This window comes from Ursus maritimus, unplaced genomic scaffold (genome assembly GCF_017311325.1).
Source record: "Ursus maritimus isolate PB19 unplaced genomic scaffold, ASM1731132v1 scaffold_2, whole genome shotgun sequence".
Classification (NCBI taxonomy): domain Eukaryota; kingdom Metazoa; phylum Chordata; class Mammalia; order Carnivora; family Ursidae; genus Ursus; species Ursus maritimus.
Window position 1 is genome coordinate 12,040,195 of NW_024424452.1, and position 72,089 is coordinate 12,112,283.

A 72,089-nucleotide genomic window follows, 5' to 3' on the forward strand; every position below is an offset into this window, starting at 1 on the left:
TATTGCGGCAGAATAAAGCCTCCATGCTGTCACATTTAGCAGAATTCTGAAAATGACCCAAACTGGTATTAGAAGGCAGTCATTCTAGAAATGCGATGTGTATTGGGCTGGCTAAATTTAAAGAGTTTTGTAGAGTGGTTTTTATTAACTTCTTAGAAACAGAAAAGCTGTAAGGTTGGATTCTTTCTTTCAATGTATGGTTTGGTAATTTTGTCGGCATTCGAGGACTGATCGAAAACAAATGGAATCAGTTTGGTCACAGGCCATCTAGGCTCCTATGTCTCTATCACCCCTTCCCAGCGGCTTTGTTAATAGTCCTTATTTGCATCCCAGCTATGCTCCTCTTTCAAAGCATCTTCAGAGCTGCAAATACCTTCTTTTGACTTTCTTCGTTGTGGCAAAACTTTGTTGTGAGACTATTTCCAAAAACCTAAACCTATTTCCGAAGGTATCCATTACCAAATCTGGTCAATAAAAGGGATGGTCAGAGTGGTCCCGTGTGGGGTCAAAACTATGGGGTGTGTTTCAGGAGGGGCAGAGAAGTAATCTGTGTTTGCGAATCGCAGGTGAGGCTTGAAAAAAACAAGCATCCCCAGGTGGGAATATGGGGATATGTACATTCATCGTCTTTCATTTTGTGGGGGGTGGGGGGAAAGGTATGAAGAATGTTCTAGCATATCCCTGGGAACCCACTAGTTTAAGAAACAGTGGCAGGGTCACCCTATCCTTCCACCCTTGTTCAGAGTCACCAGTGCTCGTCACCTCGGGGTTCTGTTCCCCATAAGTATCTTTATACTTCTTTATACTTTCAACGATATATACAGAATGATATATACATAATGACGTATACATAATGATACATAGCGTTATTTTGTATATGGTTGAGCCTTAAACAATGTACTAAAGTCATTCCGGTACAACTTCCTTTTTTCACTCGATCTTAGATAAGATTTATCCACGTGGCTAAATACAGCTCTACTTCATTTTCTACTTCCTTTTGGTGGTTCACTATTTGAATATGCCCGCATTTAGTGATCTAATCCCCTGCTGTCAAGCATTTGCTTTGTTTCTAACTTGTCATTCTACACGTACTTGTGATGGCCATTTTTGTATATGCTTCCTATCTCATTGATATGCTTTCAGAGTTTCCCAGCTATTTTGCTCGTCCGCCCAGATCAAGAACCAACGTTCCAGGGCAGGAGTTCTCAAAATACGGTCCTTGGACCAGAGCACGCATTCACATCACCCAGGCACCTGCCAGAGATGGAGGGAGGAGGGGATAAGATTCTTTATTTTAACAAGCTTTCCAGTTTCAACAGGATTCTGATGCTTGCTGACCCAAATTAAAATATCTGAAATGTTTCTCCAACCGCCACGACATTGAAACAGAGACCCTCATTGACAGCTTCAGAGCGGTTTAGGCATGTTAATGAAATCTACTAAGGTCTAAGGAGGAGCTTTGAAAATCATGAGGCATAATCCAAATTAGTAATAGTCAACGTGGTAAACGGGTTTCAAAACATTGTTGCGTTGCTTTGTAAGTCACGACTCATGTATCTACACACAACAGCCAGGGAACAGAGAAATACAAAAGCATAAAGTCATTTCAGTCAAGTGTAAGTGTTTAAAAAAACACTCAAGAGCATCTGAGGCATTAAATATATTTCTGAATGAGTTTCAGTATCATCACCCATATGGCACAGAATTGTTTCCTCTGTATTTCAGTGTGTGCTCCTGCTTGTGTTTTGGCTGGCTGGGCTACTTAAAATTCCATGCTCGCGAAACAAACAAACAAACAAAAAGTCATATCTCTGGATTTGTTGGTGAGGCATGGCAGCTTTCTGGAGCGAGACGGAGGAGTGAGAACTGGCTGAGAATCACTGGGGGAGGGGTACCAGCCAGGTCAGCGGTGGGAGGTCAGCAAGCCAGACAGGGCCCAGTGCCTAATGGGCTTGGCATTTTCTCATTGAGATTCAGAAAAGCGGTGGCTGCCATGGGTCTGGGGTGTAACTGGATATTTCCAGGAGGCGAATAAGCATGGCTTCGGGTCATATAAGTAAAACACAGATAGAGAAATCCAAAAATTGCCAATAGTTATTATCTGGTATGGGGTCTGGTCAGAGAGCAGGGAGGGAACCGTCAAGAGTCAGGAATGGCCCCATTCTTGCTGAGCGACTGGAGTTACCCAAAGGACTGAGGATCAGAAGATCAAGTGGAAGTTCAAATCCTAGGATAAGGCATAGCAGAAACCAAGCACAGGGACTCCGTCAGCAAAAGGGAGGTGGTGTGACTATGGTTTTAGGTGGGACCCAGGTGGGGCAGCCCTGAGATATGCTTCTAAAGATCGGAGCTGCCCAAAGAATAACTCAAAGGCAAGTCCTTGGATGGAGAGATGGAGCGTGTAAATATATCCAGTGTCGATCAGGTTTGACTCAAGAATGCGGGCAGGTAAGTGGTGGGCTAAGTCAGTGGGAGCATCAGTGAGCCCAGATATAAGGGGCTGGGGAAGGCAGACTTTGCGGAAAATAAGGAGGGAGTCAAGAGAAAGAAGGGAGAAGAAAAAATAAGTCAAACGTTTCATCCACTGGCATGTGCCTCTCTTTTCCCCAAAGATTTTTTAATAGAATGGTCCAATCCCCTCCTTGGAGGGAATAACAGGAGTAGGAGAGGGGCCTGTCTAACCGGTGTCCGAAACTCAGGTGAGCACCACGGGGAGCCCACTGGAGCCAAAGAACAAGTATGACAAGTCCCGTCATGCTAGGGCTCTAGCGGCCAGAGCCCGGAGTGCCCCTTAGCCGGTGCTGAATGATGAAAAAGAGAAGAGAAGTCAGAAGGACAAGCTGGAGATGTTCTGGACAAACTCTGGCCACCAAGGCCAGCGCCCACCATGTGAGAGAGCTGAGTTCGCTTGATGGGGCCAGACGGGATGGACAGTACCCTCTTGAGACACACTCAGTCAATGGGAAGGAATTGCCTTAGGGATAAAAATCCTGGGCTCAGAAAAGCGAAGAGGCTAAGAGTTCTTAGAAGCAGTGTTCTGTCTTCTGCCCTGCCTGCCATCTGTAGGCAGACTTCTGTTCTCAGGTAATCCAGACAGGTATTGGACCCAGGAAATTGGATACGACTGAGGCTTGACAAGCCTGGAAAGGCTAGACCTTCTTTCACTGAGTCTTACAAAAAACAGTCTAACTCCCAAAGCCAGCTCTCGCTCATTTGCAAATCAAATTTATGCAAAACCACCCGTGACCAGAGGTAGATTTTATTACCTAGCCTGAAACCACTGTCTACTCTGACAACCCCAGAATCTTTGGGCTGCTCTGTGTTTGCTGAACTGAACTGAACTGAACCCACATTTGAAGCCAAATGTTTGCTGAGAACTTTCTAAGTGCCAGGCCATGCGCCAGAAGGAGAACACAGGTGAATCAGACCCAGTTCCCTGGTCTGGAGGAGGCAAGCGTGGAGTAGGAGGGACGATCTGTCAGTAGATCACTCCAGATTGATGTCATTTGGCTGGTCAACATTTAGGTCAAGTTTGGGATCTTCCTCCCTTCCCCAAAAGGAGCTTCTGATTCTCTAGTGATTTCACCAAAAGCTAGACAGACATCTGAAAACAGGGCCACCCCAAAAGATAGACTTACTGCTATGTTGCCGCCTTCGGTACCATGCTATTTGCTTAAGAATAAAAGCAATCGTTAAGTTGGGTACATTGTGGACCGGATTTAGTTAGTGAAATACTAAGTGGACCCTTGAACAACCATATTTTATCCAGAGCCCTGGGCTAGCTACTTTATATTACTTTTCTCTAATCGTTTCTATCACTCGTACCCACAGATTAATCAGCGTGGGCCCAGAAATAGGAAGACTTTGTTCCTTCATTTAAAAATTAAAGATTCCGTTTTGTTGATGGACAACATTCCCTTTGGGTCACTTAAATCCAACAATAGTTTTGTTTTCCATTAAGCCAAGTGGGTGTCCAATAACTGGCACCAACGTGTTTCCCCCTTACACAGGCTGGGTCTCCTGTGGATGAGAAAAGAAACGGTGGCAAGAATCCACAACGTGTCTAAGGCCATTGGATGGGAAGCCATCCTGTAACATCTGCTATCATTTTACTTATTAGCGAATAAGTACATTTGTACATTTCACACCAGAGAGACGTCTGTGTAGAAATGACAAACAGCCTCCGATTGAATTTCTGTGCTTCTAAAGGCGGAATTCCAAGCGGCTTCCCCTCTGGCTCTGAAGAGTCATGTGTCATATGTGCACAGGGCCTGCCCCCAGCAAGTCTGGCTGTGCTCCAGGCAAGGAAAGCAGAGCCAAGTGTGGACACTGGACCCATTTCCGGAGGCTGCTGTAACACATTATCCCAGCTGAGTTGACTCAAAACAACAGAAGTGTATTCTCACAGTTGTGGAAGCCAGAAGTCCAAGCACCCCTGAGCCCCAAATCAAGGTGATTTGCTGCCTGGGGAGCTCTGGAAGGGAATCCGTTCCCTGTCTCTTCTGACTTCCGGTGGTTGCCAGCGTCCCTTGGCTCAGGGCCACGTGGTTGATCCCTCTGCTCCCATCTTTTCCTCAGTGTTCGCTGACTCTCCCTCGGGCCCTCTCCTGTAAGGATGGTTACGGCAGCATTTTCGGGGGGGGACCCACCCAGATAATCCAGGATAACCTCAAATTCCTTAGTTGAATCACCTCTGCAAAGACCCTCTTTCCAAATAAGGTCACACAGGTTCCGGGGATTAGGGCCTGACCCCGTGGGAGCCGGTATTCTTCCTCCCTCACCAGGCCTCCCGTGGGGTTCGGGTGACATTGGTCCTTCACGGGAAATTAACCCACACTTGGCTTCTTCCCTTTCCCTACCTGCTTCCACCCCTCCCTCGTCAGTTTCCCTGGGGAGCACAGGGTCTCCCACATACTTCCTGGTCTAGTCTATTCGTGGGCTACCTCACCTGAGACAGTAACACAGCTGAGGAAGAGGAGGCTGGTTGCATTTAGGTTGTGTCGTGTGAAACCAGAACACTCGCTGGCATTTTTATAGCGGCAGTAGGGGACTAATACACCTGGAGTAGAGCTCACCCCAGAGTTCGTTCCTCCTCGACGGGCAGCCGTGGGAGACTGTAAACTCTGAACACTTTCTGGTCCGGTGCACCTGCGAGAAGCTCCAGTAGCCTGAGGATAATCGGCAGATGAAGCTGCAGGTGCGTACAGTTAAGAGAGAAGCAAAACCTAGAGAAAGCCACCCCGAGCCAGAAAAGGGGAATCTGGGCAGAGCGCCAGCTTCATGGGCTGCAGATGCAATTGGTTCCTTCTCAGAGACTCAGCTCTGCCTCAGTCTCTGATTCCAGGAAGCTTGACTCTTCCAGATCCAGCATGAATGTCCCGAGGCACCAGGACCCTCATTTCTGGTGTCTGGGTTCTTTGGGACATAGTACTTCTCTCTCTACAGCCAGACTCTTACCGTATTTCCAGACAACCCTACTGCAGGGGCAGGAGTTGGTTGGTGCCTGTACTGGTTTTCTAGGGCTTCTGTAACAAAGTACCATAAACTGAGCAGCTTAAACAACATCAGTTTGTGCTCTCATAGTTCTGGAGGCACGAAGTCCAAGAGCCAAGTGTCTACAGTGTTGGCTCCTTCCGAGGGCTGGGAAGAAGGACAGATCTGTTCCATGCTTCTCCGCCAGCTTCTGGTGGTGCGTTGGTAATCTTCGGCATGCCTTGTGTCGTGGGTTTTGCCTTCATCTGGTGTGCGTGGCCAAGTTTTCCCTCTTTTTAAAGACACCATTCGTATCGGATTGTGGATCCCCTCTACTCAAGTACATCCTCATTGTAACTCCATTTGCAACCCTCTTCCTAAATGAGGTCATATTCCGAGATACTAAGGGCCAGAACTTCAACATGAACTTGTAAGGAACATCATTCAACCCAGAACAGTGTCCATAGGCCTACTGCCTTCTTACGGATTTCTCTGCTGCTAACCTTCTGCCTCGATTTCTGTCCATCCCCAGCATGCAGACATGCTCTCCCTATCTTCCTGGCACACATGTTGGGTAGACGGATATAGACTGCTTCCCTGGCCTACCCCCAACTATCGTCTTCCCCTTACCTCACCAGCTGGCCTGGAATTCTTTACAGCACTTGCAGTCATCGTGCTGAGACAGTGTGGACATTCAATAAACACTCAATGAGCTAGCTAATTGATTCATTACCATCCAACAGGTGGGATGGACTTCCAGATTCCGACCTACTCAGGCAAGTACACGCATTTAAGCCACGCTCGGCCACATCTCAAGACGTGACATTATCCAGCAGTGAGATATCAGAGAAATGACAGCAAATCCATAATTCTATCACTAATCCATAATTTTCCTGCACCGTTGGCCCAGGTCACATGTGGTGGCAAAGGAAGAGAAGCACACAGCTTTCCCGTAAGTCGATAAAGCAGATGAGTGTGTGCAGTCCCTACTATCAAGCATTCCGTTAAGAAAAACAGACCCTGGGAGTGCCTGCGTGGCTCAGTCAATTGAGCGTCAGAATTTTGATTTCAGCTCAGGTCACGATCTCAGGGTCATGAGGTTGAGTCCCGCATGGGGCTCCCGCTCAGCAGGGAGTCTGCTTGAGATTCTCTCTCCCTCTCCCTCTGTCCCTCCTCCCTACCCCCCCACTCTCTCTCTGCCTCTAAAAAAATAAAATAAAACAAAATAATAATAATAAATAAGTAAAAGCTTTTACCCAATATGGCCTTTCCCCTCTGTGATGCACAATTCCATGTGTTGATACGGCTTCTGGTGCCTGGCTGTTGGGTCAAACACCCAGTCAGCTGTTGCCCTGAGGGTGTGTTTTGATGTGATTAACATTTAAATGGGTAGCCTGTGAGTAAAGCAGATTACCCTCCGTAATACAGGTTGGCCTCAGCCAGTGGACTGAAGGCTTTAACAGCAAAGACTGAGTTTCCCCCAAGTCGAAGAGATTCTGCCTCCGGACAGCAACATAGAAATTCTGCCTCAGTTTCCAGCCTGTTGCGCTGCCGAATTTGGACGCAAGCCTGCAATATCAACTCTAGACCAAGTCTCCAGCCTGTTGGCCTGCCCTGGATATTCTGGACTTGCCAGCACCCGTGATTGCATGAGCTAATTTGCATAGATGGATAGATAGATAGATAGGTAGATAAATAGATAATTGATAGGCCATAGATAGCTAGATGATAGATTGCGCAATCAATTGGTCTCCTCTGGGTCTGTCTTTCCCCTAGGGCTCTTGAGTTCTGACAGAGCTAATTCAAGACTGGGAACTGCAGGGGCTCCTGGGCGGCTCTGTCATTAAACATCTGCCTTCTGCTCAGGGCGTGATCCCAGAGTTCTGGGATCGAGCCCCACATCAGGCTCCTCCGCTATGAGCCTGCTGCTTCCTCTCCCCCTCCCCCTGCCTGTGTTCCCTCTCTCGCTGGCTGTCTCTCTCTCCATCAAATACATAAATAAAATCTTTTAAAAAAAAAAAAAAAGCCTGGAAACAGCAACCTGGGAGAGGAACCCCCAGTGTCAGGCCTTCTGTGGGTGGCTGTTAACCATCAAGGGACTTACTTCTCAGGCAGCTTAAATAGGCCTCTCCTAAAAGAAATGTCCTGAGGCAGGTCCCTGGGGGACCTGGAGATGTACCGCTAAGTGCCATCACCCCTGGGCTCTTCATCCTCTTGTTCAGTGGACTGACTGAGCCACAGGGAGGAAGTCTGGTGAGCCAGGACACCCAGCAACCAGGAAAAGCATGGTTGTAAGAGGAAGGAGAAGCCACTGGCGCTCACATGGAGCAAGAAAAAAAAAATCCCACTGCTGACAGGTGTGTCCCCCTGAACTTTCATGCATTCCCTCCAGTCCCCTCCGCTGGAGGTGGAGTCCGAAACACTCGGTTCTGGAAGCCTCTGGGTTGGTCCTCCATGATGCTCTTGCCACATCCTCATCTCCGCACGGTCCCCCCCCCCAAAAAACCTGGATGCTTGTTTGGTTAGGACCTGCCTGTGCCATTGGATGTTTGTGGTTTCAGGAGCTTGTTTCTTAAAAAGAGGCCATGGGGGCGCCTGGGTGGCACAGCGGTTAGGCACCTGCCTTCGGCTCAGGGCGTGATCCCGGCGTTGTGGGATCGAGCCCCACATCAGGCTCCTCCGCTATGAGCCTGCTTCTTCCTCTCCCACTCCCCCTGTTTGTGTTCCCTCTCTCGCTGGCTATCTCTATCTCTGTCAAATAAATAGATAAAATCTAAAAAAAAAAAAAAAAAAAAAAAAAAAAAAAAAAAGAGGCCATGACAAAAGGCTCTAGAACCTCAGTAGGGTCCCCAGGACACTTGGGAATCACTCACACTTCCAAGAAATGCTGTATGAAGCCATCACCATTCACGAGACGGGTTCACAAGATAGAGAAATCTGGGTGGGCTCAGAGGTCAAGAGACTCTAAGCCCCACTTTGAAGAAAGGCTCCGATTTGGGTAGTTGAGAAATGCGGTCAAGGACACAGCTCAAGGAAACAAACAGCAGCGTGTGGGGGAAGGACGGGTCCGGGAGGAGACCCCCTGGCTGGAAGTTGTGGGAAACAACTATGGAGGCCAGCAAGGGCTGCGTCTCAGCTTAAGCCATGCATGGGTCTCCCGTCATTCTGACCTCCTTCCCCGAGCCTCTCCTCATCCCCGATTCACTCTCCGAGCGACCTCGCTGACCATCCCCGGGCTGCAGCCTCGCCGTGGGGCCTGGTTATGTTGTCCCCGCTCCAACCCCCGCAGCTCTTAATGAAAACTCCTCGCTCTTCGCACTGTTAGTTGGCTCCTTCTGGTTTGCCTTCGGAGGACCAGGCTTTCCTCGATCCGCCCACGAGTGAAGAGCAGGCCTCTGGGATACGATTGCCCCTGGCTATTGGCTGACTTCTCCTCTGGACATTTTCTCCTGTGTCGCCACCATCAACCCCTGTCATGACAGCTCACCTTCTAAATGCTCGTTATTTGCAGGTCTGGTAGAGATGCAGATCCCGATTATCAAAAGCACTTAAAAAAAAAAAAAAAGCACGTGCACACACACACACACAGCTTGTGTAAGGCCTGTTTGTAAAATAAAGTCACCTCCCCTAAGCTGTGAATCCTACTGTCCCCAGAAAGTGGTACCACTTTGCTGTGACGGCATGACAGCGTCAGTGAATCAGGCTGCTACCGGCCTGTTGAGAAAGTGTAGCCTTGCAGGATGAATTAAATGGTCATTTCCACCTGTCACTAATTTCCCTTGCTGGCTGAGCAACAGCTCTATTAATCGGGAAAGACCTTGATTGGTGCAGTTTCTCTATCTGGAGATGCAGGTGTGCCTGCGGTGGCTTGCGGAGCGCGACAGGGCGGCCGGGCTGGCCAGTCCGCTGGCGGCGGCTGGCGTGGGTCAGTGAATCTGATTACACCGCTGCTCGGTCCAGAGCGTCTAGCTCTGGTCTTTTTTTTTTTCGCCCCTCTCCCTAAAGAGTGGTGTGATGACTTTATGCCAAACCACTCAAGGATAATTCATACTGTCAGGCAACCCTTGTGTGTGCCCATTATCCGACAGTTTTGGGCTCACTTCATATTCCAGAGTGGCGTGCTGTAATGTAACGCGATTTGAAATCCCGTAAAGCAATAAGGGGAGTAACATGGTTTGACATCTTGAATCTCAGAGGAGACATACACACACTGGCTACACTGTATTTCCACTTCCCCAGGACCCGCTCCTTGATATTATTTGACTTTTTAAAGCATTATCTGTTTTTCAATGCAATTACAAGAGCGAGGGGTTAAGAACAGTTCGTGGGTGGCTTATCCGTTCTGCATCGAGGCTTTTCAGTGGGGACCCTCTGCATCCCCTCCAAAGGACCTGAGTAGTTAGCACACACTCGAGTCACGTGACGAGACCGTCCTGGCTCACCTGTGGGAGCCGCGAGGGTCTCTGTACATCACCCCCACCCAACCAGACCCCAAGCATTGATGGAACACCTGCTCTGAGCAAGACTTGAAGAGGAAATCTCTGGCGTGTGGATGGGACGTCACACAGGTTGTGACGGGACCTACCAGCCGGCTTAGAGCAAGTGTGGTGGAGAGCTTGGAGAACACGCTGGATCAAAGAGCAGCCTTGCTTGCCGGCTTGATTTGTTTGCTCTTCGCATGAGCCAAAAACAAGGGTTTGGGGCCAAGTGGGGATTGGCTGTCTTAGCCTCAGCAGCCCGACGTTCTAGAAAGCCCAGAAAACTTGCTGCCTCAGCACTGAGCCCCAGAGTTGGCACAGAGTCCGTTCTAAGGAAAGGAAGAGATTCTTCAAAACAAAGAAACTCCCCACCATCCTTTCTCCTTCTTCAACAATTCACCCGGGCCATCGTTCTCACTGTGAATGTTTTGAAACAACAGTTCCTACGTGCTGACTCTGTTTTCTCGCCTCCTGGGCTCATGCCAGCCCCCTGCAATCCCACCGTCCGACCAACCACGTTAGCGCATTTCTAACTGTTCCATCTCTCCCTCCCCTGCACTTGACCTCTGAGCTGCGGCCCCTGAGATGTGGACCACCTTGCCCTTCCTAATGTGGTCCCTTCCCGCTGCCCGCGTCTCTGTTCCCTCCTTCCTGCCTCTCCAACTGCTTGTTCTAGGCCCCCCCCCGGGGGGGTGATTCATTCTCTCCCAATGTTCTATGCTTGGTCCTTTTGTCCTTCTGCTCCCTGATCTCTGCAAAGGTAAGTGTGTTTGTTTCCCTGTGGACTCCACGGCCACATTTGCACCTGGGATTCCCATAGCCCTTCCTCTAGCAAACACGCCATTCCCAATTTCCAGGCTTGGGGCTCAAGCTGCCCACTGGGCATGGGTTAGCTCGCAGGTCTTTCTCTGCTTCTAACTCATGTGAATCTCAGAGGCCACCAATGTCCAGCGTGGGCTAGTTCACGGCCTTTTCAGCTCTCCTGATCCAGGAGCAGAGGACTTCTGTGTGTTCCTTGAGCATGCCAAGTCTTTCCCCAGCTCCTGGCTTGCCAACGTTGAGTTTCCCCCTCCTGAAATGTTCCTTCCCCAAATCGTCACAGCCTGTCCTCAAGTACCACGTTCTAAGAAAGCCCTTCCCTCCTCAGAGGGGCTACATGGCTTCCCATGACTTATCAAATTCAGTGATTATTTGATCTCCTACTTCTTGTCTATCTCCATCGCTCCGTTGCTAGAACATGGAGGGCAGGGGCCTCATCTCTCGTCTGTCCTGTAGACTGATTTATTCCCAGCACCTACGGAGAACCAGCAAACACTCAATAAATGTTGTTAAATGAGTGATCTCTGATGATCCCTAAATCTTATATCCAGCACTGACCTCTTCTTTGAGCTCCAAATGCCACGCCCCATGGCCTACATGGCATCGTCTCATGATATCTCAGATATCAAACATAGCGTGTCTAAACCCCTAGTCTTCATTGTTTTCTTGTTCCTTCTTTACCTTCATCACAGAAAATAAATGGTGCCAGTTACTAGTTGCTCAGGAGAAGTCTAGGAGTTGTGTTTCATTCCTCCTTCTTTCCCACACCCGCCCACGTCCACTTCCTGATGAAGTCCTCTGAGTTCCACCTCCAGGATATACCCCAAACCGTCTCTCTAGCTCCATTGTATGCTGCCGCACCAGTTAGCCACTGCCATCTCTAAAAGGGACTAGCTTTCCAGCCACTGTCCCTGGACGCACTTTCCCTCCACATAGCACACAGACTTTTCTTCTAGATTTTAAAACTGATTATAGCGTGTCCATGCTTAAATATTTGTATTTGTCTGCTACTCTCAAAACATCCCGCCTAGTCCCGCATGTGATGTCCCTGGTCTTCCTTCCTAGCCTCATCCCATGCTTTTCACCAACTAGTCACCTGCCGCACCAGTTTCCTTCTACTTCCTGGGACCCTCAGAGCCTTTTACAAATGCCAGTCCCTCTGCCTAGAAAATGCTGTTCTTCTCCAAGGGCTGGCTCCGTCTGTCCTTGAGGCCCTGGTGTAAATGTCAAATTCTTGGGTCACTAATTTGGTTTGTCCCTAACTGCCATTATTCTGTTTCTTTCCTCATGGTCCCACATGGCTCTCTTTTCCACTAAACGGTAAGTTCCCCAATCACAGTTCCCAAGACTGTTTTATACACAATGTACACCGAGCTCCTGGCATAACTTAGAAGATGTGTTCAATATTTATTGAACCACAAGAAAGAAGGAAGAAAGTCTGGAAGGAAAAAAGGAAGGGAGGGAGGGAGGGAGGGAGGGAGGGAGGAAGGAAGGAAGGAAGATGGGGAGGGAGAAGGGAGAGAGGAAGGAGTTTCACAAGTACTTTTAGACCACGTAAGAAATTTGTCTTTCCCCATCCTCCTACAACCCACCAGGCATCCCACATCCCCTGTCTCGGTATCTCCATTCACCATGTTGTCCAAGTTAAACATCTCAGGATCACTTTCATTTCTTCTTTCACTTCCTGTACCTTGTAGACTACCAAAAGTTATCATCTCTACCTCTAAAACATATCTCAAATCCTGCCTCCCACCCGCCCCCCATCCCCACTGCTTAGTAACTCGGATACAGCCTTCGTGATGTCTCATCTGGAATGCTACATGAGTTTCCTGGCTGGTACCTACTTCAGACCTGCTCTCCTGCCAACATGCAAATTCTGAAATAGAGGTGTGATGTCACTCCTCTTACAAATTTTCAATGCCCGTTCCCCACCACCCCACCACTGAAGAAGAATTCTTTGTCATGGCATTCAGAACTCTTGAAATTCTGCCTATATCCTGTATTTCCTCTCTGATCTCTGAGGGGGGCCAGAGATTCTCTTAGTCCCCATTATCACTGACACCTAGTCACCCCTCATTTTATGCATGCTGTTACCAAGTCTTCCGTCCAGAATCCAGTTTCAACCCCTTTCCTACTGGCAAGACCCCAACTCCCCAGCCTGGTCATCTTTCCATAAATTAAGTAAATGTCATCTTCCTGTATGTTCAGCAAATGCTAAGCATGTGTACCAACCCTTTATTTTTTTAAAATATTTTATTTATTTATTTGACAGAGAGAGACAGCCAGCAAGAGAGGGAACACAAGCAGGGGGAGTGGGAGAGGAAGAAGCAGGCTCCCAGCGGAGCAGGGAGCCTGATGCAGGGCTTGATCCCAGGACCCTGGGATCACGCCCTGAGCCGAAGGCAGACGCTTAACGACTGCGCCACCCAGGCGCCCCTGTTTACAGAAACTTTAAATCAATTTTTGGACTTTTTATATGTCTTTTAGCACATGAGCAACTAAAACCATCTCTACTGAGCACTTAGAATGGACGAGCCTTTCTGTATTGAGTCTTTACTCATGCCACATAAAATAGATACTACTATCATCCTTGCTTTTGCAAAGTAAGAAACCAAACTTAAATAAATGAATTGCCTTTCCTAGGTCACTCAGGTAAGTCGGACTTCAGAGCCTGCTTTTATTTAAAGCACTATTTGGTACACCCTCAAAAGGCAGATGTCCCATCTGTTTTATCTTTAATGCTCAGTATCTAGGCTACGGTAGGCAATCAATAATGTTTGTTGATTGAAGGAGAGAGAGTGGAAAGTCATCAGGCTTCCCAAGGTTCACAAGGGAAACCAGGAGACTCCTTTGTAATTTGGCTGAAGTAACTATTCAGTCAACATTGAATCAAATGTGAATTGAATTGAGTTAGCCCAAGTAATAGAGCTAGATATGTCTCCCGAATTGAAGACAGAAAACTCCCTTCTATATGACTTTGCAACTTATCACTGTCAGAAAGGCTGCACAGAGAGAGCCGGGGCTGAGCCGGCATGCACGGAAGAGTCTGGAAAATAATCAATTGAATTCAAACCGCCATACATCATGGACGTTTCGAGCCAGAAAGGGCCTGGGAGATCATCTGCTTCTCTTCCTTCATTTCACAGAAGAGGAAAAGAAGGCCCAGCAGGGGACGTGGCATCCCCAAGTCATCCAGATTAGTGGGGCATCAGTACTAGGGACACCCTGGGACTAGTTCCAGTCCCTTTCTCTTCCATAGATTAGACCATCGCTTGCCAGAACACTGCCTTCAGTTGCCAAAATGCCTGCCTAGATTATTCTCTTTCTTTCCAAATGATTTTTCAATCAGTATCCAAACTTCCGTATTGCCATGTGTGCCTACTTACAACTTTGACGTATTCTTTAATGAATGGGGATACTGTTTGTTTTTTTTTAAAGGATTATCCACTTAAATGTTTTGCTTGAATTTGGAGGTGTGGGGAGATAAGGTAATTTATAGTATCAGCCAGCAAATAAAAGCTATATGCTTATAGAACTTTCACTTTCAGCTGTAGAATGTGACTTTTCTAGCCATCAGCCCAACAAACCATAAGAACCCTAAACTTCTCACTGTTAAGATGAGGGAGACCAAGTCAAACCCAGGGCAGATAGAGTGATGTCCAGATGTCAGGAGAATAGTACCGAAATACACTGTCAGCTAGGAGGCTCTCAATTGCAAGTCACACAAAACACTGCTCAAACAATAAAGAGAATGTATGTCAGCTAATGCAACTGAAAAGTCCACAGAGAGGGCTGGCATCAGGTGAGGTTTGCCCTAGAAGCAAATATGGCACATCCATGACTCAGGCTCACTTGTCTTGCAACTGAGTTTACAAAGGTGAAAAATGCATAAGTAGCTATCCTCAAGGAGCTCACTGCCTATTGAAGGAGGTAGATAGATTATGGCCATCTTCTAGAAACAGTAATCTGTGCATGCTGAGTCCAAGTCCTCACCACCTATTCACCCCTCAGCCCATTATGAGTGCAGAATGAGAGATATTCACAGAATCCTTGAGAGCATAGAAATGGGTACTTCCATTGCATGCCCGGACTGGGCATGGCACTCAACTTTCCTTCTCAGAGAGCTTAGGAGGTATGTCTGAATCCTTATAGAACTAGTTAAAATTAGGCTGAGAGGTAAAACGGAAGAGCAACTAGTAAGCACAAGGTTGAAGAGACTGTACTTCTGGATTGTAGTAAGGGATTACTGAGTTCTCAGTGCTGATAGAGAACAATCCAGAAATAAGGAGGCAAGAAGTAGGTAGCTCCAGATAATAGAAGGCATTTCATACAGGATGGAGAGACACCAAACATACAAGGGGCACTCTTTAAGGAATTAAAACAACCATGGATTTGGGGTTTTCAGCATCCAGGACCTGAGAGTGGAGGGAGTTACACGGGTAGAATTTCTGGAATGAGACAAGAGGCCGGAAATGGTCTCCTCCCTGAATGAAGCCATATTTCAGAGATAGGCAGGGGAGGGGGCCCATGAAGAAGATAAAGAACAAATATAGGCAGGAGTTAGCTGTCACAGAAAGAAAAAAAAAATTGTTAATCATGAGCCCTTCCCTGAAATGGCATTCAAATTTTCGTTTGTCAGTAAGTACATTTTTGTGGAGAAAGGATCCGCAGATTTCATCGGAAATGCCTCATGACTCAAATGTAACTAAGAATCACTCATCAAAAAATAAAAATAAAAATGAAGGCATGACAAACAGTTTTAAATTCCGTAGAAGACCAGTCATATGGAAAGCAGAACACTAGGAAATACAGAGTCGGAGGCAGCCTTGAGAAAAACTGTGTCAATGGTGGGGGAAAGGGGAGCTTGAGGTCTCACCATGACGAGCTGAAAAGGAGATGAGCAGGTAAAGAGACAGCATGCCCAAACTACTGTTTTCAGAAGCCTGACCACAAGAAAGAGGTGAGAGATTGGGTTGGTAACTGGCAATGAACACTGGAGTCTAGAAGGTCATTTTTAGAGGAGAGAGAGCCCATCATGTTTATGGGCTTAAGGGAAGGAATCCGGGGAAGACTGAAAGAATAAATCAGATGCTTTTTTGTAGGTCCAAAATTCTAACCAAAGCTTTCTAGCCTAAAATGTGTAGGTTTCTGGTCCCAGCATCTGGTAGAAGGCATTCTACAGTCATACTTATCAAGATCGTCTTCATGCTTGGTCCAAGAGAGGACAATGAGGCATCCTCCCCACAAATTAACTTTGTTCCTTTGTCCCTCCCACCCCAAATCTCTTGCTACGTAAAGGCCCACTGGGAAGGCTGTTTGCAATTTCCTGAAAATCCCCTTGTCTTATACCAAAGAAGCATGTTCTAGAATATCAAAGACAAAGCATTATGCTCCGACTTTGAGAGAGGCACAAGTTTCTTTTTCCTTAAGACAGACAGACAAAATGTTAGTCTACATTGAAAAAAGATCCCCAATTTTTCTTCTTGATGTCCCCAAATAAGGCATTTGGTGAACACCAAATTTTTATGTTTGTATTAGTCAGTTACTGGTGCAAGAAAGCCATGTAACAAACCACCCTAAACTCAGTAACTTAAAATAATAAACGTTTATTTTTACACTCAGGGTTCTGTGAGCTAACTATGAATTTGCTGGTTTAGGCCAGGCTCGACGGGATGGCTTTGTCCCACGCTACAGTTTGGGTTGATATCTACTTGATGGGTGTTTTTTCTGGGATCCTTGTTGAAAAGGAAGGACCTACCTGGGGAAAACCCTTCCAATGCATGTCACCAGAGCACAGGAGATGAGCAAAAAGATGCAAGCCCCTCTCTCTAGTGGGAGCTGCTTCAAGGCCCAGGGGAAAAGCCATAAATATATAAATTTAACAGAGTGGGGGTGAATAATTGTGAACAGCGGATTTAATCTATCACAGTATAAACCAAGTTTGGGGAGAAAAGAATAGTCAGGATTTTCATGTATGTTGAAGATTATCTCTTGCCTTTTTCACCATGCAGAACTCAACAGAATCAACCACACTATGATCGCATGCACACACACACACACACACACGCACACGCACACACCTTTAATGTTGTTTGTGTTCACAACCCTACTCTCGGAATGCACGTACCATCATGGAAGCCATATTCTAAAAAGGTGCTTAATATAGTGGAAAGGGCCCTGTACGCAAAGTCAGAAATGATGGGTTCTAGTCCTTTCTGCCACCAACTGATGTATCATCTTGGGCTCAAAGTAAAAAGGCTTTAATGAGCCAAGAGACTGAGCTGCCATGGCCAGGGCGAGGATGAGAGCAGGTGAACTAAATAAGGTTGATTCTACCAGTCAAGAGTCCACCACACCAAGCACTTGGGGATCCTAGACCTTGGACTTAATAAAATAACAATCTCCCAAGAGTAGAAGAAAGTCTTGGCCTGTGATAACACTCCCCATGCATTTGAATGGGGGAGAGAGCGACAGGAGGATTTTCCATTCAGGACCACGCTTCCTGGGAAAAGCAGCACTAACCCTGAAAGTCCCAAAGGACTAGATGCGTCTTCTAACCCGTTCTGTTGGATATAGCAGAATCAGGTCCAAGGAGAAAATATTCACCAGGGTCTTTGGAGGACACTTTACCTACAGGGAGGAGCAAACCAAAACACCCTGAAGCCAAGCCACATAGAAAAGATGACAGCATCTCACATGGCTCAAATGTAACTTTCTTGATCATTCCACCCATGTTTTCTAGGAAAATCTAGGCTTTCTTTTGCTGAACCCACTTTTAGTCTATAATAGAGCTTCCTAACCTATGTGCCTGAGCACCTAGCACCCTGCATAGGGATTGTTGGTGTGCCAATAGACTGATCTCCTGGGTCCTCTGAACAGCCAGGAAGAGCCTGGGATCCATGTTGCTCCCAGACCCTTGTCCCTGGCTACATACACTGTATTCTTTCCTACAGTGTTCCATGCAATGTCATCACTTTCTGTGTGTGTCCTGACATGAAAAAGGTTGAGAAGCGCTTGTCTATATGCTCAAAAGGTTAAAAACTTCAAAGGTATATTCTAGCATTTGCTGAAGAAGCCACAGAATTCTCAGCCTGGGTTCCAAAAGAGAATTAATCCGTAACGCCCGAAGGCATCCATTATATACAAAAAATTAAACTCTCTTCTGATCATTTAGAAGGGTACTAGCTATGCTCTGCTCTTTGAGGAATTGAGAAAATTGTCACTCAAATCAGTGTCTGTGTTCTGTGGTTCAGATGGGGAGCCTGGTGAGAATAACTCCGTTACTGCTTACTGTTTACTTCTATGGATCCTAACTGGTTTTTATTTTTGCTTTTTTTTCCCTGAAAGACAAAATAAAACAAGCTGTTTGTCAAGTAGACACAACTTAGTTCAAATATCTGATTTAACAAAATAAACATCGTCCCGTCATAGATGAGCATGAGGCTGTATGAATTACTCCCTCCAACGGTTTGATGGTTTGGCCAGATGTTTTCTTTTATCTGAAATGGGCAAATGGCAGCCTTTGATTTTGACAGAAAAATAAGTGGGGAGGGGAAGTGTTCCAGAAGGGGCAGTGGCTCACCTCCTCATACTCCTTACTCTCACAAATGGGACTGCAACCCGTCTCTTGACCCCTAAGGAAGCACTCTCCCTTCCTCTGCTTTTTTTTTTTTTCTGTCGGAAGCATGTTTTCTAATGATTTCCCATTAAATGCATCATTCCCATTCACTCTCCAGAGAGCACTTTTGAAGAATCCTCATTCTTTTACCCAATCACTTAGCGTGGTTGCTGTGTGAAATCTGTGGTTTGGAAACCTTCTTGTTGCTCCTAATTATTCCACTTCTTGGATTCCTAGGGATGTGTGCACCTGATAATCAAGAGTTATTCATTGGGAGTCTTCATTACATTTGATGTGGATAATACAAATTTTACTCGTGAAATGCTACTCAGGGTCTCATTTTTGAATGAAGACATTGATTTACTTACATTTTCAGAACACACACAATAGGCAGAGAATTAAAATAATGGACGGCAACTAATAGAAAACAGGTGTGACTCTGAAACTTCAGTGTTGCATTCTCCGGTCTTGGAGCAATGCTGGGAGAAGAATGTTTACCATACAATAATGGAGACAGCAAAAAATAAGACGAAGTAAACAATAAATTCTCATTGAATGAGTGCGGCTTCCCAGCTGGAGCCCATTGTAGCATCGAGCAGCGCGACCAGAAATGAACACACAAAGACGCTAAACTAGGTTGGTTTTATTTTCCCTGGAGACTGGGAAGAAGATGGCAAGAGTGTAATTTAGTCTTTGTAAAATGTTTTCTAAACAAGTTCAGGGGCTGTATCATTTGAGTTGACAAATTGAACACCAGGTCTGAAGTTCTTGTTATAAGGTGTGTGCCTTGACTTCATAAGAGAAACTCATCACTCAAATCCACACTGAGAAGCCAACAAATGTAAGGAGGTTACACAAAGCACTCAAGGCCAAGCCTCACGCAACCGTTTCAGGGGCAGGGTGGTGGATTGAATCTGCTGGTCCTCAGCATCCAGAAGTTGGAAGCGGTAAAGACCACCGGGAGCGGTTATTTTTGCCATCGTGTGTCCTCTCATGCTGGAACACAGGATTCGTTCCACCAACCAGTGTTGGTTGAGTGGCCATCGTGTTTGAAGAACCTCTTTTCCTCTTGTTCTGAGCCCTGAATTACACTTTGCCAAATTAGCCTAATTCCATTTTTGGTGCATTTCGGTAGATCTCATTGCACAAATGGATTGGACTAGTTTAGGGGAAATGAGATGGGACAAAAATTAGTGGGTTTTGTTTTGTTTTGTTTTGTTTTAGGGTTTTTTTCTTGGAAAGGGGGAGTGGGGGGAGGCAGAGGGAGAAGAAGAGAGAGAATCTTAAGCAGGTTCCATGCCCAGTGTGGGCCCGACGCAGGGTTCAATCTCACAACCCTGAGATCATGGCCTGAGCTGAAATCAAGAGTCAGACACCTAACAAACTGAGCCACCCAAGCGTCCTTTTTTTTTTTTTTTTTAATATGACTGACCACCTAGAAATCCAGACCCTAAGTAAGGGAATGCTATAAACAGAATGTTTGTGTCCCCCCAAAATTCAGATGTTGAAACCTAATCCTTAATGTCATGATGGTATTTGAAGGTAGGGCCTTTGGGAGGTGATAAGGGATTCGTGCCCGTTAAGAGACCCCCGAGAGTCCCTATCCCCTTGTACTATATGAGGACACAATGAGAAGGCAGCAGTCCATAAACCAGGAAGCGAGCCCTCATCAGACACCAAATCCCTCCCTCAACTATGCTGGCACCCTGAACTTGAACTTCCTAGCCTCCAGAACTATGAGAAATTTCCGTTGTTTTTAAGCCACATAGTCTGTGGTATTCTGTCACAGAAGCCTGGACAGACTAAGACAGGGACAGAGAAAGTGAAAAGCTATTGGCACAGAGAAGAAGGGCCTTATGAATGAAGGTGATCGAGAACACCTGGAGACCCCATCCCACCTCCCATTCATTCTAGCTTCCTCCCTCCTCAAACATTCTTCCATGGACAGTGAGAGCCAAAAGTTTGGAAGGAGCCTTCTGGGTTATCTAGTCCAGCTCTCTATTCAAGATGGTACTGACTACAGCTGTGGTTCTCAAAAGTCAAGGAGAGCTTTTTAGAATGTGGATTCCAAACACTTGTTCCCAAGGATTCGTATTCAATAGATCTAAGGATGGGCCCAAGATTCTTCATTATTCACAAGTTCCCCCAGATGATTCCAATGCTGGTGATCTGCTGAACACACCTTGAGAAATGCTCGCTGAAGTCTCCATGCCACGCCAATGCTTCGAAAACTCTAGGCGTCTTCACTTCTCAGCAGGCAGCCAACCGTCAGACAGAGCTGATTATCAAAAAGGTCCTGTTTGCTCTTCAGCCTGTTGGTGCCAGCCCCTCATTCAGGGACCACATGCGGCAATCCTCCCTTCTGGAATGATCCTCTAGAGATTAGAGGCAGTTTGTTGGTCCCTCATGCTGAGATTCCTTTCCTCCTTTCCCAGTTTCTTTCAATGGTTCCTTACCTCAGTCAGAATGAGATTCACACCCATCACCATGTATGAGCATCCATGACCTGGCCCGTACCTGCCTCTCTGCGGCCTCATCTCTCCTCAATCCCTGCCTCACATGGTAGATTTCCACAGAACCCAGCAACAGCTGTTTGCACTCATCGCCATCCGTGTTTCCATACCTTTGCTCATGCTTTTTCCTCACGTGTGTCTCTGTACTCCTCTTTCCTCCACCATCTCCTCGAAGTGGTAGAACTTCCAGACCCACCTCAGGCCTCTTAGAGGTCAGAGACCTTCATCACCATCACAGAATGGGTTAGATTTGCCTTTTGTGTGATTTGTACCCCCCAGCTCACCTCAAGTATGGCATTCATCACCCTTGGCCTCGAATGGCCTGCTTTCTCTATTTCCAACAGTAGACTCAGGGCCTTTGCCTTAGGAATTTTCATGTCCTTGGCCAGTGTCTGGCCATAGAAATGACTCAGTGGATAGTCGTTGAATTGATTCAAATCGTCCAAGGCTTGAACGCAGAAGACAGGCCTTTCGCCAAGCATCATCCCCCCACACACACACTCACACCTTGATCACAACTCTTTAAAGGATAAATCACATTCTAACCCTCTCCTCTGCACCAGCCATTGTGTGGTGCTGGGGACACCAAAGTGGAAAATACCCACCCTGTCATTAAGGAGGAGCCCACATCTTATCAGGAAGATGTGTCTGTGTGATACGATGGAAGAACGTAAATCTTGGACAAGATGATGTGGAAACACGGAGAAGGGACCTCCAGCCCTGCCTCAAAGAATCATGGAAGAAGCGAAGAGACTAACATTTTTCATTCATTCAGCAAATATTTATCGAAACCGATTATATGCCAGGGAAAATTCTAGGTATCGGCTAACACAGCAGTAAACAAAGCAGATACAAGCCTCTTCTTTCGTGGAGTTTGCAGTCTAATGGGAGCAAGAGACCATGAGGTGTATAAGTCAACAAATAGTATTTTAAATAGTGGTAAAGACGGCAGGAAAACACTAGGGATGGGAAGGGAGATAGAAAGTGGGGGGCATAACCTGAGTGTTCTGGGTGTAGTCCACGGAGAGCAAGGGGCTTTGAGGTCTTTGCACAGGTCTTTTACTCTGAGTGCTTTTGGGAACCATCCAGGGTCTTGAGGAGAAAAGAGACATGACCTAGCTTACATTGCAGGACAATTACGGCAGCTACGCCCTCAGCACAGGCCGGAGGGAGTGAGAGTCCATTGTGTTCCAGGCCCTGAGATGTGCAGGTGGGACCTGAGACACCAGTTCTGTTGTTCCTTTGCTACTCAGAGAAGGTAAATAAGTTGCTCGTGGTCGCACAGCCAGCAAGTGGCAGGTGTGGGGTTCGTGCCGGGTCTCCATAGCTCCAAATCCTCTCTCTCTCTCCAGCCCCCTCTCCCACTCCCTGCAGCAACACTACCTCTCCCCAGGACCCTGGGAGGAGGAGCTGACCCCTGCATAGGCAACAGAGATGGGATCCGGGGGACTGGGGGACCAGGCAGAAGCCGCCACAGCCGATGAAGAGAGAGGGCCAGGCATGTCCCGCCGAGTCAGAAAGGAAGCCCTTAGGTCAAAGTGGCATGGTCCCGTGAGTCCCCATCTGGCTCTGTCTTTGTCCCTGAGCCTCAGTGCCCCCACTGAGCATCTCCTCTTTCCTCCGGCTCAAGTATAGACCAAACAGAAAGTCCTTTTTTAATTTCCACTTTAGGACCCGAGATGGGTGGATATTTCCAAACTGACATATATTCAGGCATAGGAAAGGAAATAATTGTGGAACCTATAGGCAGCATACAAACAGGTAAGTTCACTCCTGCTCTCAGCTTCTATGGGCTGCTGGAGCTTCCTGGAAACACAGGCCCCGGGTCCCCTTCCATCGAGCCTCACCTATCTCTCACTCGGGCCCTGGGCCTGGTTTCTACCCTCAGCCAAGCAGTTTGTGTCAGCCCCCACGGCTGTGCCCACTTTATTTCCTTCCTGGCCCTCATCCCCCCTGGAATCACTGTAACCACCTTGCACTGGTTTGCCTTTGGGTTCTTCCAGTAGCGCAGACATGGCCAGAGGTCAGAGGGCAGGTAGGGCTTGCTCGTGACACATTCCCAACACTTAAACCGTGCTCTCACCACACGTCAGGGATTCCAGAAATGCTGGTGGCGTGTCGCCGGTTTTGTCAACCCCAGGCAAGTGGAAAACGTCTTTCTTCATCAAAATATGTCTTTCTTACAACCCAGGGGATCCAACAGGTCTTCCTAGGTTTTGCTCAAATTTTGGCTAAAATGCTTTAGTGTTTTTGGCTCTGGTTACTCTTTCAGACCACTTTTGGAGTCTTCTGAAATTTAGCCCATCAGGAGAAGCCCTAACATCTCCCACCACATTCCATGGAAAGACAGGGTCTTAGCCGTGGTGGAGCCCCCTCCCCTCATACGGTGGGGCCACCAGAGGTAAGGACAGGAGGAGAAGCCAGGATAAAACTCGGGGGGCATTGGGGCCAGCTGAGATGAGGCAGATCAATACAGATACCCCCCGACCAGGCTCAGCATCCCTCTCCATGGCCCGGTACGAACAGAAACAAGAATCGAATAATACACGAATCAAGTGTTATGAGAATCGCCATCACTTCCTCCACCCACCCCTCACTTTCTACATCAGTTCGCCAAGTCAAGAAGAAACAGAGTCGGATCTTAAAGGAAAATCTGTTCCTCTACTCACACTTCTGACACAGACTGTGTGATGTCCTATAACTCAACTCAGATCTGACGCTGACCACCTGGAGGTAGAGCAGACCCCAGAGCAGAAGAGTTGAGTCCCCCAAGACTGATCTCACTTCTGACACCAGTTGCAAGTCTCAGGCTTCCTGTACTTCGGGCTGACTTGGCCATACATCGGGGATTCCCATGACCCTCACCTTAGGTTCCACAATCTGCTATAAGGACTCATAGAACTTAGGGAAACACTTTATTTACAATTACTGGTGTATTATAAAAGATATCGTAAAGGGTACAAATGAACAGCCAGATGAAGTGGTACATAGGGCGGGTTCTAGAAGGGCCCCAAATGCAGCAGCTTCTGCCTTCCCCCGCCCTCTGGCCCTCCCGCCTCCTCCACAGCCGTGAAGTTTGGAATGTACCACCTTCCCAGCATGTGGATGTGTTCTTGCTCACCAACCCAGCTCTCTGAACCCCATTGTTTAGGGGTTTTTATGGAGGTGCCATTACAGGCATGATTGATTAAATCACTGGCCACTGGTAATTACCCTCCTCTCCAGCCCCTCCCTTCTCCAGTGGAACCCTTCCATCACGTGGCTGGGTCCTCTGGCAACAAGCCCCAACCTTCAAGGGTCACCTCATCAGCATAAATTCAGATACAGTTAAAAGAAACTTCTTGATGAATAAAACAAGATGTTCCTCTCACCCCTATCACTCAGGAAATGCTAAGTCTTCAGAAACCAGGAATGAAGACCCAATATCATAGCAAAAGATGCTCCTATTACTTTTATCACTAAGGAAGTGTGGGGGTTAATTTTGTGCATGAACTTGACAGGCTAAGGGATGCCCAGATAACTGGCAGGACATTATTTCTAGAAGCATCTATGAGGGTGTTCCTGGGTGAGATTCACACTTGAATTGGTGAAGGGAGCAAAGCGGGTGGGCTTCCCCAGAGCACGGGGCTTCCTCCAATCCACGGAGGGCTGGACTAGAAAGTCTCTGCTTGAGCTGAGACAGTCATCTTCTCCTGCCCTCAGACATCAGAGCTCCTGGTTCTCGGGCTCTCAGACTCAGCTCAGCACTTCACGCCAATACAGTTTACAGATGGCAGATCACGGACTTCTCAGCCTCCCTAACCACGTGAGCCAATGCCTATCATTAATCTCCTATCTCTATGTTCTATTGGTTCTGTTACCCTGGAAAACCCTGGCTGGTACAGTGAGTGATAAGAGTTTTAGGAGCTCTGTGCCAGGAACCAGGGACCGACAGGAAAGATACATTTCGTATGTAGATATCTTTGAGCCCAATGCCATTCTGGGACAGAAAAAGAAAGTGAGACCAGAACAGCTGTCTTGTTCAAGTTTACATGGCGTGGCTGGTCCAGGAGCCTGAAGTCTGAATCCTCATAGTGGACATGGGCAGTCCGGATCCTGCTTGTTGCCCAGCAGCGGGGGGAATGGTCAGCCCCTCGGGGCAGCCGCAGAGAGCCCCTGGATCCCAGTCGCACTGCAGACGCAGCCCACATCCTGATCTGGAAGGATAGAAAGGCCCGGATCTTTCCACCTGCCACCACCTTGGCCAAAGCTTTGTGGGACCTGCTCCAAGGGTTCCACTCCTTCCCCAGCCCAGTCCTGTCTCCCTTCCCTTCTTTTCTCAAGGGACCCCCCCCAACCCATGTCTTGCACCCTCAACTTTGTCCCAGCATCTGCTTCCAGAGAAAACCACACTGCACCACCTCGGTCTCTTGAGTATAAATCCACTGTTTACTTCCCTAAACATCACAGAGAGGCATTTTTAAAGCCGAAGAACAGACCCTCCACACATCAACGCCCGAGGCAAAACAGGGCATCAGATCACAAAGTTTCTGTTCTGCCAAAATCTCTCCAAGGTAAGTGCTACGTGCAGGCATCCAAGCCCCTGGAGTTGGTACAATTTATATTTCATGTGCAAACGCTCCAAGGAGAGCTGCGCGTGGAAGCCAGATCAAAACATTTATCCTCACTGTGTCTTGGAAAAAACTTATTAGCTGGCTGTATACCTATACTCAAGAGGAGCAGAAAAAAGGAGGCAGAGAAAAAGGAGCAAAAAAAAAAAAATCTCTTGCTACCCGATAAATAGAGAGAGCCCCTCGGAGCGCCGGGCAGCGGGGCTCCCATAATATATTGTTATGCATCGTCACCAGAGCACTGCAGAGGGACCAGAAACCATGTCTGACATTGCCTTCGCTGACCTTTTCAATATTGCCCGAGCTCGGCCGAGCCGGTGTTTCTAGAGGAATTCAAATAGAATGTACTCAGGCAGAAAGGATTTGGCTGTGGGCAAACCCTATCAGTTTCTTCATGTTTCGCCTTGTCATTCTCATGTAAATTGTAATTCTTTATTAGCATGGCCAGTCTTCCGCCAGGTGCAAGAGGCGCCAGGCTAAATGGCAGTGGAGCCGCCGCTGCCGGCGTGTGGAGCCACCTGCGAGCAAGGACGCCTGCGAAGGTCACACCGCCCAGGGCCGGGAGAGGGGATGGCCTCCAGGGCCCCATGGGAAAGCATGGGGGCGGGGAGTGTGAAGTTCAAAGAGAAAGGAGAAGTTTCCCTCTTCCATGTTTGAGCATAGGATACCATGTGGTTAGCAAGAGGCACCAGCCATAGAGAGAACTTCTAGAACCCAGCCATCGTGCACGACTGCTACTCCATAGCCTTGCAAGACCTCTTCGTTACCCGCCCCCCACCGCGGTCCCTTTTCTGAGTGTAACTGTGTGCCCACACCACACACACACACACGCACACACACACACACACACACACACACAGGAGGCACATGGAAATTTTTGGAGGAGGCAATGATGACGCAGATGCTTGTTTGTTACCTGGATTGCAGTGTTGGTTTCACGGGGGCCTGGGGACGTCCAAACTTACCAAATCATATATCGGGTTTTTTGGTATATTAATTAAATCTCAATAAGCAGTTAAGGAAAAAAAAAAAAGACACACATCCGGAGGATGACTGGAAGAACGCTAGTTGTACCGGGAATAAGGAGGGTGTTAACATTTAAGTGAAAGAATGCAGCCCCACAATGTGGTGCACAGAATACACTGTAAATGCACCTGCATCAAAGAGATTCCACAGAGTGCTTGAAAAACACAATAAAATTGGGGTTTAAAACAAACAAACAAAAAAAAAAAAAAGGAAGGGAGGGAGGGAGGACTCAACTTTGCCATTCAGTCGGTCCTTTCGTTTTCTTTTCATAAATTCTTCCAGGGAGTTCATCCTGCCCCTTGCTCACCCCCATGCATACCTCCGCTGCCTTAGGAGGGATGGGGTTCCCCCCCTTAGGAGGTGGGGGAGCCCCAAGGAAGGACTGAGGAACTACTGGTGGTCAGAGGTGGTGACGCTGTTTACAAAATCCTTTCTTGCCTTCACTTCCGCTAAAAGCAAGATCAGGAGGACCAGAAAAGCCGGCTTGGCTGGACCCATATAAACAGTGCCTGCCTGCGGAAGTGCTCCAGGGCCTCCTGAGGGGATCAGTCTTCCAAGGCCTTTCTCTTACTCCTGCTCGCTGCTTACAGTGGTTTTCAAAATGTGGTCCCCAGTCCAGAGACATCAGCATCACCTGGGAAGCTGGGAGAAATACAGATTCCCAGGCCTCACCCCAGGCTTACTGAAGCAGGCGCTCTGGGGTGGACCCCAGCAACCCATGTTTTGACAAGCTTTCCAGTTGATTCTGATACATAGCAAAGTAGGAGAACCTCTGCTCTGATAGCAGCTTGGCCGCTCTCTCGCCTCCTCTGTATCCAGCCCAGGGATGCTGAACTCGTTGGAAGGAGGGGAGAGAAGACTCAGTTTCTCCCTGTCACCCACTGAGGCACATATCTAGCAGGGAGGAGCTTGGAGACTTTGGAAAACAGAGTCTGCAACTGAAAGTTCCAGAAATATGGAACCAGAAACTCAGAAGAGAAGGATTTCGTGGATTTCCAGAAACGAAGCTTACAAAAGAACAGAAGCTGGAGGTCATAACACGGAGGAAACTACGTTTACCTCTTACCTGGCATCCCTGGAGACAGGTGAGCAGCGTAGGGAAGTAGCCATGGGGAGGAATCTAAGAATGATGCTGTGGAGACCCCAGGTGTGGAAAATTCTCAGCTGGGCAATCACGACCCTGGCCATTAGCTGGAGATGGAGCATAGCACCCAGGTACATCGAGGAGTAAACCAGGTCAGATTGTGCAGACCCTGCCAGGTACCTGGGGCAGGGCTCCAATCCCAGAGAGTAGCAGAAATGCCAGGCATGCTAACAGAGGCCCAGCCTCCATCGGGACAGGTCATGGAAGGAGATGGAACTCTACCCAGATACGGTTCAGTGGCAGCACCAGTAAAACCAGCTGACTGAGGCCCAGCTTGGGCATCCTGCCCCCGTTAGGGCTGGCGAGCCTCACTTGGAAAGAAAAAGCATCGGACACTCCTATGAGGAAAGGCTGGGAAGACAAGAGTTGATGGATCCAAGCCACCCTGGCAGGTCTGAGAGTTGAAATAAATTCAAGGTCTTTTTGTCCCCCAGGTGAGGGATCTCAGGGGTTCGCTGGGGCCAATACAACTGACTCTCTGTGCTAAAAATGAAAGAGCCTATGAAGAACGCCGAGAAGGTTTCCAAGACATCAGGAAACTCTGTGAGAACAATATTTTGTCAAGTTCAGTGTAAATTAATAGAAAACACATGGTTTCTGTTTCTCTAAAAATAAGCACAGTTCTGAAGGAAGCGGGTGGAATCTGTTTTGGGTTTGGCAGAATCCGACGTGGTTGGGAGTGAGGTGCGGCATTTCGGGGGGGCAGGTTTTTCCTATTACCTTCCTTTTTCTCCACCCATAGTCACTGGGATGCAAAGTTGTTTAGGGGAAAAAGACCTTAAGTCGTCCCCCAGCTCTCCCCTCGAACACAGGAGAAACGGAGGCTTCAGGAGAGTAATGGCGATCGTTTCGCAAATAAACAATAGCGAACCTTAGAGTAGTTGAGGGCCAGACCCGAGACAATTGCACTAAAACGCATTCTTCGTCCTCTCCTTGCCTTCAAGGGACATATCCAGGAGCTATTCAAGACCATGTGGGCCACATAATCCCAGATTTTTTTTCCCCTACACTCAGGCCACCCCTATATTGGGCTAAGTGGAACCCAGTGGATCCATCCTGGTCTTGGATGGACAACATCCTCACACATCATGGGAGCTAAATCAGGAATGCAAGCCCCATGCCTGCAAAGTCCGTGTCTTCTGACTCTGTCTTTGATCTGAAAGACAAGGTCAAGGTCTGGGAGCGAGGATCATTAATTAGTGATTCAGAATCTCCTGACAGTGAGATACCAAAGCCCCATTATCTACTGAGAGAGACATACATAATTACATAAAGACAGAACCAAGCAACAGAGCTTCAAAATATATGAATCAAAACTGATAGAGCTGGGGGCGCCTGGGGGGCTCAGTTGGTGGAGTGTCCGACTCTTGATTTCTGCTCAAGTCATGATCTCAGGGTTGTGAGATTGAGCCCCTCATGGAGCTCCATGTCCAGCATGGAGCCTTCTTGAGAATCTCTCTCTCCCTCTCCCTGTATCCCACCCTGCTCATGCTCTCTCTCTCTCTCTCTCTCTCCCTCTCAAAAACAAAACAAAACAAAACAAAACAAAAAAACGCAAAAACAAACAAACCAAAAAGCCAAAAAACCTGGATAGAGCTGAACAGAGAAATAAACTCATCTACAGTTATAGTAGGAGACGTCAACACCCCATTCTCAGCCGTTGATAAAACTACTAGATAGAAAATCAGTGAGGATACAGAAGAACTGAGTGACACAATCAACCAGCAGGATCTCATTGACAAATATAGAACACTCCACCCACCATCAGCAGAATACACATGTTTTATCAAAGGCCCATGTAACATTCACCAAGATTTATGTTTACTGTGATTGCTGCTGCCATACACTTAAACCCATCGCCTTGCCATTTATTTTCTATTTGCCCCTTTGTTTCTTTGAGCTCCTCTCTTTTTCTGACCTTCTTTTGCATTAGTATTTTTATGTTTCCATTTTACCTCCTTTATTTGCTTATAAGCTATGCCTCTTTGTTCTGTGATTTTTAAGGTTGGCTTTTCAATGTATCACAGTCTACGTTCAAGTGATAGTCTGCCATTTCACAAACGGAACAAGAACCTAATAACGTACTTTCTTTCCTCCCCCTGATCTTTTCACTATTGTTGTCATGCCTTTTACTTATTTGTATGTTATAAACCCTACACGATACTACTATGTTGGTTTGAAACAGTTAATTATATTTTTTAAATCCTTAACTAATAAGAAAACATACTTACATATATACCTGTATAGTTACCATTTCTGGTGCTCTCCGTTCCTTACGTAGATTCATATTTCAATCTCGTACGATTTTCCTGCCTGGAGACTTTCCTTAATATTTCTTACGGTGTGACGGTGCTAGAGACAAATGAGTTCAGTTGTGTTTCTCTGAAAACGCCTTATCTCACCTTTGTTTTGAAAGATTTCCACTGGGTATAGAATTATAGGTGGGCAAAGTTTTCTTTCAGTACTTGAAAAATGTTCCCCATCGTCCTCTCACTTGCATTGTTTCTAAGGAGGGATCTGATGTCATCTGTGTCTTTATTCTATTTTTTTCTCATAGGTTCTTTTTTCCTCTGGCTGCTCTTAAGATTTTTTCTTCACTAGTGGTTTGAGCACTTTGATTATACTGCATCATGTTGTAGTTTTCTTTGTATTTCTTGTGTTTGGAGTTCCTTGAGTTTCTTAGAACTGTAGGTTTATAATTTTCATCACATTTGAAATTTGGTCATTTTTTTTTCTTTGAATGTTTTAAACCTACCCCTCCTTCCTCCAGGAACTCCAATGACATGTATATGAAGCTGATGAAAGTTGTTTCACATTTTTCCTTCAATTTTCTCTTTATTCTGCGATTCCTTTTGGAAAGTTTCTACTTTTGTCTTCAAGTTGGCTCCTCATCTCTTCTACCATATCTAACTTCTGTTAATCCCATTTTGTGTATTTTTTTTCATCTCAGATATTATAGTTTTCATCTCTGCATAATGTTATACCTATATTCCGTGATTCTACTTAGCTTCCGGAACATGTGGAATATAGCTATAAAATCTATCTCTCTGTCTTGTCTGCTAATTCTAACATCTGTTCTATTCGAGGTTGTTTTGATGGACTGATTAGTCTCCTCATTACGTAACACATTTTCCTGCTTTTTCGCATGCCTCGTAATCTTTCATTGTATGGCAGACTATGTAAATTTTGTGCTGATTGAAATTGGATGCTTTTGTATTCCCACAACTACTTTTGAGCTTTGTTTTTGGATACAGTCAAGATACTTGGGAACAGTTTGATCTTTTGTCATCTTGCTTTCATAATTTGTTGGGCAGGTCTGGAGCAGGGCTATTATCCCCACTATTGAGGCAAGATCTCTCTGAGTATTTTGACTCTATGCCCTGAGCATAAGTTTTTCCAGTCTGGCTGGTGGAAACAGGCACTATCACTGCCCCCAGGTGAGTTTTGGGTACTGTTTACTAACCTGTTTGGTTTCTTCCCATGCATGTGCTCATCAATACTCATTTGAACACTTGAGAAGGATCTCTGCAAATCTCCAGGCTTCTCTCTTCCGTGTAGCTCTCTCCTCTTTGGTACTCTGCCCTATAAACTCTAGCCACCTTGGTCTCCCTCAGTTGGGAGCCCTCAGTTCCATCTTCTCAACTCAAGAAGTCTGCTGATCTCCTCCTGGGGCCTTGTTCCATCCACCACCACATGGAAACTCAAGACTGTAAGCCGAAGCCCTTGTAGGGCTCGTTGTATTTGTTTCCTATCTCTCGGTGGTCACTATTCTTTAAAAAAAGATTGTTTTAGATATCTGGTCTGAGTCTTTTGGTAGTTTCTTACAAGATAATAAATTCCATCCCCGTCACACCATCTTGGATGAAAGCGAAAGTCCTATAGGAGTTTAATCTGGGGCAGGAGCCCAGCCGCAGGGATCTTGGCAAAGATGTCAGAGCTGGGAATTTATCATACAGCATTCAGAAGGAATGTTGTCTTTGGAAAGTGCACTGGGTGCTTATAGTCAGCAAACTTATCAATCATTTTTAATCCCAGTGGTGGTATTCAAATGCACATCAGGACTTGTGCTCATACGGGCTAAAGAAGAGGCAAAAAAAAAAAAAAAAAAAGTTCAAAGTGGTTTTATTTAATATAGAGGTTTTTTTCATTAAAAAAATAAAAAAACAGTTCATTGACCCAATTTTTATTATAACTTAAACTTAATTTATTATAACCATTGTATAGTAGAATAATGGCATCATGGCTTTCAAAATAACTTTTAAAATAATGGTACTAAAAATAGCTGAGACTACATAACCCTTATCATTTACAAAGCAATTTCATCTGCATTATCTTTTCAAATCTTTTCTCACTTCCTTAGAACTGATGCATACACCATGGCTCTTAATGTTTGTTTAACCTCAAATTTGCTCAGCTAGAGCTAGGACTCAAACTTAGATCATTATTTAACTATAATGGATAATGGATAAATAATTAGAGGCTCTCACTTAAAAAAAATTGATGTCATGGGGGAAAAGTTGGGGTCTGTTCTAAGTTAAAAAGATCAAAGAAATAAAATAAAATGCAAAGTATAACTCTTGATCAGATTGTGATTCAAAGAAAAAGCTAGAAGAGATGTATGGGGAGAAAACTGGGTAAATTTCAATATGTGCTGGAAATTAGATCATATCAGAGAATTATCATAAATTTCACAGGTATGATCATGGTATTGTCATTTGTAGGGGAACCTGCTTATTCCTAGGACATATGTGATGAAATAATTTGGGGTAAAATATCGCCATCTCTCCAACTTATAAATGGTTCAGGAAAACTATATGTGTATATTCACATGCATATATAAGTAAAGCAAATATAACAAAAGGAAAATAGTTGCTGAATCTAAAGTGGCAGGTGTATTCACTGCCAATGTTTCTGTATGTTTGCAAGTGTTGATAATAAAAAAGATTGGGGATCGAAATGCAATATTAGACTCTAAAAGGGAAGGAAAATGAATCATGGATGTGGATGCACCAGGAACGGCTACAGAACCATCCCTGTTGACCTTGGGAATCCCAGGACCATGAATTTTCCTTTCTTACCATTGACCATGAGCACAATTTCAGACGAAACCTGAAACACATAAACCTTACACCAGAAACCTATTTAAAATATTGTTAAAACGATATAATGTTAAATGATATAACGAATGCTATATGATCATGACAAACTGTGTATAATAAAATGTAAATGCAAATATATTTGGATGTTTCAAGCCTCTTTTGTTATATCAATAGCAATTCAGATACTTTTCGTTATAGGAACCCACTTCCCAGCAGACTGACAAAAGGAGTGAGAAAAAGACCGCAAAGCTCAAAACAACCCTAACGTGTAATTTTCAAGTTAAAATGTACAATCAATTCTCATTATTCCCAGGAGTTATGTTGTGGAAATTTGCCATGAGCACTGAATTAGCAAACGCTGAACCATTGTTTCTAGGAGAAATGTGTACATATATAGGATACATAGTTCACAAGGATTATAATTTTAAATAATCTTAATATAATCTTATAATACAAGATATGTACGTAATGTGTATGTGTAATATAGAACTTCTTATATTTATTATAATCTTAGAACATATATTATATAATGTATATGAGATAATAGTAAATATACTCTTAAACCTAAAAGGAGTGCATGCTGGTAGATTCTATCTTCCTTACTTTGCCAAAGAGCAAAGAAGACTCAGGGTGTGAAATGACCTGTCTGAGGCCACCCCACTAGCAGGTGTCAGAGCTGGGATACAAACCCCGATCCAACTGGCCCCAGAGCCAGAGCTTCTTGTACTACAGCTTGCTGTCCTCTGCGGTCTTCATTGTCTCCTCATCTCTGTCTAAGAGTTAAAACAAGAAGGCAGAGTATGGGGGCGCCTGGGTGGCACAGCGGTTAAGCGTCTGCCTTCGGCTCAGGGCGTGATCCCACGTTATGGGATCGAGCCCCGCATCAGGCTCCTCCGCTATGAGCCTGCTTCTTCCTCTCCCACTCCCCCTGCTTGTGTTCCCTCTCTCGCTGGCTGTCTCTATCTCTGTCAAATAAATAAATAAAATCTTAAAAAAAAAAAAAAAGGCAGAGTATGGCCTTGTTGGACCTCGGCTGGAAAGGGGCATGTTGGACAACTGCAATTTTCACGGTTCTGTGCTGTTTGGGAATGATCCCAAAGGTGAAGTGAGCATTGATTTGGGGCCTACAAATACAGGTTAACGAGTTGGTGAGTTCACAAATACAGAATCCAGAAACACTGAAGATCCAGTGTAATTCATGATTGTGGAACTCTCTACTACGTCGTGATGGCAGTACTCATGTTCAATTCAATTGCGTATGCCCAACAGTGCTTCTTCGTGGAAGACACTCAATGTCTCTTTGATAGATAATGGAATGAACGAATGTACAGGTAATACTCTAACCCCAATAGATGCTGTTTTATAGGTCAGACAACAGAATGAAGATGAACAACACCAGACAGAAGGTACCTCTAATCTTCGGCTTCAACCATTCAAATCAAAGATGAGCAAGGACTTTGAAAAAAGTTCAGGCAAGTGGCATTGCCTCCAGACCTATGGTGGAAGGGTGGGCGAGAATGCACATTGAACATTGCCAAGCCGTTCCTAAACTACAATGTAGGTAATATACCTATCAAACTGGAAACTCACCATTGAAACAATCAAGACAGGCTTTCTCAGGTTCTGAATGGTGCTTAGTTCCCAGTTCACAGAATACAACTTGTTACTTTGGTATGCCATCTGTGAGTCAAATGCATACGATACAAACTTTAGTGCACGAGCCCTTGTGTCCACAAACGGTATCATCAGTGAACAATCCCATCCTTCCTTCCAATGTCCATTGGTGGTCACTGTACATCTGTTCTTCAGTCCATGCACAGACAGCAGTGTTGCCTCCTTATCTCTCAGAAATAAACCCATGTGACATTTTATAAAAATTCATAAAGATAAGAGGGAGTTGGCCAACAAAGACCAAAGTGCAACAAAGAAACAAGAAGTGATTCTCGTGGAAATGAAATTCGGGTCTAATGCAGATGGAGTTGGAGAAGGCCATGGGAATGTGGATGCTGTCTCTGAGACCAGAAGAGCAGCCAGAAGAATTCAGTCAAGGCAAACGTGTCGACATAAAGGAGGAAGAATTTACAAAAAGCGTCATGATGTCCCCGAGGAAATGGTGCTGGCAAGAGATTCCCTATTAAAGGAACGTTCAGAAATATTTTCACGACATGAAAAACACAAAGAATGAAAGGTTGCAAGTTGATTCAAACTTCGAGAGGGGTATGGCAGTTCACCAACATGCTCAGTCTATATAATAAACTAAACAAAGAGGGGCATCTGGGTGGCTCAGTTGGTTAAGCATGTGTCTCTTGTTTTCAGCTCAGGTTGTGCTCTCAGGGTTGTGTGATCAGGCCCCGTGTGGGGCTCCACGCTCGGTGTGGAGTCTGCTTGGGAATCTCTCTCCTTCATCCTCTACCCCTTGCCCCCACACCTCTCTCTCCCTTAAATAAATAAATAAGTAAATAAATAAATAAATAAAATCTTTAAACTAAACAAAGAAAAAGAAGTTAAGCATTCTTCAAATGACTCTTGCTAAGTTTTTTGCGAAGAAATAACGACATCGTAATTCCCAACATTTTCAAATGCTTTAAGGTACTTTGTACCAAAATATTTTTTTCCCTAGACGTTTGTAACTGACAGCAAGAAAGTTTTTGTATTTTGACAAAAAACTTTAAAGGTCGTCGAACAATTAGTGTTTTTTCCATTGATCATTAAGATCACCTGGCATGCTGTGGGTGGGCAGGGTCGTTTCAAGATCCCCATTATCAGGCAAAGTGAGGACTGCCTGTATTTGCAATGATAAAACATATGCTATTCTGATGCAAGGCTGGTAATTAAACAAAACAAAACAAAATAACAATGAGGCAAAAAAAAATTCCATCCTTCAAACCTATTGTACTTTTCCATGATAAAAAAATATTTATGCATTTTACAAACAAGCAACATACTGACGAAGTTCTAGAGAGTTGGACCTTTCTTACACAAAAATAAATATTTCTGACATTATCCGTAAGAAAAAAAATGTTTAACTGTTTACATTTAGAAAAATATAATCAGCCTGTGAACACAAGGGGTCGGGGACCCGGAGTTGCGTCTGACAGTTACAACTCCTGATTCCCCTTGTTCTACTCGAATGTGTCCCCATACCTGGGCAGTCAGAGCCTCGGCTCCCAGCCACCCACCCTTCTCAGAGGTCAGACAGTCTATTTCTATATTCTTTTGTAGCCTCCATGACACTTAGCTGTTCTAGGCAGCTAATCATTCAATCAGTACTTGCCAATCTATTATAACTCTTGATTTTTAAAAATAGACACACTGGGTATGCTGGATGGAGATCAGGTCATGATCTCAGGGTCATGAGATTGGACCCCACGTTGGGCTTAAGCATGGAGTCTGCTTAAGACACTTTCTCTCTCTCCCCCTCTGCCCCATTCCCCTCTATCTCTGTGGCTTTAAAATAAATCAATAAATCTGATTTGGGTCAGGGTGGGACCCTGGTTCTCACACACACACACACACACACACACACTGAACTGAGACCAAGGTGTCACCTGATTCAAGCCCAGTTTACCCACTGCTACAGAATTCACATCTCCAAGTAGGACGCTGTCCTTAAAATCCCGGATACCCCGTACTTACCGTGGGGTGAGGCAACAAACCAGACGGGTTTCTCAGTGGAGAGACAGATGGTGTCTATTTCACTGGAAACACAGACGACAGAGCATTAAAAGCCCAGTTGGGTCTCCACATGTTCCTTAAGCACCTACCGTACCAGGCATGTTGAGGGGAGCGTGGAACACAGACGTGCAGGAAACCTCACCTGTCTGGAGCTCGCTGGTCTGTGGCCAGGTGGACAGGTGCACGAAAGACAGAGACCCTTGGAGGCTCTGGGGGAGCACAGCGAGGGAGTAGTTCCTTCTGGGAAGGGGGGTAAGGGAAAGTCCCAAGGCAGATGAGGTGACTCCAGGCAGGCTAGTCAGTGAGAGCAGCAGCAGAAGCAGGGCACGGAGGGCAGAGGAAAGAAAGCACAGGGCTGATCTGGCAGCCTGGTCCGCCTGCCGCTGGAGCCCAGTTTGCCCGGTGGGCATGGCTGGACATGGGCGCTCCAAGGCGGGACGCCACCCTCATGGCCTGAGACCTAGCTCATTCTTGGTCAGGGGAGACGCTTTCGTTCCTTCAGACAGAGGTGAAGGCTGCCCTCAGCCAACCACCACCACACTCACCTGCAAGCTCTCAGTCCCTGCAAAACGCTCCCCGTGGAAGGGAGGGAAGGATTGGTAAGAATCAGCCTGGAGAGCATACGGACCCTGTGTTTTTGTGTTTTTTTCACTGCTGTGCCCCCATCAGGGAACACGGTGCCTGGTAGATGGCTGTCACCCAATCAGTGTATGCAGATTCAGCCCCCGATGCCCTTAAAGGAGGCTTCGGTTGCACAAAGGAAAATCTAGATGGAAGGAACACCGACAAAGAGCTTAAATCTCTCTTCCTCAGTGAAAGGTGCCTTTGATTAAGGCGTTTTGGCATAAGATTCTTTACAATAATGTATTTTCAATGGTAAGAGACTCGAAGTTTTTGCTTGGCAGGCTCAAAGAGTGGAACCGGGGGCTCGGACAGCTGCAAAAGGTATTACTGGGTCTTTGCTCCAAGAAGGATCGGGCCTCCAGAAAATAACATTCAGTGGAAACCTAGGAGAAATACAGCTTTTAAGGGACTGCCCGTGGCCAGGGTTGGCCAATAAATTTGAGGAATTTATCTGCTCTCCAGTTTTAAGCTTTCCTGCCCCGTGCTGTCATTTCCCACCCTGCCCCAACCCAGAATTCTCTAGTGAAGGCAGGTGTGGGGTTGAAGGCAGGGCACCTCTGTTCACCTCTGGTGTGAAACAGTGAGAAAAGCACAATGTAGGTGCAGACAACCAGTGGCCCCGGCGGGGGGAGGGTGTTGGTCAGAGCCACACATGGGGAAAAGTCCACATTTACCGCAACGAAGCAGGATAGAGGCTCCTGGTATCTAAATTCGGTTAATAAAGGCAGGCTGGCAAGCCCAGGACACTCAGGTTACCCGCTGTCCTCCCCCTAGGGCCTCTCCTAGCTTTTAGATTGCTGCTGGTGGCCTCAGCCGCTTTTCAGTTGTTTGAGCCTCCGTGCATTGAGTCATGAATCCACGTGTAAGTCCCACCAGACTCACCCCAGCTTGGCTGCTTAAATATCCCACCTGCCACCTGCCAGTTCCGACTACCTCTTTCCTGCCTGCGTAGCCTCCTCTGCTCAGATCACCTGCTGCAGGCCCCAAACAGGATAATTCTTCTCAGTTCTTTGCTCCGGCAAAACTCACTGACCTGTCTCCACGCCCCAGTCAATCCCACCCACCCCCTGCACCGCAGTAAGAAGGCAATACCTCTGTAATCCTACTGGGCTACTCCTCTTTCTCACTCCATTAAAAACTCCTGATCCTTTTTATTCAACCATATGTCTTCTCCTCCATCAGGAGGTTCGTTCCCAGTAGGAGGAGCAAATTGTCTTGAAAAGCCCCCAAAATAGAGCATGGCAGTCTGGAAAGGGTTCCTTTGTTTAACACACGTTTCTGAGCTCTGTGCTGAGTGTAGGAAATGTGATATGGATTAAAAACAAAAAAGAAAAAAAAATACACAGAATATGGTGGCCACTTTCTCGAGCTCAGTCCGCGGAGGAGACATCCGGTCGCCGAATTAGCTTGTGGCCGATGTGAGCGCGAACCATAGGTGGCGCCAGGGAGGGAGGAAACTCACTTTTCTGAGTGTTTTTAAGAAGAGACTGACCGAGTCTGGGGGACCAAGAACTGCTTCCCTGAAGGAGGGTCATGGGGGTGAGATAGGGATAAGTAGCAGTCATCCAGGCCCAGGGGCAAGGACTGGAGAGCAGCATGGCTGGCAGAGGCAGACAAGTGCGTGTGGATGGATGGAGGGAATGCACAATACGAACGGGCACTGGAAGGACCTAGAGTGGGAAAAGCCTAGAGCATGTGAAGTGAGACCATGCACGCGTCTACAGGGGCAGCACATATGGGAGGGGGCTGATCCTAGGTGGGCTCCAAACATGGCTCCCTACTGAGGCAGACCTCCCAGTCCTCACTTTCTGTGGACTCCCCTGGTCTTGAATCTCAGTTTGGGACCAACGGAATGTGGCGAAGGTGACTTTGTGTGACTCGCCTGGGACACAAGAAGCCTTATGGCTTCCACTGGGGGATCTTAGAAAGCTGGCACTCTCCTAAAACTGGGGACCATGAGGAAGCCTGGACTAACCACGTGGAGAGGATGCATGAAAACAGGGCAATACCCAGCTAGCCAGGCTGAGACACCAGACACCCGAGTAAAGAAATTATTTTACCCATCCATCCCAGTTGACCCTTCAGATAACTCCATCCCCAGCCAACGTCTGACCGCAACTGAGCGAGAACCATGGAGCGGAGCCCAGTCCACTCTTTGAACTGTAAGAGCCCAGGGGCGCCCAGGTGGCTCAGTTGATCAAGCGTCTGACTTTTGATTTCAGCTCAGGTCATGATCTCAGGGTCGTGAGATCGAGCCCCACGACGGGCTCTGCACTCAGCACAGAGTCTGAGATCTTTTCTCCCCCTCTTCCCCTCCCCCTGCTCAGGCATTCTAAATAAATAAATGAATACATAAATAAATAAATAAAATCTTAAAAAAAAAGAGAGAGAGAGAACTCTAAGAGCCGAACAGAGTGTGCTTTCAAGCCACTAAGTGTTGGGCTGATTTGCTGACTTGTTCTGCAGAAATAGAGGACTAGAAATTGGTTCCTTGAAATTGGATGCTGCCCCCCCTAAAATCTAAACGAAGACATGAAAATATTTCTGAGGATCAATAGAGTTGTCCATTTCATGTCCATTTCACGCTGCCCCAGAAGGCTGAAGGGCACAATGCCGGCTGGACAGAAGTCCGGCTCCTGTCTACCTGTTGGATCGCTCTGCCTTTCATTTGTTTTGAGTCCTGTGCTTTCCCGAGGGACCCTGATAGTTCGGTGTGCCCTTCTGGGCATAGTGCTACAACGCTGTAACCGGGCTGATGGGTAAGACATCTGTATTTCCCTTCTTTCCTTCGCTGTCATTTACAAGAAAACAGCAAGAGTGGGTGGCGAAATATAGCCTTGTCAGGATCCTGCCTTCACGGAAATAAAGAAAAATGGGGGACTGTCAAATCTCGAGTGTTCTGTATCCAGAGGAATATTCCTGCATCCTCTCTGGCATCCCTCAGCATCCCATAATGCTCCTATCAGTGAAAAAACAACAGCGTGACATGCAGGTGCCTCTTCTGGGTTTATTTTCGTCTGGTAGGGTGACGACCAGGGTGATTTTTGAATCCCAAGAAGACAGAGCCAGTATTCCTGCCTTTCCCATGGGACTGAAAGTTTATTCATCACACCAGCCAGACATAAAATGCCCAGAAAGTTTGCACTTTGGTCTGTGAAAGAATTCAAGCACTACTGGTAGAGATTATAGGCTTATCTGCCTAAGGACCCGACTCATTTATTGCTTCATTCAAAAATCTTTTCTCGAATGTCTCCTATGAGCCAGGCACTGTGCTTTCCTGAACAGCCTTTTTCCATCATGGTAGGTGACTGTGGTCTTAGCCTGCAGAGTTTCATTTGCTTTTGGTCCCAAAGGAGCTCTGTCTGAGCCCAGATTTGGGCATGTGATGGTCTGTGTGTTTCTAGCACTCGGGTGTCCAGACTGGCATTGATGCCTTTCCTTCTGGATACCTATTATTCAGTTCTTTCTTCTTTCTTCCATTCCAAGAAGTATTGCCCATCCTTTCCATACTGTCCTTTTCTTTTTTTTTTTTTTTAAAGATTTTATTTATTTATTTGACAGAGATACAGACAGCCAGCGAGACAGGGAACACAAGCAGGGGGAGTGGGAGAGGAAGAAGCAAGCTCATAGCGGAGGAGCCCAATGTGGGGCTCGATCCCATAACGCCGGGATCACGCCCTGAGCCGAAGGCAGACGCTTAACCGCTGTGCCACCCAGGCGCCCCCATACTGTCCTTTTCTTTGTTTAAATTAACTGAAGTCCCTTTTTACTGCTTACAGCTAAGGAACACCACCTGATGGAGACCTCACCCCTACTCACAGATCAGCTGGCAATGAGCTTTATTTTCTTCAGGATCTCAGTCCAGCTTCAGATAAAGGAGAAAAGCTTACTTTGAGTCAGTCTTAAAATTTTCTAGTTAAAAAAAAAAACTTTCTAATTTGAATGCGGCTTAAATGCAAGGAAGCCATCAGTTAAGCCATCCTATTGGCTTAAGTCTTGAGCAGCTGCTCTCTGCCAGGCCTAATGGAAAAGTCCACTTTCGAAAAGGCACAGCTCTTGAAGCCACGTGTACACATCTCATCCACCTTACTGGGCTGTAAGCTCCTTGCTGTGAGAGACTATGGCTTGCTCATTTTTGTATCTTCAAAAATAGTGATTCCTCGGGGTGCCTAGCTGGCTCAGTCGGTTAAGCATCTGACTCTTGGTTTGGGCTCAGGTCATGATCTCAGGGTCCTGGGTTCGAGTCCCGCATTGGGCTCCCTGCTCAGCAGGGAGCCTGCTTCTCCTTCTGCCTGCCACTCCCCCTGTTTGTGTGCACGTTCTCTCTGATAAATAAATAAAATCTTTAAAAAAAAGAAGAACTAAACCCTAGGTAACATCAACATTTAATAAGGAGAAGATGGAAAGGAAAGCCAGCAATAGAGGTAGAGAAAGCCATCAGAGACCTGAGAACCAAGCGTGTTCACACAGACACCAGAGGAGACCAGAATTTGGAGAATTGAGTAATAGTCAACAGCAGTGAATGCTAAAGAAAATCCAGGCCAATTGCACACTAAGGACTGTTCAAAGAATTGGACAAGAAAAAAGCCACTGGTGACTCAGAAGGTCATTCCAAGCCAGCGACAGCAACCAAAGCCCGATCGCCCTGGTTAAGGAGCCAAGCCCCCTTGTTCGTGGTGGTCACAGAGAAGGAGAAAGAATGGAAATGTTCTGCAGCAAATAAAGCAAGGTGGAGAGAGGCTGTGGCCGTTCCTTGCAAAGGAACAGATCACTGAATGAGTAATTATTTTATAAATGAAATGTCCTCCTAAATGCTTAATTCTCTGGATACCGCTAAACCCCAAATTCCATTTTAAAATAATAAAAATAATTAGTATTTGTGCAGGACTTTGTGGCTTACAATGCATCGGCTAGTGCTCTTTCTCTCTGTGTTTAAGCAAAACTGATGTACTCAAAAGCCCAAACCAAGAAGAGTCTTATATTGAATCTCAGACAAACTAAGACTCTAAAACCCTTCCTTTGATCAGGGACTGAGAGCACTTGAAAAGAATACTGTGGTAATCCTCCCACTCTCCGCCCCGGAAAAAAAAAAAAAAAGTAAGAAGCGCTGATGCAAATAGCAAATGCTTCTTTGTGCTTTGAACTAAAAATCACACAATGCCGGGGAAGCAAGAAATGTACCCACATGAAGGTTTTCTCTAATGGAGACAAAGGCAAAAAAACCACTTCATAATATGGTCAATGGGGCTTAAGAAGTAAAGCCAAAGTCATTATCAGGCTGTCTAGATCCCAAAACTTCTATTCCTGTAATGATGCATTTTTTTTTTTTAGGTTTTATTATTTTTTTTATTTTTTTTAAAGAATTTCCTCTGAATCTTGGATGTAGAGAGCATACATCCTTAGGCAAATAAATTCTACATTCCATCCTCATGGTGCCATAGCCGGTCAGTCAACTTCTTGAGCAAGGGGACCTTGTCCATCTAGTACACTTTGTATTCCTATGACATAACACTGCACCTGTCATGTCGTAGCCTTAGCTATGCCTCAGCTTTAGCCTGAGCTTAAAGCCCTCATCATTTCTTGCCTGAACAAGAATGTTCCCTAATAGATACACCTGACCTTATTCTCTTCCCGTATAACAACTCTCTATTGCTATGGAGTGAACCATCACAAAATGCAGTGTCTTGGAACAACAGTAATCCTTTATTTCGCCCTCAGATGTGAAACTTTGGCAGGGCTCAGCAGGGGCAGTCCCTCTCTGTTCCATGTGGCATTAGATGGGATGGCTCAACTAGGAGCTGGGGGATCCGCTTCCAAGATGGCACACCCACATGGCTGGTAGGTTGGTGCAGGTTGCCCGCTGGGCCCTCAGCCCTGTCAACTGAATTCCTCTTCATGCGGACCTCTCCGCAAATGCTTGGGGATCCCCATGCCATGGTGGCTAACTTCCAAGGATACTGAGAGAGCTAAGTGAAAGCTTTATTTCCTTCTATGATCTGGCTTGGAAGTCACTCAGCATCCCATACCAGCCCAGAGACTCCTCCATGAAAGGAGTGTCAATGTCATATTGTAAGAAGAGCGTGTGGGATGGCTGACACTGTTGCAGCCACTCGTACAATCTGCCACATTCTCTAACCGCCTTTCTCAATGTTTCTAGAGTCTCTGAAACACAAATCTGATCGTTTCAGGCACCATTCTGCCTGAAAACATCCAATGTTCACCTTTGCTAAAATACTAAGTTCCACGCTGTTAGTGGAGGGCACAGAGATCATGGAAGGCATGCGAGGCTTCCATGACCTGGCCCCTGAATCCTTCCTTTCACCAATCATGTGGTTCCCCAAGGTCACACTAGTCACCCCTGTCCCTCACTTGTTCTCTTGCTATCTCCAAAAGGACATCTCACTGATCTGATCAGCTGCAGCCTCACCTGGAAAGGATGAGTGACCATCCCCATGGCCATTCCCCTACCACCCACCACTGGGGTTAAGCTACCCTCTGTGGGTCATGCAGAGCAGAATCCCATTGGACTTAGCACTCTCCACTTTAAGTAAGTATTTATACTTCAGCCTGTCTTTGAAAATGACCTCCTGCAGAACAAGCATCTTGTTTTATATACATATAGATCTCAGAACCTTGGAACAATAATACTTATCACTACATTAAAGGATAAACCTGACACACGCCGAGTAAGTATCTTGCTCAATATCATCATAAATGGGAGAGCTAGAATTTTAATCGGAGTCTTTTTGGCTCTAAAGCCCTCCCTCACCACAGAAAGGGATCTACACGGTTCTTGAATGGACCACAAAGGTAATATGAAGAGATAAAGCAGACTCCTAGTTTCTTCAGTTTTCAGAACTAACAAAATAAGTTTAAAAGATAAATGTAAAGCTGCCAAAAAAAAGAGGCAATAATAAAAAAAACAAAGGGCCACAAGCTTATTCCATAATCCTTTTTGAAGGTTTAGGAATTAACGTGTCTTGTAGCCATGTCCCCCCAAAAGCAGAACAGAATAAAGATGGTCCATGGACAAAATCCTGAACTATCTCACAAATCCCTCATTGTTTCTAGAGAGGCAGGCTGAGGGATGTGTGGCAGTCAGGGGAAAAGATGTAGAAAAAGCTTCAAAATCAGAACCCTCCTCCACCATCTCAGTGTCTCACCTTTGCTTTCCCCTGGTGGAGAGGAAAGCTAGAGAGGGAATAGAGAATGATTATAATTGCTCAAAGCTAATTACCTTCAGCAATAACAGGGATTTCGAATTGCAGTAAAGAAAATAAATAAGACAAGATATCCAGAGGGAGGGAGAAAGTAGCAAGGGAAAGAAACACAGAGAGAATCAGTTTTGTCCCCCTCTTCCCACAGTTTGAAACACGGTGGCCAAAACCACTGGGTTTCTCCTTCTGTTGCTTCCACGGGCTGGGAGCGGAGGAAAACCAACCATTGGGGAAGAGGGGCGGATGAAGTTTAAGAGAAACACCGGAGCAAAATGTCTGCTTACAGCAAATTGTCAAGATTCTATCTGCAATTAAGAAAATGACCCACAGCCCAAGAGTAACTTCAGTGACCCTCGTAGGATAAGACTTTGAAACAAAGTTGCAGAAGGGAAAGCAGGAATCAGACCACTCAGCATCATTTAGCCCACACCCGTGGCTTGTTCTGTGGCTTTCTCCAATGCAGCAACAGAGTTGAGTAATTGTAACAAAGACCCCTCCAGCCAGCAAATTCGGCCCTTTTGCAGAAAAAGTTTGCTGACCCCTGACCTAAAGCATTTGCAAAACAGACAACAAAAATAAGAAGGGATGTGTTAAAAGAAAAAAAAAAACCTAACATAAAATAAATATTAATCTATAATGATACGTTAAGACAGGAGAAATGGTTGAATCGAATGTGTTCTGTAGGCTGTTACTGTTTGAAAAGATGCTGGTTAATTCTGGATGTGAAGCTTTTTAAGCATTCTGAAATTTTAAGAATAGTGACCAAAAGAATAGAAATAGAGTGAGAACTTCGAAAACAGGAGAGGGGAAACATGAAATTTAAAAATACTGTCGATCCACAGGAAGACAGAAAAAGAAAATCAACAAAGCAGAGACAAGGCAGATTCAGTGGAAAGCAGAAATGAATGCTGCCAGGAAGACATTTAAATATATCCATCAAAGGGGTGTCTGGGTGGCTCAGTTGGTTAGGCCTTTAACTCTTGGTTTCGGCTCAGGTCATGATCTCAGGGTTGTGGGATTGAGCCCTGCATCTGGCTAACACTGAGCACAGCAACTGCTTGGGATTCTCTTTCTCCCTTTCCTTCTGCCCCTCCCCCTGCTCACTCACTCTCTAAATAAATAAATAAATAAATAAATAAATAAATAAATAAATCTTTCATAAACGTACATAGACTGACTGATATTCACCAGCTAACAGACAAAATGTCAGACTGAGTTTTAAAAAAATGGAGGGGGGTGCCTGGGTGGTTCAGCTGGTTAGGCGGCTGCCTTCAGCTCAGGTCATGATTCCAGGGTACTGGGATCGAGTCCTGCATCAGGCTTCCGGCTCAGTGGGGAGCCTGCACTTACCCCGCTCTCTTTCTGTCAAATAAACAAATAAAAATCTAAAAACAAAGGGGGACCTGGGTGGCTCAGTCATTAAGCGTCTGCCTTCGGCTCAGGGCGTGATCCCAGGGTCCTGGGATCAAGCCCTGCATCAGGCTCCCTGCTCTGCCAGGAGCCTGCTTCTTCCTCTCCCACTCCCCCTGCTTGTGTTTCCTCTCTCGCTGGCTGTCTCTCTCTGTGTGTCAAATAAATAAATAAAATTTTTAAAAAATCTAAAAAAAAAATGATACACTGGTATACAAAATGAGAACTAAAAATACAGAAAAAAAATCTCGTGTCGCTTACTGGTATCAGTTACAAGAGACTTTAAAGCCAAACCACACTGTCGTGAATAAAGAGGGTTGCTATCACATTCAACGTTTGCTTCCCCAGGATGGGGCAGCAATTCTGTATTTGTTCCTGCTTAATAGCACAGTCTCATTTACAAGACTGAAATCACGGACCTATGAGAGAAATTGTCAAATCCATCAACCGAGTGGGAGTAAAATGCATCTTTCCTAGGAATAAATAAAACAGACAATCAGTGAGCTATAGAAGGTTTGAACTACACAGTTAACAAGTTTCGCCAAATGAATATGTGCGTGTATATCCCTATAGCGAGCAGGGAAGTCGTGTTCTGAACCACTCACAAAGCATTTATAAGAAATGACAACGCCGTAGGTCAGAGAGTTCTTAAAACTTTCCATAGAACTGACATCTAATGGACCAAGCTCAACCCAATTCAATTAAGCTAGAAATCAACCATAAAAAGCTAGGTTTAAAACCAATGTGCTTGGGCATTTCAGAAACATGTTTTTAGGGGCGCCTGGGCGGCACAGCGGTTAAGCGTCTGCCTTCGGCTCAGGGCGTGATCCCGGCGTTATGGGATCGAGCCCCACATCGGGCTCCTCCGCTATGAGCCTGCTTCTTCCTCTCCCACTCCCCCTGCTTGTGTTCCCTCTCTTGCTGGCTGTCTCTATCTCTGTCAAATAAATAAATAAAATCTTTAAAAAAAAAAAAAGGGGGGTTACCACGTTCAGTAACGGATTACCACGGCTTTATGTGACACGAAGGACCTTACTGTAAGTGACATATAGGGACAAAAGAAGAAAAACCCATAAAACTGAAAGCCTTTTTATTCAGAAGGCATTTCCATGAGTTTGTTTTTTGTTATTGGATAACAAAAGTTGTTTTAGGAACATTCAGGTCTTCTGTTTTTTCTCGAGTAACTTTGATAAACTTTTTCCCGAAGACAATGTCTGTTTCTTCTGTTTTCATATTTATCACTATCAGTGGGTTTATAGCATTCTCTTACTGTGTATAACACGTCACTTATTGCTCTTAATTTTATCGGGCACACTCCATGTCCCCTGGGAAACGTTTAGGCACCTTTTAGATCCACTTTGGGATTTCCAGGGAAAACTCGGGGGATGGAATTCATTCCTAATCTGGGTGGCTTGACAGATATCTCTTTTTCCTTTGTATTCCTGTCTTTGATAAGAAATTCAGCTTTCCCAAAGAATTTGAAGCTCCTTAAAAGTCCCCACCTTGCTCTGTGGTTTTGGAGAACTTAATATGTTAAGTTGATGTTGTTCTATGACCTGTTCTCTGGATGTTTGACGAATTTGGTTATACAGTTTTCCCTGAATCTCCAAAGAGTTACCACGTTCAGGGGCGCCTGGGTGGCACAGCGGTTAATCGTCTGCCTTCGGCTCAGGGCGTGATCCCGGCGTTATGGGATCGAGCCCATTTACTGTTCAACCTTCCTTAGGTTAAGTTTCTCATTGGCAAACCCTCAATTCCTGCCTCCCTGTCCCTTCTCTCAGCTCGTAGCTTGTCTTAGGAAGCCTGGAGAGTGGCTTCGGACGGTCAGGACAGAAACTAATCTGCAGCCTTGCAGAGAAGGAGCGGGGAGGTATGCTCGTGCACACACACTCACACACACATGCTTGAACACACGACAGCTCCTCTGTCATACGGAGAAGGAAAGAGCTATCTCCATTTATCCAATGGTGCCTTTGGATGCCACTTAATCCTATCACATCTGGCGATCCGGGGAGTGGACACAGAAAGAAGGGGGAGAGCAATACAGCCGTGGACTTTTCCCACTTGACTCCACCCCATCCACATTTAGCATGAGCTTATTACCGTCATTTGCTTCTCCAGTGAATGCAATTAAACACACCTCCATGCCCGATCTGCTGGGAACCTGAAATGTTGCTTACAAATTACCCACCTTCCTTGGCCATTAGCGGGCCCGTGTAAGCTCCATTGCACTCTAACGACCAGAGAGGAACGGCGGGAAAAGCCGGGCTTGGAAGGGAGGTGAACCTGAGGCTTGTGTCCCGCATCATGGTGGTCTCACACCTCACAGTTTGGGATGTGCTTCAGTAAATTTTAATTCTAACATACCGTTACCAGCACTTTAATTAAAAATCCAGTCCCTTTGGACTTGCTTTTTGTCCCCGATTCAGTGACGCCCTATCCCCGATCCACATCATCGCCCTGCTTTCTGGCCCAGGTGGCGTGAAGTTCCTTCGGTCCTGGAACAAGGTCTCTGCTGCTGCTGGCATTGCTGTTACAGACCCCGTGCGCATGGGGACAGCTGCTGCTGGTCCCTGATGTCACTACTGAGCATGCCCGGGTGGCATCTTGCCTCACACCAGTGCTATGCACCACGCTGGGGCTCTAAGTGCAGGCTGGACCCTCTAAGCACAGGATGGATCCACTACGCACCCACACTTAACCTGAAAAAGCAGGAAAAACTTTCAACACTGGGAGACGATGTCAACAGATAAATTCCTCCCCCTTTCTTCTCTTGGCAACATGGGCTTTCTGAACGCTACTTGGGAGCCCACCATAGAATTACCCTACGGAGAAACAGTGGACACTGGGCAACCCATTCTTTTATATTTGCTCCCGTCCTTTCCAGCCTCACTCCTGATCCCTGGGATTGCAGTTCCCAATAAAATGTTAGACCTTAAGCTCTTAAGCTTTAGGCTCTGTTTTTTCATTTTGTTTTGTTTTTTGGGATTTTTTTTTTTTTTTTGGTTTTGTTTTGTTTTTTAGGAACGTGGAATGAGACGCCATTTTTGAAAAAAACAATGCATTTTGTTGTCTTCTCTTGGTACCGCCTTCTCTAGGAACTGGACTCTTGTTCTCGGGCTGTGGGGCTCAAACCAACACCGAGTACTCCCTCACTCCCAGCCTGCCCCTTGCCTGGTCCCCACCTTACACTAAATCTATCACGGAACCAGCAATAGCTCGTGTACCAAACAAAGGCTCAGCTTTAACTTTTGCAAAGGAACTTTCTGCTGGAGCATCTCACAGCTCTGGTTTTTGTGGGGGTTTTGGGTTTTTTGCTTTTTATGTAGCCAGAAAGCAAACACTGACGAATCCTTTTGCAAGCAAAGGGGAGTTCAATAAAATATGAGGCCAGCAAGAGAAAAGAGAATCACTCGCCAAGGCAGATAGATTACCACCACAAATTAAAGCATTTTGGCGTTCAAATACAATAGCTGATTTTCAGACAGGTGGCTGGTTTCTTCAGCCTTTATTGACAAGTGTAAAAATGAATTGTAAAACTCAGAATGCTTAAAAGTGATTTCTCTAATCAGGCACAAGAGTGATGTAAAAAAATGAAGATATAACAGAAAATTTAAAATGGTGTCAGTCCACTAGGCATCATGGTACCCTTCACATTCCTAAATCACTAAGTTTCAGAAAAAGCAAATGATAGGACTGATGTGATATACTTTTTCTATTGCTGTGTTCAAATGAAACATTTTTCCATGCAATATTCATTTTTTTATGTTTTTAAATGCTGAGGATTTTAATTAGTGGAGGGAATTACAGGAGGATTTCGTGTTCCCCAGGGGCCACTCGGCTTGCATCACCACCTCCCCCTTCCTGATTGGGAGCAGGGAAATCCCGAAATGCCTGTTGGGTTTTTGAAAAACTACATCTTGAGATGTGAGTTTTTCTATTAGAGCATTTCAGCCTTTTCCTAAATCTCTCTGTTATCTTCCTTGGGAGATGCTAAAATATATGACACAAAGACCAGTTCTAAAGCGAAATTCAAAAGGAACCACATGCTTCATAGAAGCAGGGGTATCCGCGCTCGGGCCATTCATTCCACCGCAACACCTGTTCCAGCCACCATTCAAGACTTTTCAGACTTCATTGGGCATATCGGGTCTCACAAAGATGTCAACTGAGTGAATGTGCTGTCTCCTATTAGATTCTGAATTGGCAGATAGATCTATATCCTTCCTTCATTCAAAGAGATGAATAAAAACATTTGTTGAGTGCTCTGTCAGTCACTGGGCTCACACGTGCTGGATACAGGGTCTCCCCCGATTCTGTGCTAGATTAGGGTAACGTTAGCTGCTGTAACAAATAAACTGCTCAATTCAGGGGATTGTCATACTCTTTCCCCTAATTATCTACGGTAGGTGTCCCTGGTCACCAGGTGGCTTTCCTCCATATAATGAATCCAGGATCCAGTTTTTTCCATGCGGTGGCTCTACCATCCGTCTTCCAGGATTCTGGAGTCTTCTTCATCTAGCTGGCAGGCCCGGGCCGAAGAGTGGGGAGGGCACGCCCATTCCTAATCATTCTGTTCCCGTGGAAGACTAGTCCCGACATCAACTACATGCAAGAGAGAGTCTGCGAATGCCGCAGCTGGCTGGATGACCCCTTCCCAGAGACAAGTCTATACCGCACAAAGGGAGAACATGTTTTAGGGGATAATTCGGCACCTCCCTCCCTCCCCCTCTCCCTCCTCGCTCCTCCTCCTTACCCCCTCTGCCCGACCCAGAGCTACGAGCACATAAACAAACCCTATGAATTAGGCATCGTTTTTTCCACTTTACTAGTGATGAAACAGGCTTTTGCAAATTTCCTGAAGTCTCCGAATAACCGGGTTGGGATAGTAACCCAGGTCTATAAGACTCTAAAACCCTGGATTTTTCTAATATATCACGTGACACATAACAAGTATTTGTATAGCTTTTTCAATATACAAAGCACTCGGGGCTTATTGGGAACTGGTGTGTGAAACAGCATGCCCCCTCCTCAGTACATATAAATAACGTATTCCTCACAATTTTACCAATCGATTTTGAATGAATTAGTGTGTACCCCAGGGGACTTCGAACAATGATATATTTATTTATTTCTCATGTTTTTTTCAGGTTCATTTTAGAGAACGGCATTATATTTCCATAGTATAATTCTTAACGTGGCAGAAATTGTTTTCGAAGATGTATAGATTTGGTCGTAATTTCCATGGAAAGCTTGTATTCATAATTTTTTTTAAACAACTTTGATTTGGTCTGTGGTCCACTAAAAATAAAAGTGATACTTGGAACCGGTTCTGCCTGGGTACAGTAAATTAATGTGGTTAGTTCTGGTTTATAGTTAAGTTGAATTCTGATTCTTAGCAAAAACAAAGTCTCATCTCAAGTCAAATAGCCCGTTATATGTTTTTTAAAAAATGTTGCAGTCCAGAGCTGAGGTGGTAAATCTTGGATAAGATAGATATTTCTTCTACTTTCCTATCTGTGGCCCCTCCAGCCCTTCCACTGATACATTTCGTTTCTATTTTGCCTTCTGTGGTTTAATTATATTGACTGTTCAGATCATTAAAATGGTGTTTCCGAGTTTGTTTGCAGGAAGCCTCAACTGGGAAGTACACAGGAAGGGTGTTCCTGTGACCTCTCTCTATATAACAAACCAACCTAAACCCTAGCGACATAATACAACCGGTTGTTTAGGCTTACGGGTTCTGCAGGTCTGACATTTGAGAAGGATACTACGGGGACAGTTTGTCTCTGCTCCATGAAGTCTGGGGCCTGAGCTGGTGGCTAGAACCATCTAAAGGTCTCTTCACTCACCCGTCTGGGGACTGATATTGACCAGGACCTCAGATGGAGTATTGGCTGGGACATCTGCTCCTGACCTTCCCGTGGGTACTGGGCTTCTCCACAGCATGGTAGCTGGGTTCTAAGAGCAGGTGTCCCAAGAGAACAAGGCAGAAGCACATGCCATTTTAATGACCCATCTGAGAAGTCACTTGGCATCATTTCTACCATAGTACTGGTTGAGGCTATCACACAGATCCGCCCAGGCTCAAGGGCAAGGGACATGGAGCCCACCACTCAACAGGAGGGTTGCCAAGGTCACATGGTGAGAAGATATGGGATGGAAGATATTGTCGGGACCATCTCTGGAAAATACAATCTGCCACCGGGGGCTCGGGAGACAAACCCAAGACGGTGGGAGCTGCCACTGTTTTTCTCAGACTGCTGGCTCTCAAATTACTACAGGTGTGGGCAGCATCAGTGGAGGCCAGACCAGCCTGTCATGCTTATTTGACTTTACGAAAGGCTTGGGATTAACCAGACAGAATGACGATACAGAGAACTTAATTTTATAGACTAGAGGTAGCTGTTTCCAGATGCACGGATCCGGCCCCTACCGAGCAAACCCCTTGGTTCCAAGTTCCTGGAAGGCTGCCAGGTTGTAGGATTCAGCCTCCCTCCCTCTGGCGGCAATGCCCAGGCCCATGTCCCCAGCACGCAAGGTCTAGAACACAGTTCTCCAAGGCTCAGATGAAGTCTGGGGTCTCCCTCTCAAATCTACTCTCCCCATCCCGAGCTGAATGACAGTGGAAACATACACCCCCTTCAAATGTATGGTCCTGCCCTTCGGTACCCCAACTGCATCAGAACCCATTAGCCTGATATTCATTGATTTCTCAGGGCAGAGTGCATTTAAGACTGAGTTTACCAGTTGCAGGGCCTCTAACGAATAGCCCAGGCTGGCTTTCAGCTATTCTGTTCAGGGCTCTGTGTGCTATCCTCCAGCAGAAAGGCGAGAATGTGCCTTCCTGTGTCTTCTGAGTCTAGCTCCCAGGTTCCTGGGAGCAAATGCGTGAAAATACACACACGCACACAGCTTCCAAACACATAATCACATTTGATCCTCAAAATTACCTGTTGGAATAGGTATTAGCATCCCCATTTTGCAGACAAAGAAACTAAGGCTTAGCAGAAGAGAAGAGGCAAGCTCAAGGGTCTTAAACCAGGATTAATAAGCCAATTTCTCACTCCCAGGTGTTCTCTGCCTCAGACCACCCCTGCCGCACGGATTCAGAAATTCTAATTTTGAATCTCATACAAACAAGTCAATATTTCCTACCTGATATTAACTCATTCATCATTTCCTTTACAGAGTCTTTGCTTCGGGTTGTAGGTAGCTCCCCGCCACTGTTCTCCCTCCTCCCTCCCCACCCCTCCCTTTGAGGCCATCAATTTATTTTCGATCATTATCATTTCGGCTTGGATCTGCACCAGTTTTCTCTAAGTGATAGAACACCTCGTATCCCAGAGAGAAATGCCGCTACTCTGCAAAGCAAGCCTTTGAGTCTCTTTTTAAAGCGAGTTCCCGCAGTGTGGCAGATTTTAATGACCCCATCTCTCATGCCTGCCTTGGGTCACCTGAGCCACATTGCTCAAAATGATCCAGCCACCTCATAATGCAGGCCGAGGCAGACTCGGGCTCACCGTGGGGTGCCCGGCCTAATTCATTACACCACTCAAAGCCATAAATCACAGGATTCTCCCCCTTTCCTCCCGCCCCTCCCACCAAAACGAGAGCTCACATGAAATCTATTTACATGGCATGATTATTCAATTAATTTTTTCATTACACTTGCCAGAAAGCATTGCCAGGACTTCTGAAACTGCCCTGTGTGTTTGCATTAATGATGATGGTGGTCCGTGCTACTTAATTTAGCAATCCTGGCCCAGCCAGATGCATACCGGGGACCATGGAGGCGGGCTGCCTGGTCAGGAACACATGAGCACCCCACACGTATTTAAGATAATCACAGAGATATTAACATCTCTACGTGCTATCCCCGTGGCTCCATCCCTATGCAGTGGCCTTGGAGCAGGCATGGGGCTCTTAGCCTCCATAGCCCAGGTGATTAGAAGAACCCCTAATTGTTCTCCCTGTCTCTTTGACCCCTTCCAACCCATCCCCTATATAGGCTGCTATAGAGACCTTTCTCAAGTGTGAATCTGACTTTTGGCTCCTACACATCAGTGGTGGTTGGTGGCCCATGGAGTAAAGTACACCCAGCTTGCTTTGCAGGCAACACCCTTTGTGATCTGGCCTGACCCACCTGGCCAGCTCAGTTCTTGCTCCCTAATCCCCCGTCCCCCAGCCACATAAATATCTCCAAGGCACTCACAGTTCCTCGGCCAAACAGGTTCTTCTTCTGCCTGAAGTGCCTTTTACTCCCTCACCCACCTGACAAATGTGTGCCCGTTCTTCAATACCCAGCTCAAATGTCACCTCTCTTGGGATGCCACATTTGTGGCTCTCACAAGGCACCAGCAGTCTTTTTCTGTGGTCTCCATAGCATGTTGTATGTGCTTTAATCACAACCCTTCCCTGGGATTTTATTTCTCTTTCCCATGAGTTCATGAAATCAGAGCCCAGGTCATTATTTCTTGTATCCCTATGAGATGGGGACCCTCAAAAGGAGAACTTTGAAAAATATACAGATGAAATGCACCTGGACCTATGGAGAAGCCCCAGAACTGTTATTTTTTTTAACAGCTTCCAAAGTTGCTTCTTTTGCTGCCAGCCTGGCAAAGTCCATGGATCTGGAGTTAGAGACCTACCACTCTAGCACATGCTCTGTCTTGGAAAGTGGTCCAATGGTTGTTCCTTGAATGAATGGAAAAATGTGCACCTTTCGGGCAGACAGAATCACAGAGTGGTGTTCTGCTGAGGAAGGAAGAGGACAACGGCCGTTCTTTCTCTCCTCTGACCATTACAGGCCAACACTGATCTGAAAGGCATCCCACGTGGATTTGGGTCTCACTTAAGTGCACTTTAACTTCTAGGCTCCAAGCGTGGCCCATCCCAGCTGCCTGGCATCTGCCTTTTCCTGTGGGCTCTGGATGTAGGAAGGGGAAACGGATGGCAGGTGATGTGTGTGCAGACCCAGCTCTCAGCTGATGCAGCCACAGAAGTTGCTGCAGGGCATTCAAGGAAGCCTCTGGAATCCAGCTCTCTCTTCCCTTGTCTGCGCCCTTCTGGTCCATGAGCCCCCCACGCTGTAAATCAGAGTTGTAAACATCACCGTCTGTCCTACTGAGGCTGAAGTCAACCCCCCCACACTGCTTCTGCCCCCTTTCTGGAGCATTGGAGTCTTGGGAAGATTGTCCATGGCTCCCAAGGTGACCTCCCCTCCCGGTTTTACTTAGACAATGCAGTCTCGTTCTCACGCATTGATATACAATATTGAGACCATAAGACTAGCTACTCAGGCTTAACATCAATTCATCAAAATCCCTGCCGGATACAAGTCTTGCCCTGTAAGGACCAGAGAATGGAGGGGAATTTGTCTCTCATTGTGCCTAGGGCAATAGGTGCTGATGTTACACCAAACTGTGGGTGACTTTATGCAAAAGATTGGCCCTCTCTTCTGCTCAAGGCCAGGACGACCTCCATGCGCTGTTGACTTGGGGTATGCAGAATGAGCTCCCGGCACGAAGTCCCCTCCTTGGCTGCTTGCCATGTCACCAAAGTGCCCATGGGCTTCCTGACTTGGACACGTTTACCTTCCTGGGAGCAACCATTGTACAAGGATTTTAGGGACAGAATCCCAGTTAAGTCACCACTAATCATGATGCTTCCCCTAAGACAATTCTAGAACAACCTAGAAAAATCTAGAAGGACCCAGAAAATGAGAAAATGAAGAAGGGAACTCACATTTATGGAGCCTTTACTATGTGCCCGAGATTAAACATGTATCATTCCATTTAGAACCCATGAGCACCTCACAGCACAGGTATTATTCTCCTCATTCACAGATGAGGACACTGAGGCTCAGGTGGGTTGGGTTACTTGTCCAATTTTGTAGTACAAGTCAAGGCTATGGCTATCTGACTCCAAAGGCTTGAATTATTTCATTAATCAATCCCCTCTCCAAGTGGTGCCTTCCAGCAACCCCTGAAGTAGGAGTCTTTGGGTCTTTGTGTACCTACTGTGCGTTCTAATTTGGGAAAAACCTGTAAAGAAAGTCAGTACTTAAGTCTCCTTATCCACAGGGGATATGTTCCAAGACCCCCAGTGGGTGCCCCAAACCATGGTAACAACAAACCCTATATATACTTATCTAGGATACAGTTTAATTTATGAATTAGGCATAGTAAGAGATTAACAACAGTAACTAATAATAAAACAGAATAATTATAGCAATATACTATAATAAAAGCTACGCCAACATGGTTCTCTCCCTCTCTCTCTCAATATATCTGATTGTACTGTACTTGCTCTTCTTGTGATGATGTGAATTGATAAAATGCCTGCACGATGAGATGAAGGGAGGGGAATGACGTAGGCATCATGACATAGCCTTTGGCTACTACTGTCCTTCTGATGATACATCAGAAGGAGAATCATCTGCTCCCCCAGAGCAGCTGACCACAGGTAACAGTGAATCCAAAGGTAAGGGGGCTAATGTCCATGGAGTCCACATCAGCAAGACTGGGCAGCATAAGACCCCAGTGCTCCTAGAGTCGTGGGCCAAGGACCCCTCCTGAGCTCCTAGCCTGGAGAAGTTCACTCTCCCTGGTTCTCTGCAGGTGGGGAGGCACTCCGCCAACCCATTTCTTTAGTTGGAAGATAGCTTGAAAAGAGCCAGCTGTGAAAATTCGACATCAAATGCACATTTATTAAGGTGACAGGGGTCAGGGGAAGAGGGAGGAGATTCAAAAGAATCATAAGATAAAATCTGTCCTTGAGGAAATGGGGGACAACAGGCTCACAAACGTGAAATTACAATAAGCCCAAGTCTTGCTGCTTCCTGATAACTAGAAAAGTGCTTAAACTAGGGGGTGAGAGGCAATTCGTTCTAGTGGGCAAGAGAAGTGTAGGGAATGCTGACCCTTGAAGGATGAGAACATTCCATCCCTGTGGCCTCAGCCTGTGTGAGCGTACCCAGCAGGGGATGGGTCTCAGGAGCAGACAGTTCCCTCCCAACCACATCAAGGTGGCAGGTGACTATTTTGTGTCCCCAGGCAGAAGATTTATTTAACTTCCTTTTGGTGGAGATGTATAAATGTTATCATAGTCCCCGATGTAAAGTTGTGAAGTCACTTTTAAAAACTCAGACTCTAGGGGCGCCTGGGTGGCACAGTGGTTAAGTGGCTGCCTTCGGCTCAGGGTGTGATCCTGGCGTTCTGGGATCGAGCCCCACATCAGGCTCCTCTGCTATGAGCCTGCTTCTTCCTCTCCCACTCCCCCTGCTGTGTTCCTTCTCTCGCTGGCTATCTCTATCTCTGTCAAATAAATAAATAAAATCTTTAAAAAAATAAAATAAAATAAAATAAAATAAAATAAAATAAAATAAAATAAAAAAATAAAAACTCAGACTCTTAACTCACTTCATTGCCTACCAGGGACCATGAAGTCTTTAATGGACATGGCAGGATGAAGGAGGAGATGGTGATTTAATCACCAGTCATGTCTCTGGAGGGATCTTCTGTGCTTCCTTCCTGTCCCCCTCCCCTCGCCTCTCTCCTCAAAGCTAACCACAAAAGACATATGGGACTTTTGGAATGTGCAGGATGGTTTAATGGAGGTCCTTCTGTTTTCCTCCTGTCAGACTTCCCAACACCTTCATGGCGAGCCTCCCCACCATCCAGTAAGCACTGCAGTTGACAGCCATTTTAGCTCCTTTTTTGGGATTAGCGGTAAATCCTGTCATTGGCCCTTTGACCAGCCTTTTGACTGTCTTTGGGCTTTTTTTACCAGAAACCAAGTCAAGAATTTAAATGCTAGTCTTTAAGCTACTCAATCACTGGGGTTTCTTTTCTATTCTCTCACTAAACACAAAGTTAACCAACAACTTGAGCTTAACTGTGTCAGAAGAGTCTGTGAAATGTTAGTTGATATTGTTGGTATTGAAGGAGGCCATATGGCCTTCTGTCCATGTCCCCGAAGAAGAAGGAAGACTCTAGAGGCTTTTGTTTCCTTTGTCAAAATTAATACGTGGGCTTTTGGAAAACTTGAACTAGTCCAGAAAGTATTGGAAATAAAATCTTTTGAAAAGAAGAACCTTATAATCCCACAATTCTAAGATAATCATTAACATTTTGGTACATTTCCTACACACGTAATTTGCAAAATATGACTTTTGCCTCTTTTCACCAACTAGTTTCCATAAGCAGACTATCAGCTAGGACTCTCTTGTTGTGACAGAAAGTACAAGGCAAAGTGCTTAAGCGCAAGTCTGGGTACTGGCTCTCACAGCTGAAAAGGTAGGGAAAAGCACGTGTCAGACACGGTGGAATCCAGAGATTCAAACCGTGTCCCTAAGGTCTGACTTGTCTCCACCTCCTTGTATGATCTTCATGCCGGTTTGGCTTTCTTCTCCTGCTGGCAACATGGCAGTTCACAGTTCTCCGAAAGACTTCTTAGCTTCAGAGCAAGTTCTAGAAAAAGTTCCCTATCATTAGCTCTGATTCAGTCACCTGCTCGTCTCTGAGCCACTCTGGGATGATATGATGCTCTGATTGGCCAGGCCTCTGTCACATGTCCGCTTCTGGAGCCAATAAGAGTACTATGTGGAATGAAGCCACGAAGGTGTCCTGCCTGGTTCCATCTTGACATAGAGTCGCCCCAGTCAATGCAATTTGATAGACCCCTGTGTCTCAGGAAGTGGGCTACAAAAACTCTTTTGTCCGCCATTCAGTTTTTATGAAAGCCAACTAAATACGTTAAATAAAATCTACTTTTCTGATCTGATCGTCTCAGCTACAGAGAAGGAAAAGTTGATCTAGTCACTCATTTAGTCATTCAACACACATTTCATGAGCTGTTTATTTGTCAGAAAATTATTCTAGGAATCTGAGGTGACAGAGTTTGAAATGAAGACTATAAATCTGCTCTCTGATAGCTACACAAAACCGTCCACACACGAAGAAATCTGAAATAGGTGCACTATTCTTACTGAGATAGAATGGTTCCAAAGAACAGGACCTGGTGGTGAGTTCACAGACTTTATTAAATTATCCAGAGAAGGAACGTGTCAGTAAGAAGAGGGATGTGATCCCAGAACACATAGAAAAAGAGAAGATGAGAGAGATTCATTTTGGCAGTGCCCATCATCACGCTCTTCTGTGATCCTCACAAGTCCACGGGAACACATGAATTGTTTGATTTCTCTGTGGACATAGAAGCATCAGACTATCAGAGCCTGATGATATTAAACATTCAAACCTGCCACCAAGGCCCCTTGCTCTGATCTCTTATAATCCATGCAACCTTCTGACGATTTGGCTTTCTGTGCAGTTTTCCTAGATGGAGCAAATGTGCAGATCAGCCTAATGTGAATGTCTGCTCCTCTTGTACATTGTATTTCCCATTGTAAATTAGTGAATTGACATTTCGATTTATATACATGAGATTCTTGTGAGCTGGGTTAATTTGCGCCCTGAGAAATTGGCCCACTTAATATGCTGAAAGAATCAAGCTTCCAAGCCCCCAAGGCAGGAGGTTAAATTCACCAAAGTAATACCATCCTGTACAGCTACTCAATGACCACCCAACCTGCCTAGCACAGTGCCTGGTATGTAGAAGTTGTCCAACAAATACTTGTTGACTTGAATGGATTTGGATTGAATGGATCTGATTTAATTAAGATTGGGAGAAAGAGAGATAAGGACAGGCTCATAGACTGGCGGGGGCACCAGTGTAGGTGAGTTAGAGCTACGTGAGTGAATGAGATCATGCAGGAATAATGGGGTTGCGAAGAGTTGGGGAGGGATGCTGATGGCGATAACTTAGGGAACGGCCATCAGGAGCAGATGGAAGAGCAGGAACAGTGAGTGGGCCATTTGAAAGTCAGTCAGAGAAGAAGGTTGAGTAGGGCTGAGGATAATCTACTGAAATACCCCAAGTTCTAGTCTATCTTCTGTCTGTACTCTTTCCATGGATTATCTCCATCGCATTTACAAATACTATCTAATAATAATTCAAACTTCTTCATCCCGGTGAGATAGCTACTGGGGCTCCTTAATATAACACACTCAAAACAGAACTCTCGATTTTTCCCCTCCAAATCCTTTCGTCCCTTGATATCTTCAGTGCCATAAATGGTGCCCCAGTTGTTCAAGCTGAATACTAATGCATCTCCCATAATTCATCCATGTTCTTCACACTCCTTCTCCCCCACATCAAATCTGCCACTACCCTCTGTGCCTCTCTCTCAAAAATAGGTCTCAAATTCATAAACGTCCCTCCCTCTCCACTACTCTTAGTCAAGCCACCCATATTTCTTGCATAGAGGTGATCCTTTTGATTATATCGTTGACACCTCTGTTCTTTTAAAGATACACCTTGGTTCCTATAACTCCCCTGCCTGAACACATTTCGTGGTTTTTCCACTGAAACTAAGATAAAGGGGGGCCTGGGTGGCGCAGTCATTAAGCATCTGCCTTCGGCTCAGGGCGTGATCCGGCGTTATGGGATCGAGCCCCACATCAGGCTCCTCCGCTATGAGCCTGCGTCTTCCTCTCCCACTCCCCCTGCTTGTGTTCCCTCTCTCGCTGGCTGTCTCTCTCTCTGTCAAATAAATAAATAAAATCTTTAAAAAAAAAAAGAAACTAAGATAAAACACAAAACTCTCCTCATGGCCTAAAAGTTATGCATGAACTAGTCCTGAATAATCTTCCAACTCCATTCCCTACCACTAACTTGTTCTATGGCTATGACTCAGCCACACTGGCTTTCTTTCTCTTGTATGGACATACCAACTTACCCCTCTCCAGAAGCTGAGCGCTTGCTATCCCTTCTGCCCATATACTCAAATCCCAATCTTTGCAGGACTGCCAGCTGTTCCTCAGGACCCCACAAAGATGTCCCCTCCTCACCACCTCTAAGGACCCTATTAAATTACCCATCCCCCTGCACTGGGCATGGAGTCAGCTTAAGATTCTCTCTCCCTCTTGCTTTGCCCCTCCCCCGGCTTGCACTTGCGCACTCATGCACATTCTCTCTCTCTCTCTCAAATAAATAAATAAATTACCCAGCTCCAACTACAGCCACAATGTAACACATCACCTTACTCCATGCTTTTCATGGCACTCTCTCGCTGACTTGTTCACTGTCCTCTTTCCACCACACCCATGCCCCACCACTGTGTTTCTCAGAACCTCTAAGACTACCTGGCTCTTGGTGAGTGCTCAGTAAATATTCATTCCATAAAAGATGAATAAATAGAAGGTAAGGGGCTAAAGGGAAACTCTACGGGAGGAGGAGGGGCAAGCAGCCTGCTCAACTTATTGCCAAAATGTATTTTTCTCCACCAAGAGTCCCCCATTTAAAAATCTGGTTCCATTTGCCATATTTTATTTTGCATTCAAAGACCTGAATACTTGATCTGTGGTTCTTCTTAACAGCCTCGAGAGTCATGCCAAAAAAATTAAAAATCCACCCATCCTGTTGAACTACCAGAAAGATGATTTTCATGCATTCAAACTCAATATTTTTACTGGAATACAGAGATGTGATTCTGGAAAGAAAAGAAAGGTAACAAGGGCAATCTAGTCCCGCTTTCTAGTTTTTCACCTTGAGCAGATGACTTGAACCCTCTGAGCTTTAACAGCCCAGCTGTAAAGCAGACGTACCAATACCGGCCTCTTCTTACCTACCAGGTCTAGTTTAACAAATAAAATAGAAAAAATATATCACCATGGCTTACGTTTAGAGATTTTATAGTTTATAGAGCTTGTGAATTTTTTGATAGCTTTGAAGAAAAGAGTGAATTATTATTTTTACAGCCATAATTCAGAGACAGTTTTTCACATTATATAACTTTGAAAGGAACTGTTCTTTGACCAGAGAAATAACATGTTTACATTATGGACTGTTGCACTAGTAATGGGATCCACTGCAATAGCATCAAGGAAAAGGAAGACACTAGAATGAGAGAAATGGAAAAACAATTTATCTACTTTTCCAACCCAACATTTTTATGCTGACACCAAGTGCTGAGGGTTATTGAGTCAAAGATCAGATGTTTATGCAATGTCTCAAACACTATGGGCTGCCAAGATTTTCTTCTGAAAATTCCAGTTGCCTGACTTAAGTTCCAAGTAGGATTTCTTTTCTCCGCTACACATCCACGGTATTACATTGACTATTTTCCACCTGAGTCTGCTAGAGTGAGCTAAATGACCTAATAGTTTTGTAAGTTAGAATGGGTTTTCCCTGCAAACACCAAAAACAAAAGCAAAAAACCTTGACTCATTGGTTCAAAAACATTGGAGCTTATTTGGGTCATCTAACCAGAAATCTAGGAGAGGGGAGGCAGTCTAAACTGACACGGTAACTCAATGATGCTTCAGGAACCCAGCAATGGTGTGCTCGTAAGTAACAATCATTCCACAGCTCAACCTGATTTGCCTGTTTGTCAATTTCCATTGAGTACCCACTTCTACCATGTTTGGTGTTCAGCTACCAACCGCAACATAACTAAATGCAGAGTTACAAAGGAATACATAGAAGCATGCCGTTATAAAGTATTTCCACCCTACCTTTAATGGATGTAAGTAATCTCAAGAACATGAGTAAAGCGTAATAGCAGAATTAGGAAATTATGAGTTTGGGGCATTATCTTTGTTCTAATGTAATTTATTTTATTGGAAGTGTATACGGCAATTTTTAATAATGTCTGTGCTTGAACAACAGATTTGCAAAATTCCTGAAAATTTACCAGTCGGCTCTTGCAGACCAAGGCAAGCCATGTCCAACATACCCCCAACTGCAGGCTCTCCACAGCATTTTTCTCTGCCATCTTCAATGTGTAGACAGATCTTCATCTGCATGCTTGTCACCCCCTGGTCACAAAATAGCTGTTGCCCTTCTAAGCCTCACATGTGCATGCCAGGCAAGAGGAAGGGAAAAGGGTAATAAAAGCTTACATGGAATGCCAATTTTTTAAATCTACTTCCCAAGCCCCGCCCAGTGGCTTCCGTTTACCAATCATAGACCAGAATTGTGTCCCATATGCCTAGATTAAAGATGGCTGGACAGAAAGGTATCATGGATGAAGGCTGGGTTGGCCAACCAAATGGGTCTCCCATATGATAAAAATATATTTATACAACTCCAGTGTTCAAGATATGATGCCAAGCTTAGCACAATGACACAGAGAGAAAAGTAGAGTGGTTCGAGACTCAGGGCTTGCCCTCAAAGATTCTTGGAAGATAAGACAGGCACACATGAAAACACAGCCAACAGTTCCGGGTGAATTCTCCTTGAACAACACCATAAGAGCCAGGCTTTGGTTAGAAGCTAAGTACCTTTGGACTTGGCAAAGGCTGGCAGTACTCTGGACTGGGTGGTCCATTTCAACAGAAGGCTTGTCATCACGGAAAGAGAAGTCAGGTCAAACAAGTAACTGCCAACAGGTTTATAAATTCTGCTTAATTTGAATCATTAGTTAGCGTACACGGGTATGGCCTTTGTACACTCTGCTATTCCAGTTATTTTAGCTAATTGCATAGGAGGGTTAAATTCACATTGAAATACATGGACTAAAATTAAATTGCTCTCACTGCCGTGACCTACCTGCTTTTTCTAGGTAACAGATAATTATCATTTTCCTAAGCTCAGTCCAAACTCTTCAAAGCCCTCTGGAATCACATTACTGGCATCAAGTGGTTTTTCAAGTGTTCCCATTTTTTTAAAAAAAATTCTGTCTGTCTACCCACGAACGAACACCACTACAATGGTTTAAAGCATCATGTGTGGCTTTAAGTGATGCTAAGTAATCCAAATAATGATAATAACACTAATTTGAATATTGTTATCATTCCTCTGGAAATTTCTATCATCGCTGAAGTGGATTGTGCCTGTATTTGTTTCAAATGTTCTGAGCTCCATCCTGCACCTGGGCAGAGCGAGGGCCCCTCACTCTTACCATGAATGAATTTCTTCGAAGTGAACAAGAATGAAGCTTGCTCTCGGTTGCTGAGCTATACAAGCCTTCGGGGCTGTGGAATCAGGCCATCAATTTTACCTGATGTAAAGGTCATTCTCTTACTGCTTTCAGTTCTGCCCTTTTAGCTCTGTATGGGTCACCCCTGAGTTCCTGCCTTAAAAAAATTTTTAGCATAATGGCCTGTCTGGCACAGTGATCGGTCTGGAAAGTTCAGAGAAATTCTTGCTACAAGGTCCTTCAAGACCTGTGATAGACAAATAATAGCATCCTCCCCTCCCCGGGAAACCTGGAAACCCTTCTCATTCCCCTTTGCCCTGCGCCTTTCCCCAGATGACTCGCTTTGCCCCATAAAAGAATAATATGTTAATCAGCTCTTGCTTCAATAAGGCTACGCAAGTCACTTCCCTAAAACACACTGTCTTACAGCAGCAACCATTTCTTTCTTTAGTTCCCAAATCTGTCAAGTTTCGGGAATAGTCCAGGAGGTAGATCAGCGTAGCTTGGGGTTCAGGTCAGCTCCACGTGTCTCTACCTCTTTTTGGACAAGCAGCTACCCGGGGCATGGTCTTTTCCTGGACGGCTTCAGGAGTGCAAAGGACAAGCAGAAACACACAAGACCTCCTGAGGGCTCAGCCGAGGATCCACAGGTGCCAGACGTGTTCCGTTTTCCATTGGCCAAAGCCAACGTCAGTGCGAGGGAAGCACACTAGTCTCGCTGCAATGGAAAGTATTTAAAGGAATAGCAGGGAGGACATTAGGAGAAGGAAGGGGAAAATGAAGAGGGGGAAAACAGAGGGGGAGACAAACCATGAGAGACTATGGACTCCGGGAAACAAACTGCGGGTTTTAGAGGGGAGGGGGATGGAGGGATGCGCTAGCCCGGTGGTGGGTATTAAGGAGGGCACATATTGCACGGAGCACTGGGGGTTATACGCAAACAATGAATCATGGAACACTGCATCAAGAACTAAGGATGTACGATATGGTGACTAACATAACAAAATTAAAAAAAAATAATAAAGTCAATTTAAGAAGTGAAACAAAAAAAAAAAAAAAGAGAGACGAACAAACAAAAAAAACCAGACTCTCAAATACAGAGAACATAATGGTGGTTGTCAGACGGGACGTGGGGGTAGGGGGTAAGGGGTGGGGGATGGGTGCAATGGACAAAGGGGATTAAGAGGTACAAACTTCCAGTTACAAAATAAATTAAGTCACAAAGATGAAAAGTACAGCACCGAGAATATAGTCAGTTAGTTTGGAATAATGCTGTTTGGTGACAGACGGTGACTAATTGTAGTGAGTGCTGAGTAATGTATGGATTGGTGGTGAATCATTATGTCGTACACCCAGAACTAATATAACACGATCTGCCAGTTATATTTCATTAAAATAGATAAATAAATAAATAAATAAATAAATAAATAAATAAAGTCACACAGGAAAGGGCGCAAATGAATACAGATGACCCTTGAACAGCTCAGAGGTTAGGGGCGCTGACTGATACCGTCTCCCGACCCTTCGCACAGTCAAAAATCCCCATATAACTTTCGACTTCCCAAAAATCTAACTTCTTGATAACCGATTATTGACCAGAAACCTTACGGATGACATAAACAGTCAGTGCACACGTGTTTTGTATGTTATCTGTGTTGTATACTGTATTCTTACAGTAGAGTAAGCTAGAGACTAGACAAGGTTAATACAGAACCTCATAAGGAATAGGAAACATATTTACACTACTGTACCGTATTTATCAGAAAAGATCCGCATCTAGGTGCGACCATGCGGCTCAAGGGTCCACCGCCTTTCTAATTCAGGGAGGTCTTGAATTGCGAACAGTGAGCCCATAGTCCACAGAACCCATAGAACCCTTTCCCTTTCTGCATCATCTGCTTCTCCGCAAGCAGTTCACAACTCACAGTTGTATAAAAAAGCTGCTCTGGTGACTGACTTTGTTCTTCTCTTACTAAGGGCACACTGGGAGCCTATAAAATATCCCACTAGCCCCCCGAGGGCTAAGACGGGGTGCTGTTCTAAAGGAAAATTAGTAATGGGCACCACCGTCAAAAACACCCTTGGTTCGGTTGGTTGGCGATGCGAAGTGATGTGTGACCAAGAGAAGGAATGGCACTGGGGTAGGCAGGATTTCCAGAGTTATTTCAAGTGATCAAAAGGCGCGGGGCATCTGAAGGAGGAAAAGGTTCTCTATGGGAAGAAGCATTACCTCCTATGTCATCTTAACCTTTTACAAGTTTTATTTATTTACTTATTTTTAGTCATCTCTGTACCCAATGTGAGGCTCGAACTCACGACCTGGAGATCAAGCGTCGTAAGCTCTTCTGACCGAGCCAGCCAGCCAGCCTCCTCTCACTTTTAGAAGGTGAAGGATGAATGATGCTGTTGAACCAGTCAGTCCGCTGCTGGTATTTCAGCCTTGTTTCTCTATCCCTAATTTCTTTCCATTATTTGATTTGTTAATAATAATAATAATAATAATAGAATGACACAAATGAAGGTATTCTTCAGAATGCTTTTGTAATCAAAACATTCACAGCTGCTAAACAATTGATCAGTTTTATAGATTTAGGTTTCCTTCTTTAAAAGCAGAAATACATTCCCTACAGAGACTTGGATTCATGTCTGAAGAAATATCACCCAAGGAAACAGCAATTGGAAGATTTCATTCCAGGCAGAAGGAGACCTTGGTCACTCAGTTCTGTGGTCTCCCTGCAGTGGCGGTACATGAAAAGATTGCTTTCTGTGTTTTATCCATTTCACATGAAGCATGACACTCGAGCTCTGTACTGGGCCGGATCCAGTTTCTAAGTTTTGCGTCCTGCCTGCAGGAACTCTGGCCATTGGTCTGAATTGCATTGAGAAATGGAAGTTCGCTGAGCCTTCTTTCATTTTACAGATGCTCAACAAGGAGACTGGGAGCTCATTCAGATAAAATTTAATAACATTGGGACGAAAATCCAGGACTCCTGATTTCCCAGAGGAGGGCAAGATGCTGCCAGTCACCTCCTCCTGGGTCCATATAATGCTAGAGCATTTCCTATAAGCCTCTGCGAGATGAGCTCCTTGGAACAGGCAGAGAAACCTTAACTTCAGATAGAACTTGTTTCATATCACAACTCCCACTTCTTTGCTGGGTGTCCTTGGGCAGATTGCATGATGTCTCTGTGTTCCCGTTTTCTTCTCTTTAAAATGAGGCTAATGCTATCCAACGTGCCATGTTTGGGAGGAGCAGATAAAAGAATGCATCGCACAGAGCCTGACATGTAGGGACGAAGTGGCTAATAGTCATTACAATTAAGTGACATGTGACTGAGGTTTGTCCAGGGAATATGCATGCATAGAGCGCCTGGTGGGGGGCTATGGCAGGACCTTGCCTGAGACCCAGGTGGGTTTCTGGAATTTTCCTGCCCTGGGACAGCAGGATTCAGTCTGCTGAGAGAGAGGATACAGAGGCTCCCAGCCCTGACAGACGCCCTATTTGGGGACTTGGTGAAGGCAATAATTTCCTTGCTGTCCACCCTCACCCACCCCGCTCAGGCTGTTGCCATGAATTTAATGACTCAGACTTGGATGAATATACTATTTGGAGTGGAACGGGGAGAGTGGTAATGCATCTTGAGACCCAGAGATTTCCCTGAGGATGGGGAGATAGACTTCCCAAAAGGTAAATGGAGCTGTGCCCCGTGGAGATTGGGGGGATGAGATGCCCGACAGAAAGCCTGCTGGGGAGGATGCAGTCAGGAAAGAAGAATGTGCTGCCGGGACCCTTGCAGTGGGAAAATCGTCCTGGACACTTCGGTTCCTTCTCCAATGTTGTACATCCCCTGGATGACCCCCAAATCCACGTGGACAAACCGATCCAAGCTTGAGGAGTAACATGATGGAGAAGGAAATGTCAGGAGAATGACGAAAGGCCTGAATCGGCCTGGAGGTAAACAGTAGACCCCACACACATCCGCGCCTCCCCAGGGCAAACGAGAATTATGAGAGGTAGCATGGCCAAATCCAGAAGGCAGACAAATATATTTTCCTGCCTCGTCCTGTCTCATAGTTTGAGAAGTTCTCTCGCACAGGAGAGCCCAGCCGCCACATTAGCGTGCAGAATCCCATATAAGGTCCTATCCTTCGCCCCCTCTTTTCAAATGGTACCATATGATCTACCGGAAATAAGAAAGAGCCCTTTGCTCAGTCATATCCGTACCTCCCAGTGACATCCAAAGACCAGAGAGAAGCCTGGAATTACCACCTGTTAGGATACCACAACTGTCTCTTAAGGGTGAGTAATCTTACTAAGCCTCAGTTTCCCCAATTGTAAAGTGGAAATAGTAACTCTTACTGCCTATGGGTATCACAGGGTTTCAGTGGGCAATCCTGGTTTCACTAACACACCTGTGCCGTGCCTGGCACATGACAAGGTTAATGTTGGTTTCCCTCTTCCACATCTCAGGCATGTTGAGACTGTTGAGTTATGTTGACCAAGGTCAACTCGCTCAGCCTACCCGGGAAGAATAAATGCTTCCAGCAGCATGATGACAGGAGTTCAAAGCTGGGGACCCCAAGGACAGCTTTGTCCAAGAGTACCTAATGGGGGCTCTTCAGAAAGGATACTCGGCCAGGAAACTGTTTCTAGGAATAGGGCACAGTGTTTTTTCCAGAAAGAAAAAGTCACAAGTGGAAAACCAAGGTAGTTGGACATCGTTCAAAGTTCCCCTGAACTGGGTTGGTTTCTAACAAGGTGCAAGGTCCTGGTCAAACACCTATTGTTCGAGATGGGTTAAAACAGACTAAATGAGATCTCAAGGGGGAAAGAAGCCCCAAGTAGCTATCTGAGAGGTCTAAGCAGTCTACTGCTAGGGCTTGGTGGTGGGGAGGGGGACAGAGGGGTAAGGGGCTAATGGAAGGACAGCATGCACCCCAACACCTGTAGCTTTTTAAAGAAATCTTTTACAAAGGTCTCTCCAACTTCAACGGTCTCTCCAATTTTAATGAACCCTGACCACATGTCAGTAGGTTGGGAACTCGGACAGTGACCTCACCCCAGGCCAACCAGTGCTGCCACGGTGTGCAGAAGGCTTGAAACTCTAGGAAAACAGCCTTCAGGCATCTCCTTTCTGGAACTACCACTGACGGGTTCTCTTGTGGAACACAGGACGTTGTCTTCTCCGTGGTCTCTGGAGGTTGTCAAAACGCAAGCTGGTCCTGCTCGGCTGCCGGGTCCAGGAAAGGAAAGAGCAGAGGAGTTATGGACATGGCTTTGAGGGTTTTTTTCATCATCTAAGGGTTCAATATTTAGAGCAATATTGATTCGATTTATCTAGTGTTGTAATGTTCCATTGGTTGCTAGGCAACAGAGTTCTTTCTTCTCTGTTTTCTGGGTGGCTCATGGGAGTTTAACTACCAAAGAGATTACTTTGTGTATATGAAACTAAATGGACCATAGGTGCCATACATAAGTGGAGGAATACTGTTTTACCGGGCAGTGCTAAGACCACGTTTCCTATCACATCTCAGTAATTGCAATTCAACCTCCCGAACAGCCATTCGTATTCACATCCCCCTAGTAGATACCCACTGAGAACAATTTAACACAAAGTTGTGCTGATGCATAAAACCCTGTGTTGTGTGCTTACTATTCCATCCTCATAAAGTTCTAACCTGCACTGGGGCAAGGATGGATTTATTCCTCCCTATTCTGGTCCCCTCCACACGCCCCCCTCCCCGCCCCACCCCATGATAACCAAAAATAGCAGCCCGGATTATACAGGGCAAATTCAGGTTTGCACTTAAATTCTCGTGTGGTCGGATCTTTCCTCATTTCTCAGATCCCATCTTCTCCCCAGTTCACCCCCAAATTGCCTTCCCTTGTTTGGAAGCTCTTTTGTGAGTCCTTGATACTGAGGACCACTGTTTCTTTAAAATCCCAAATCAGAAGCAGCAGGGGACCGAGGACTGTCAGCTTGGGCTATATGGTTCAGTGACTTGGCATTAATGACGTTTATTTTGGAACCTGCGTGATGGCCTGACCTATTTTAGGATCTCTGCTTTAACCATTCCTTCCTCCCCCATTTTTTCCAATTAGGAGGGAAGGCAAAAGAGATTGTCGGGAGGTTGGGGAAAGGGAGAGAGAAGAACCTGGAGCTTAGTGGTCCGGGAGTGACATCAGAAGCTGCCCGTGTTGGCCGTGGCATTGGAACCACTGTCATAAAGGTGATCTGATGTCCTGCTGAAAAGGCTGTGTCCACAGAATGGGGAGAGATCCCAGAGGTACTTCTCTGCTCACTTTCCCACATGCGGCCCCAAGAAATACACAAACCAGAGGCCACGTTGGGTATTTTGCAGCATGTTACTCTATGGAAAGACCTGTTCAGGAGAGGAATGATCTTGCTCTTCCAAAGAGAAAAGCTATCTGGAGCAGGGGAAGGAAGGGGGGGGGAGCAAGTGCAGGCAAGTAGCCAACTGTGCACATTTACGGAGAGTAAGAATGTAAAACAGATGTTTTGCAGGAAAATAAACCATTGCCCTGGGAGCATCATCATCGGCCTCTGGAGAATAGGGTTTCTCAGATCTAGGCAAATAACCCAGTAAGTCACTGAAAGCTGCATACTCATCATAACTAGCTCTGAGGAATGGCCCTTCTGGGTTGCCTGGTCCCCTGTCTCCATGTCTTTTTTTCTTGGCTATGCAGTAGCCAGCGTGCCTCTGAATAGATGTCATTTTGTCTCTCTAACGAGGAATGAGGTGTTCTCACTCACCCCAGAGCTTCTGTGTCCCGGAGGGCTGGAGAAGCAAGACCTGGACCCCAAAAGGGAGGTGGGAGCTCTATAAGCTCCTTCTTACTGACTCCAGTGGAAAAAGGCAGAAAATTATAAGGAAGCCAAGGACCCATGCCATTGTGTGGAGACCCACATGAAACAGTTGTAGTACTCGTGGAGGAAATGGTGAGATATGGGGTTCAGTGGCTATCAGGAAGATTCTGTGCTTACACATACAAACAAACAAAAAAGCAGAAACAGACCCATAAATGCCGAGAAGAAACTGATGGTTGCCGGAGGGGAGGGAGCTGGAGGAATGGGTAACATGGATGAAGGAGAGTGGGAGGCACCGGCTTCCGGTCACTGGGATGGAAGGTACAGCAGCATAGGGAATATGGTCAAGGGTATCGTATCAGCCTTGTATGGTAACGCTGCTGGCCACCCTTGCCATGAGGACCACATGATGTCTACACTCGTCCAATCGCTATGCTGTACACCTGAAGTTAATGCAACATTGTGTGTCAACCACACCTGGATTTAAAAAAGAAAAAAAGACTTTGTGCTTGAATCACCTGGGACCTGCCAAGGGAATAAATGAAAGGAACTTAGAGAATATGGGGCCCCAGCATTGCGTGAGACAGAAGTCAGGGGTGACATCTCCTCCCACTGGGTTGGGGTCTAAGAGGCACATCCTTGTCCCTTAGAGCTAACGGAGCTCAACTCTATCCAAGGGCACCGTGAACATAAAGGGCCAAGCAAGTCTTTAGAGAAATAAAGAAACCAGTGTCCACCGCGGGAAGTCATTAAAGTTGAACACGGTGATAAGTCCAGACAGCAAACCGTTCCCTTAGAACTGAGCCAACAGAGCACGTCTTATAATAACATTATTTAAATCAACAGCTTCTGTGACCTGTGAAATTTATTGATAAAAATCAGGAAAAAAAAAACGGTCCTTCTTCCAGACACTCTGCTTTGCCTTTCTGAATCTTCTTTTAGAATTTCACATGGCAGGTAGGCACTAAAATATTTTGGGTCCTAAAATATTTTTTTCAAAAAGAAAGCTCAAAATATCAACCTGCCCAACATTGTCTAAAGATACCAGCCTATGTGGCGGAAGCCTTGCGGAGGCTGGCTGGAAATTTGGCCAGGTGTCTTTTCTCCTTTCCTATTTCTCGTCTTTGCTGAGTGCTTTCATAGGACCGTGGCTCACATATTTATAACTGACACATAACACTGTTACATATTGAGGGTCTAGAGAGAATACGGAAGAAGAAGTAGAGAAAGGAGAAGAAGAAGGAGGAAGAGGAGGAGGGAGAGGAACAGGAGGAAAAGAAGTCCCCTGCAAATTATATTTCCAGTTCCCAGACCCAGAAGGTCGTCGAACCTGAAATTCCCTGCCGGCCCCTGCGTTATTCTGTCATGCTGAAAGAACAGACCTTTTTCTAAGTGGCATCAGGTTGAACAGAGCAATGTTGTGCCTTAAAATTAATTAGAATAAATTAATTCCTTAATGAAACCTACCATCAAGCATGAAAAAACTCAAGGCTGCAAAATATTCATGGACTGATTAAAAATGAGATCCGAGGGACGGCAGCTGATGGGGACTAATGCTGTGACTATCCACG